The sequence below is a fragment of the Strix uralensis genome, chromosome 14, assembly GCF_047716275.1.
Source record: "Strix uralensis isolate ZFMK-TIS-50842 chromosome 14, bStrUra1, whole genome shotgun sequence".
Classification (NCBI taxonomy): domain Eukaryota; kingdom Metazoa; phylum Chordata; class Aves; order Strigiformes; family Strigidae; genus Strix; species Strix uralensis.
This window is the reverse complement of record NC_133985.1, coordinates 15,244,782-15,305,729: the sequence shown is the minus strand read 5'-3', so window position 1 is coordinate 15,305,729 and position 60,948 is coordinate 15,244,782. Positions and strand designations below refer to the sequence as shown.

Below are 60,948 nucleotides of genomic sequence, written 5' to 3'. Positions count from 1 at the left end.
GAGAGGTGAGGGTAGAGAGACACATGAAAGAACCGAATTTCCTGGCTTTTAGGAATTTAACCCTTAGTGTTACCTCATCCTGGATTTTGTTTGCAAATCAAAAATGGGGAAAGATTTTGGTAACCTCACAGTATCACCAACAGTTTGTTAAAAGACTAATTGCCAAGTAGCTTATGCATGTGGGACCATTAGTAATTCTGTAGCTATGCAAATTAAAACAGTGATGTATGATTTATAGCTTTAATAATGTTCTGAAGGCTCTTAAATTTTAATCACTTGCAACATCCTTTTTAATATTCAATTACTTTATTAACTAATTAGGTCACTTGCTGAAAAAGCACATAAGGCTGGTGCTATTTTAATATCAGCTGAACATCACAAAATACCTTTGAAATAGTGTAAATGGTTTATTTATTTTAAATAGATCATTAAGATGCTATAATTAATAAATCAATTACAGAAAAAAAGACAAGAAATTGATAGATGCCAAACTACAATAGTAGTGGCTTGTCTGCTTACTTTATAGATGTTCACAGGGATGCTGAACTTGGTGAACGTGGCCACTGAAGCACCTTCCGAGATAATTCATATTCAGCTGAAGGGATAAGGTTCAAGATATGCCTGGTTCATTATAGATGCTTTTTGTATGAATTTAGCTTTCTGATTGATAAAAGCTCCACAAATGACCTTGAAAAGTTAAAGTATTTAAAAGGACAGCCCTCCTTTACAGATTGCTCTTTTGTCTGTCTCAAAAAAGATAAAACTGTAACATCTTAGTCCTGCTAATGCTGGGATGAAAGGCAGAGCTCTTGAGGGAGGGAAGGTGGGTTGCTAATCAGTGGCCTACCTGCTCTACTCAAAATGGCACTCAAAGTGGCAGTGCAGCAGCACCCGCATCCAAAGCAAGAATAGAAAATTGTACCCCTGCAAAAACCACAGAGATGCTCGTCTGTAGTGCAGAGGTCTGTAACATCAGATGTTGTCCTCCAGTTTACACCAACCCTTGATGTAAAACCTGAAGTTTGTGGGGTTAAATTTGTCGCCAGTGTGGCTGCAACTCTGAAACAGACTTTGAATAATCTTCTGTTTTAAAATTTAGTAATTAAGTGTAAAATACTATTCTAGGAATTAAGTCAATCTTTTTAATGGATTTTGGCTTAAATTAGATCAGTGTGATGATACAAAGTACAATAGTTTTCTGTTTTGAGAAGCTGCTAGAAAAGATCTGCAGTAATTACAGAGCACTCATCTTCGCATTCTAACTTTTCTTGCTTCCATTTTCTTGTAACTAAAACCTGTAAATCAGCGGGCAAAAAGCTTAATACTACAGTGATCTTTCTGCTAAACATAAGACTGCCCTTTACAACTGAGTTTCAAAGAAATCTATTTCAAATCTCAATTTACAGTTTCTTGGGAACTAAAATGTACATGGTCTAAGTCTGTCTCTAAAGCAGGGTCTAGGGGAGGTACCCGACTGCTGCTCCAGTTCCTCAGAACCAAAACTAGAAGCTACCCCTCCCTCTGTCCCAGCAGACCCTGCTGACTGGTTATTCAACAGTTGACAGTAACTTGTACCATTACTGTGGCTTAAGATGAAATCATAGTTTTTTCTCTTAGGAAAATTCTACCGAGTTAATATTTCTCATCAAAAATGATTGTCACTGCTTCAAGAGGCTACTGTTCAGTGTGAAAGGAAGAACATACTAGGCTAGCCTGGGCTGGATTAGAGAGCTGTGGAGAAGGGATAAGGATGCCTAAAATAATGCTAAATCCACTTCGTATCTTCTGGGAGCTGCCACAGGAAATAAAGGTGCGGAACAGTACAAATATAAGATGCCAAATGTTGCTACAGGTTGGGACAACATATGATGTTACAGACCTTGGGGCAAACGCAGATACAATTCTTAAGGGGTCAGAGATATTTATACAGTCAAATGCGGTCATCGTCGCTCTTTTTAAGAGTGTTTATTTCACCCTACAACAGTCCTGTTGTACAACATGGCTCAGGGGGTGTTCTTAGTTGCCTTACAAAGCCCCAGGTCTCAGTCAAATAGGTGCATTTTTATCACATTCCTGTAACTTCTCCCCAGTCATTTATCCATGTGATTGATTCCCCCGTCGCTCAAATCATTTGTGTGGGAAAAACCACATCCTCCTCTGTCAAACCAAAACCGACAGCCTGGCTGGAGTTGCAAGAGAAAAGGTGACCAGTGCCCCAAACACGGCTGGTACCCGGAGAAATAAGGAGACAAAAATAGAGCAGAAACCACCTGCAAAGCTTTGCGAGTCCAGCCCTCTCCCTCCACCCCTCGCCGCGAGGCTGCAGCCGCCTTCTCTGCTACGGAGCCACTGGTACGGAGGAGCCACTGTTAACCTCCCCGCTCGATTCAATGTGACAGTGACACTTCACAGCACATTGCATCCAATCTCATTTGAAGCTGACAAAGATTGTTTCTGTTTTATATCTATTGGTTTATTAATGGCCTACAGCCTCTTAAGCAGATGCATATTCATTAGATAGCCAGCTGTTAGGAGGTTCCCAGATGTCGAAAGTAGCTCTGTCTTGGAATGCATTCTTTTTTTCCCTTATCATGAGACAAAGTAATTGTAGCTCTATTAAAGAACCAGTTAATTACTGAACCAGCACCTTATGGCATGTTTAAAAAAAAAAATAATCTGCAAATTTGTGAGGAGTAAAGACATTTTTGGAAACAGCCGAGCTGAGCTGTACGCACACAGAACATACATAGATCTGGAGGCCTGGATTACTCCATGTGAAGAACCCCCCACTGCAGACATCCAGGGGTACACAAAGTTCTGCAAAGGCACCTTTCTTCCACATTCTGCAGAATTTCTCTCTTACCTCTTATCCTTCCTTATCTGAATGGTGGATGCAGAAGCACATAAAAAATGAAAATGAGACATCTCAATTTTTAAAGGTCATTTTACACAAAGAAACAAACTTCCACAGCATCCCAGCCAGATAAAACTGTAACCAGATCATTGAACAAGCTGCACAGATTGACTTACAAATTCCACAGGCCATCCTTTCAGTCTCACAACATTAACCAGGCTCACCTAGTTGTCTTTGCAGCTTACTATTTTTTTCCTTTCTTATTTCCTTCCTCCCAGTGGCAGCTCTTAGCAGCACAGCTAGAACAATAACCATCCTCCTGCCACCACCTCCAGGAAGCCCTTCTCCCACTGAAGTGTTTAACACTCCAAAGTCAGCTCCAAATCCAAGCGGTTTGGGCAAAAAGGTTCACGCTGATTCTGTGTTTCTGGCTGATGGGAACAAACTCCACAGCTGTTCAGTCCATCTCACCCCGCCGTGATGGCCTGCGAGGAGCCAGCAGCACAGCACTGCTCTGTCCCAGGGAAGGGGCTGCGCTCCAGTCACCAATAGAGGAAGGAGAGGGCAACTGCTGCTCCTGAGCTGTGGGCAGAGCTCCTGGGGGGGATAATTGGAAGCACACAGGTATTCAATATTTAGTTTCCAATTCTCTCATTCATACTTTGAGTTTTTGCCAGTCAAATCCGTCAGCAAGTACCTGGAGCTGTACAATAAGTGGTTCTTCACTGTGCTGACAGTTCTGAGTACTAACAAAAAAAAAAAAAGTTTCCTTTGCAGTCAAATTAAATATTTTGCTTAAGCCAAAGAGTTTCAATGTGTGTGCAAACCCTGTGGGTTTGCCTGAAACAATTCTAAATTTTAGTTATTGATGGCTTGGAATAAGTCTCTGGGGAAGAAAAAAAAAATTTTTAAAAAAAATCACATCTCCATTAAAAGCTTTAATCAGAACCAGGTGATGGTACTATAAAATGTCATATGCTATAAAAGTGTTTACAGGCATGCACAGAGGAACGTGGAGGCAATTTTGTAGAGTGACTCCTGGAGCAAAGGCCTCTGAGAATGGAAGTGTCTTTAGGTATTTGTTATCTGTTATAGTTGATATCACCTTGAGTATACAATGCCTGCCTGCATTATGTAAACACTTCATTGATAAATCCCTCCCCCACCTCCCTTAAGCTGTGTCAGACTGCTCTTAGCTGACAGATAGAGCTGAAACAGATGCTGCTATAAATACCCTTGTTTAGCTGTTTTGAATATAATTTCTTTTGTAGAACATGGTGGATGCTCCAGTTATCACTGAACTTGCACCTGTGCTGGAATTTATTACTCCTTTGTACACATCAAGACGCATTTTTTGAATGATTCTACAAAAAACACACAGGGTTGGCATCTGATGTCTTCTCCTCTTAAGCAGAGACATCCTTTGCAAAGGATTTCACTAATTTTAACTGAACTCATATTAAGTTTAAAGGCTACAGAATCTAGAGGTGGTAAAAGTTTACTTCTTACAACCAGACAGTTAATTCTCTCTACTTACTTCCTGTAGGCTCCAAACTTTTCAGCTTGGTGTTATAAGATCACACAGCTACCCTGGCAATGGTCACAAGGCTTCCAGTCTGGGTTTTTAAACCTCCTGCACTTTGGACACTACTAAGATAATATAAGCACAGTTTTGTGGGCTTTTTTTTTTTTTTTTAAAGATGTAGAGTACAACTTGTGAATGGTCTGTGGGGAAGAGCAAGGAATTCAGATTTTTGCCAAGAGGCAGTAGGGGAAAGCCAGATACCTGCCAATATGACAGCACACCAGGTAGTCAAGTGCTATGTAGCACACAGCCAGCCAGGCCAAGGCTTCCGGGTAGTTCAGTTACAGCTGGACCTGGCTCTAAAAAGAAAAAAAAAATGGACTTGTACTAACCTAGTAGTATGATTTAGGTTATATTCAAGTTATCGGCTGCTGCCTAATATAAATGGTAGATGTGTCACCATTCACAGAGTAGCTTATTTGTATTTTCACCTGTAAAGGGATTTTTAATATATATATTTATATATTATATATATTTAATATATATACTGTTGCTCGTATCTGAAATATCAGAGATGGAAACATTTTATGATATCCATCTTAAACAAGTTCAATATTGTTTTCAGCAAACACAACTCATTTTATAATCAGTCTTTATCCAAAGATGCAAACCATATTCTGCTAAGCACTGCTACCTATGATCCCTGCCCTTTAACTGGGGGAGAGAATGGGGTAAAACTTCCACGCGCCAGGCTCTCTTCACTGCAGGCTGAAGATGCCTGGGGATGTACCTGGCCCACGTTCTAAAGGAATCTGTCTGGGTTTTCTTTTCTGATGTTTATTTTGTTTCAGAGGACTTAGTTCTCATCTACCTGCAGACAACCTGGCTGGCTGGAAAACCTTCTTTTCACACTCCATACAGCCACCTTCATAATTAGGACATTGATCCATAAGATGAACAATGGCAGTGAACCAGTTCAGTACCACAATGGCTCCATAAGCTTGTGTACCCTTGACTAAGATGTAATGGACACACCACAAAGATCCACTCTAAACTCACCACATGTTTTCCACAGGAGTTATTGTAACCTCTAACAAATATACTTCACTGTAATTAATCTCTTGACGAGAAGCTAACTCACTGGTTCCTCTGAAGAGATGTAACCTGAACAAGGACATGCTCCTTCAACTCAAAGCTGACTATTTAACCAGCTAACCTTACCCTAAGAGGACAGCATTATGAATAGACTCACCCTGCTCATCAGAAAACCTTCTGAAGACTACTGCGGAGCACTGCACCCCTTCGGCACCACTGAAATAGCAACACTGACTACAGGTTTAGTTTTCCTTGCCACCCATCTACCGCCCCAGGAACTAGCTTTCTTCCCACCACAATTCTGCATATATTGAACCAGTTTGAGTCTTCCCATCTGTTAGAACTAGAGGTTCTGAAGATGATTATTCCACATAAGTTTAAAGGTTTCAGAACAGGAACCAGAGCGCGCTCTCCTACTCAGCCGTTAAAGCCTGCCTTGATTACTTTGATGTAACAACACTTGAAAGCTCCTATTCTTTGAAACTAATTTAAACACATTGAATTGTTGAAAGATTAAAAACCGCAGTCAGCTAATTACACTCACTCTCATCTCTTATTCAGCAAATGAATCACTTTTCATTACCACTTAGCTGAAGTACATGAATTTCTGCCTAATTAGAAATGTTGTAGATGGAGCATTAGCAAGGCTGGAGCGGGTCAGGATATCTTGCCTGCTTCATTTTTAATTCCTAACAGTAGAGCCAGATAGGAAAGGCTTCAGATAAGAAGTCATTAAACAATTTTAAATTATTTATAAAAATTACTTTGCCCAAATTATAATTATTTTTTTTCCCAAATGCTCTCATAAACGTCAAATGGAATGAAAGGAAAAGCAGCCCAACATTGATTTTAATGAACATTTTAATGTTATGTATAACAGAACATTATGAATACAATGGAAACAAAGTTTTATCAATTTAATAATAAAAAAGAAATCCAACATAAGAAAAGGGAGGCAATAAATTTCATACCTATAGTATAGTGCTTATTCTTAACAATATTCTCAGCTTGTGAATATAACAATGTCTGTGTTCCAGATTCTAGAATTATGATTCATGTGAACTTAAATGCAGAATTACAGATGGAAAAACAAAAACCCCAAAAACCTTAATTCATTTTGTTTTCAGTAAATCAGTAAAATCTTTGACTGCTACAGGCTTCCTTTATTAATATATATATTTTTTTACTCATCTATTGGATTTCACAGCTGCTAATGCTGTATTTACACAAAAAAATCACCAAATGTTGTATAAAAGCTAAGATCCAATGCTGTTGGATTAGGGAGGGTTATAGGTTTACATAACTTAAGTGTAATTCACCTTGTTCTTTGTTTGTAATGATGCAAAAAATAAATATTTTTGCCTTTTGACTGCTGCCGATGCCCTAAACCAGTGACTTCATAGGGATACTGGTGGTACAAAGGATGCCAAGTGCCACTGTAAAAGAACTGCAAGAAAGTGCATTTTCTGGAGTTTTCTGAAAGGAAACCTTCCAGCAGTCTTGGATAAAGCTTCTCCCAGACTTGCACTGGATATCAGTTATAACAATAGAAGCAAGTTAAGACCCCAAAAATCTGTTGATCACCAAATTGCTGAGAGAGGATTTACACAATAAAAATTTGGGTAATATAGCAGTGTGGCTGGAACATTAGCAAAAGTATATATACATTCCAGGTCCCTTTGAATTAGCCATAATCACATATGTAAGCCATTTTTGGACAAAAATATATATTCTTATAAAAAACTGATCATAGTACTTGAGTGACTTCAATTGTGGACTCAGTGGTAGTAAAAGGAATGATCCAATTATGACAAAGCGATCAGGGAGAGGGGGAAAAGAAAGTCAAGCTCTTCAAGAAAAAAGAAAAGTATAAAATTAGATTCAAACATTTTTACCCAACCCCCAATTCCAGTCTTCCATCAAGTCTCAAAGATAAAATTGGTTCTTCTATGTAGGAAGGTTTTCTGATGGTCTCAATACAAATTATTTTGCAAAATCATCTAACACATTCCTTAGAAGAACCTTTCGCCTCTCCAGAATTTGAACACTAGTTATTTCAACACTTAGAAAATAGCTTTTGGTTCTTTATGTAGATACTTTAACTGATAAAGGAAGAAGAAAAGTATTGATCAGTGTTTTCCATCCCTTCCCCAGCTATATTTGTGCAGCTAAAAATCCTTCATTCAGTCTGCCCATTTATTTTCTTTTTCTCTCATTTTATTTATTTATTTTACAATCTTTATTTGCTAAAATTGGCAAAATTTGCAAAGGCATCTTGCTTGGGTTGCACAGTCCCAGGAGTCAGAGAGGTCATAGCGATATTGGGTACCCCCATTCCTATTGTGCCCGTCAAACCCATGCCTGTAGCTGGCACTCCCATGTTCATGTTTATTCCCATCATTCCCTGGTTCATCATAGGCGTGGGTCCCATGGAGGTCATTCCCATCGTACCTGACATCACACTGGGCATTCCCATCCCCACAGGAATGGGCCCTCCCATCAGTGGGCTCGTCTGGGGTCGAACAGGCATCATGTTAGGCTGAGGATTGAGGTTCACGGCTGCAAAGTTTTGAGTCATGACATTCATAGGTTGCTGCATATCTGCAAAAAAGACAACAGGATGCAAAAGTCATTAATCAGAATCTGATGCTGAAGGTGCTCATGTATTTTAAGAAACTTACATGCTAACCACTGTGAACAAAGACATGATGGCCAAAAAGGTACCCGTTTTGCTCGTTTCCCTACTTTCTGTGTGAAGACTCAGAAAACTTTTATAGAAGTTTTAAATAGCGTTTTATAACAATACATGCTACCATGCATATTCTAGAGAAATTCTAGAGATTAGGAAGCCTGAAATCAAGATACTGCAATGGTGCAAACTCTACAGTAAATGCACAGATACCAGCCTACTAGCATGTCAGTCTTCGTTTAGAAAATACCACTTGTGTCAGAACCATCATAGTAGTTTAAGAAACAATCATGACTAAATGTAAAAAACCAGTAATTGATAGAATACTCCATCTCAAGAACAGCCTACTAAACACATACAGGGCTCAGCGTGCATGCAAAGCAGTGCAATAATCACTTACTTTGTTGCTGCATCATGGTATTAAGTGATGGCTGCTGGGGTTTGGAAGGCTGCATCCCAGGTACTAAATTGTCCAAACTGATATTTACACTGGGATCTGACCAAGTTGAGGGTAGAGTTTTGCTTGCATTCTTCTGCACCATCTCTGTGCTTGCATTATAAAGAGGGTTAGGCTTCGGCATCATAGTGTTCACGCTTTGCAGAGGCTAAAAAAGAAAATTCTGTTGGGATCCACTTGAAACAATTTACCAATAAGAATCAGGACTAAAGAACAAGTGTTAATTTTGCCACAGAAGACAGTAAAAAGCCAATGAGATTTTTAGCCATGAACTTCAGCTCTTCCAAAGCAGTGCTGCCATGTGCTGTTACATCATTAGAATGGGTTAAAAGAGTATTCTGTAAGCTAGCATCAAGCTCCCATATCAATATGTGGAATGACAGCGATCATCTGCAGTCAAGTTGTGAACAAAAGCCAAGTTGACCTGTTATGGTTTCCAAAAACACTCTCCACTTCTGCGTTTTGGAGAATAGAATGGTCCTTGCCTCCATTTACTTGAGGCTGGAAACTTTCTGTGGAGGGTGGCTTTAAGATTTAAAATATCAACCACCTCGTCTTCCCCAACAAAATAGCAACACTTCATAGAACCATGAAGTCCATCTCAGAGAAGACTAGCTTATAAAAGGAGGCTTTTCAAGAATATTCGACACTTTCTTTTTAGGAGGCTACTCAAACATTTTTGGACAAAACTTTCTTACAAAAGGCTGACCACAACATCCAGGCAATGGTATGGATTCCAGGAGTAGAATGGATTTGTTTTCAATGTTGTCATTAAGGAAAAGGTGAAAGATTAATTGAGGAAGGTCATTAGCAAACTGTACAAATAGCCACATACCTGTGACCTTGACATGGGTAAACTGATGCCCACAGCATTGGAGCTCATCATAGAGAAATTCATACTTTGTGAAGAGGTCATGGTTGTCTGAGAGGGGCCCATCAAATCAAAAAGATCAGTAGAATTTGAAGCAGTTGGAGGCTGGCCAGATGCTGGCTGTGAGCTACTGAAGAGCTCTATAGCTGGCTGCTGTGCCGTGCTGCTGAAGAGCTCTCCAGATGAAGCACTGGGACAAGGAGAAGCTTGGTTGAAGGCACTCCAGTCACCAAAGTCTCCATTTCCACTTGCTGTACCTGAAGGAAAGGCACAGCACGGCAGGAAGGAAGAGAGAGAGAAGAAAGGCAGAACTTAGAGAAAGGCACTGAGCAAATGCCATATTCTATGAACTGAAACAAATGAGAGCTGATCTGTGTCCGTCCAGATTAACATCTGCAGGTAGAACCTCCATCTGGACTTCATTCCCTCTCATGAATATTCCAACAATTTTGAACAAGGTAGCAAAGGAAATATGAAACACCCATGCACATAAAGTAGAAGGATGTTTGATAACATGTCACCTGTGGATGCAAGATAAGTAGGGACAGGTTTTCTTTAGTTGAAATATGACTGAAAGATAACTTAGGGGTAGATTGGAGGCTCTAGTCAAAACACCACCTAGAATTTTGATAATATTTATCAACTTTTTATCTCAGTGCTCTGGTATTTGCTGAGAGAACAGTTGTCAGGAATGAGTCACTTGATAAAGCAAAGACAACTACTTCAAAATTTGTTTATATACAATTAGTAACTCTTTGTATAAAACAATGCCAAGGAGAATAAAATACAGAACTCTGGAAGTGGGTTGCCAGGGAAGTCTTATTTGAGGTGGTAAGGAATACTTTCTTCCCATCCCATGAAGTGCTCATGTAAAACAGATTAAGTTTTCTAAATTTGATTGCTGAACTAAATGTCTTGGCTTGAAGCAGAAATTGTCTTGGATCTAGCAATTCTCTTGGCAGAAGCTTTGCTCACTTCTCAGTTCATCACTTAAGTTTTGTTTCATTTCCGTATACCAGGGTTTTTGTAGACAAACATTTAAATCAACACACAGTAACTTACAGCTCTCTGTAGAGACGCCTAACAGTTATGTGTTGTGGACAACTGCAAGGGTACCTATTTCAGGATCACAGATGTCCAGAGACACAGATCGGTGAACTGAGAATATGCCATAACCTTTGAGTCAAATGGGAGATGTTATCTACCTTAAAAACACATGTTTTTGTATTACAAGAAAAGGGTTACTTCACAGGAGTGATAGGGGAAGAAAAGCTTACAAAAAACATCTACAGGAGATGCTAAAAATAAAGCAATGCCAATTAAACAGCCCTCATTCCAAGTTGGGCCATAGTGCAGGTCAGCTTTTTGATTATGTCACTGATACACTTTTGGTACTTCAGCTAAGCCACAACCAATGTCATTGCCATACAAAATGAAATGTGAGTTCTAATGAATAGTTAAATCATCTGTTGAATTTCTTTAGACGAGTGAATGAAGACTCAAACACATAAAGCTGGGGTAAATGAATCTAGTGCCAGTTTCCACTTCCTGACCTATACAATGGCTAGTTCTTAGCAGCCATCCATAGCAATTTCCTACAGCTGTATTCTACCCACTCAAAAGGTAACTGCAGTACTCTTACACTCCATATACATATTTATCAACACGCACCTTCAACCTTTAGTCATCTTTATCTTTACCAATACATCAGAATTTAAAGAACAGTAGGAAAGTAAATCTGTTCACAAAATCCAAGCATGGCCAACAACTTCAGTGCATGAAGTGGACTAATATTCATTAGCTTAGGGCCTTACTAGAACATTTGCTTTGATCTCCCTCACAAAGAAGGGCTATATTAGAATGTTTCAATTAGTATTACATATTAAAAATTAAAACCTACTTTAAATATTCCTGATAGATAAGTAAATGCTGAGTGTGCTCCTTCTGTGTTCAGACCTGTGCACCAATAATGGAAGTGGGGGTAAAAGGGATAAGGGTTTGCCCCTTCAGTAGAACTTCAAAGATGATTAATCAAGAAGGAAAAGATTTCTAGAGGGGCTTATGCTGTTCAGGAATGATTAATCATTTCACAGGACTCCTTGTCCCTTGCATAATGGTGATTGGAATAGATTAATCATGTTAATGCAGATAAAGGATTCTATCAATTTAGACTGTATTAACACAGAAATTATTTGCATAGTAGGCGGCTTTGTGTTTGCAAAACAACTTGGTTTTGACTAAGAAAGCCTGTAAAAAAATTAGAGCAGTTCTTTCCTGCCAAGCAAATTAAAGGTGCATTAACTAATCCATGCCCAGTACAGCTTTCCTAACACAGCAAAATAAAGGAAGAGGTATAAACATGCTGACTAAAATCTGGCTTGCAGGTAGATTTGCTGATCAACCTCTTTGCTATTCTTCTCTCATTTTGGACTTAATTCTACACTCTGTCTGAGAACCCCCAGTCAAAAATACCACTACTGCCCAAATTAACTTCACAAAAGATAGCCATTCAGCTCCCTCCACTCCATGTTTGTTTGCAGCACTGTCCTGTCTGGGTAGCACTGTAGGCTCCCAAAACCATTCCATGCAAAGGAGCTGACTGCTTTAGGCAGCTTCCCAGAATATTTTATTTTCTTTTCAGTCCAATTTTAAGGGAAACGTTTTTCAGATGGTGGCCATGTCTACGTAACAGCTTGTATGTGTGCATGCAAAATGACTGCACATGCACTGAGCCAACTGTATGGACACATGACAGCTCTAAACCACATGCCGTGAAACCAGGCAAGGGCAGAACTGAGTGCTGTCCCAACAAGTATTACTGAAATCTTGCTCTTGTGATCAGTCAGTTCATGCCTGACTTAAGATCTAGATATCTTTTATTTAATAGGCTTCTCCTAAAAGGGAAAGAGACTGGAACAAATTGTTATTTAGCCAAGCTAAAATAAAGTGTTGTCAGCTTCATCCCACAAATGCATATATGCAACTTCAAAAGCCATCGGTGAGGTTGTACTGTGTATGGAAGACAAACTTGACTATATTCCCCTCCAACATACCAGGCCTTCCAGTAGTAACCCAGACATCATTGGAAGTTTTGGAAACAGCCTGTCTCAGGCTCCCTCATTATGCCATATGACAAGGCCAGCATAATTGTGTTTCTCTAAACACTTACAGACTTTTTTTTTAAATCTTATGTGACAGGTGGGAGCTGAGGACATCTTTAGGGACTCATTTTTCTAGCACAGGTGGGCTGCTATTTTCCATTGAACATGATCCCATCTTTTGGTTTTGCTCAACTTACCCATTTACTTTAGTGTCCTGTCCATAACATTAAAGTTCTTAAGACTGATCTGGACCCTCTGCACATGTTCAGAAACTATAAACAGCAGCACAAAACCCTTCTAACAACTTTTCACTTCACAGCATTACCACAAGCAAGCAAACCAGACTACCAAGCACTTCATGCAAGTCTTTTTATCCCACCAGAGCAGCTAGCTTTTTTCCAGATACAGGTAGGTATTAATTATTAAAAAAACAACTTGCAAACTGTTAGCTGAAGTATTAGAAAAATGACTGCTTTTTATTGCAAATCAAAGTTGAATAACCTTACATAAAACACTGGAAAGACTATGATGATTAATAATGTGAATGGTCTATCACTACAGCCAATTTTCCAATCATTTTTGAAACACAAATACTGTCATCCTGAAGCATTCATCACTGTAGAACTCCAATTAATATAGCTCTTTGCCCACAAGTGCAAAAGCGGAATGCACTAGGTTCTTTTTTAAAATTGTTTAGTGAGCACTCTTCAGCCAGCATTTAGACCCACACTTGTTTATTTCAGGTTTTACTTTTCCACTCCAGAAGTCACATCTTATTTCAGTGCAGTTCAAAATTAGACTTGGAGCTATGTTTTAAGTCTTATTATATGCTTATATTATGTTATTAGGTGAACACGGTTATATTTGTAACTCCTACTAACATTTTTCTGAAATAAAGTTCATTAAAAGTTTCAGGTCCAATGAGACACATGCCAGACAGTAGATTCTTCCTTACTCAATATAGCACTCGCCGTCCAGTTGCATAAACACAATTTGCCCTGGAAAGGGAAGGGACTTTCAGTAATGCCATGTGGCATCTCCTCCTCTCTTTCTGCCCTTAAACAGCATTTTAATCTGTAAATTAATCCTACCTTGCGATGATGGGAAACTTGCTGAAGCAGCAGCTGAACTAAAATCAGCAAATCCTCCAAATGGGTCAGTTGATCCACCTAGAAACAGAAGGAAGCCAAATGCTGTTACAGGATTGTGCAAAGATCCATTGCAACAACTGCATGCAGGATTTATGAAGAAAAGCTGTTCTGTATTTGGCAAGATGGATTTTATTGATTCTGCTCCCTAAGCCAGCACTGTTTTCCTCTTCATCACCATACTATATTTATACAAGCCTGCAACAATAAACTGGATTCTCTCCACCTAGCTTGCCGATCTTGCAATTTTGTTTTCCTAGGGAAGAACTAAAAGATGAAAGTTTTTGCTATCTCTAAATATAAATTTAGAGAGATTAAAAAGGTTATCAAGTTTTTAACTAGTGAGGGATGCTACTAGCTTGGCAGTTTGTAAAATTAAAACTTTGGAAGTCTAACACATAAATGCCAAACATTCTTACTGTATAAAAGTTAATTTATTATGCTTACTATGAAAAATTGCATGTCGCCTTATATTTAGTTTTTGTGTTACTTAAAGCATGAATGATTCTGCAATGATCTTGAATTGGGATTTCAAGGACAGAGCTTGCATTTGTGTTCATTTTTTTATAAGTTTTCTTCCTTTTGACAGCAGGAACACTAAGTTTTCCATCCAGACATTTGTATACAGCATATAAATTATTAACTTCTGAATACAGCACAGTAACAATTTTTCACAAAAAAAATACAGCCAAGGTATAAAAACAGAAGAAAGATTTAAGAACCATATTGGAAAGCTGCTTTTTTTAATGAATAAAAACAGTTTATAAAAAAATCATCCAATTATCCTTGATACTGCTTTTAAGTAGGTATTCCACTGACCTGAGAAAACTAAGAAGTTGACCTTATTTGTTTGTCCTCAAAGATTTCACCTCCAAGAAGTCCCACCCTTAGAAGAAGCTGCAGCAGTTCAATTATTTTGCTTTTAGTGTTATGTGTACATTATATAGGTTACATCACAGCTGCTTAGCCTGCAGTGCTTAGAAACTAGCCAGGTGGGACTGGAACATCTGTGCTGCACTCAAACACCACCAGGGACAGCTTCCAACATCTGGTGCCATTTCTGAATTGTCTTATCGCTGCAAGACATTCTGCCCCATCTGCTACTCTCAACTGGGTTAATTAAACTAGAACCATCTCCTTTTTAATAAATGGCTAGCAGTAATAAAAGGAACCATTCACTTTCTAATACATGTGTACTTGTATTTCTTTTTAATGTTATTTTACTGTAGACATTGCCAGGAAGGCGACTGTTCTTCCAAGGGGAATGTCTTTTCTTGCTGAGTGTGTAGCATATGATATAAAACATGAGAAGGGAATGCAAGGATGGTCTCTTCGAATTTTCAGAAATATAGCACTACTGAAATCCTTTTACCACCTTTCCAAGAAGGAAAAGATTTCACACAAAGTTAAGAAATTTCTTAAACACAAATTCTGAAGTGATCCAGTAAGCACCTTACATATGTTTATATCCAGGTTTTATACTGAATGCAACCTGAAAATGAAGAAGGGTGAGATAAGCCAGTGAAATATCAAGCTAAAAACCTGCTCTGATTCTGTTTACTCTGCCTACTGTAATGAACATTTTCAAATATTTTTTTCCATCACATGTCCTTACAGAGTTCAGAACAGGTTAATGGTTTGAGAGTTTATATGCAGAATGAGCAACACAGATGACACATTCTTGACCACATCCTCAAAAAAAATCACTGCTTGTGTGCTATGCCTATTATCCTTGGGCTGTTTGACAAAGTATCTAGGGATTAATTTAATTTTAAAAGCAGAACTAGGTTCAAAACCAAAATAACCCCTTAATATTCTCAGTCGAGTCAACTCTTCCTCCACCTCTATTGCCTGTTTTCAAATGAAACTGAGTTGCAGAGAGAAGTGGCAGAGCTTAAGCTGAATACAGTAACTCTCTAAAGAAAGGTATCACCGGCTAAATTTAAAGCACCTCATCTCCAGTAACACCAAAAAATTACTTCCAGCAGGTCTAACCACAGATCCTACATCTTCTCAAACAGATTGCTCCTTTACGGCAACCAACCCTCCTCACATACAAACTGTGTTGCTTTAGTAATGTGTAACCCCCCCAAGCCTCACCAACCTTCTTCCCCATCTCTGCACCTGAAAATACAGAGATAAGCAAATTCTGAGTTCCCTGAATTCACATGACTTCCCTGACAGTTTCTTCACAGGACAGATCAAAGGCTGCATTTGACCCTTTCCCCGTGTCTTCCCTGACACTGGGAATGTTCCCACACCCTGTGCTGCAAGGAACAGTGGTCATAACAAGTGACCTGCACGTGAAGGACAGTGCTAATCTTCTCAACATGAGTTATCCTCAAAGATTCCCATGTGAGATCTGTCACTACAAATGAACCCTTTCCATCTGCCTTCCCAGGTCAGCAAAGAGGTTATTTAGCAGGACCAGCTGGTAATATGCCTCTTCTCAACACCATTTCTAAATGTTGCTTTGCAAAAAGAAGAAAAAAGGCAAAAAGAAAAAAGGCTTACTACAGCAAAGAACCAAACTGCTGAAAGATTCAAATACACTGTAATATGGAAGCTGCCATAGTTCTGTTTGAAATATGGGAAGGCTCACTTTGAAGTAGAAACATCTATTCTCAATGTGATTTTATTTTTATACAGAAAAAACCATACACATGTATATAAATAAAACAAAAAAGGCTCTAATCTCTTTTCCCATAAGAATTGGATAGGAGAAGCTCCAGTATTGATTTGGGGTAGGGGTTCTGATATAGGATCTTAAAACTCCACAGCGCTGTGGTAACTCCAATGTACAATGAACACCTTTGCATATGAAGTTAATAAAACCAGAAAATAATGCAAAATAGATTGTTCCTTAAATCTGTGCATAAAAGAACAGATGCATGAAATTAATTTTATTTCTTAACCATTAGGAATTAACATGTATTTCAGAACAGGCACATAAACTTTATCTACTCTCCCCAAAATAAAAGTGAAGAGTTTTAAAGATCTACCAGAAATAAGGAAGAAAAGACTGAGACGGATCTCTGACACTAAATTACCACGACAATTTCCCTCTACTCCAATAGAGTTTTCATGTATTTTATATTCTATTAAATACTTACAGGGGTAGCATTTTGGTAGCCCAGTAATGAAAGGAACTGTGTCTCACAGAGTGCTCATAATACTGGCTTTGCTCATACATTATAATAAAAATAACTAGTGTGACACATTATAGGGGTTCCCGCTACAATGTGCCCAGAAGTGGCGTAACTTCAGACAGAAGTGAGTAAGAGTAGTCTTTACATATGCATAAATGCGGCCACCTTGCCACACAAGTGGGCCTCTACTCACTCTGGACTGCCATTTTTTGGTACAGGCTCTGTGACTTTACACTGTCTTAGAGACTGAAGCTGAGTATCTGTTGTCCCCAAGATATTCACATTGTTTGTAGAAGTGCACATGTGCATGACCCCATACATTTACAATAAAGAGAAGTTACTTATCTGTAATGGAAAGCAGTTACATGAAAGGTTTCTATCTATGAAAAGGCATATGCTCATATATTATTGGCTATTCAAAGTGATCTTTAAACAAAAATTCTGCCCACAGTTAACTCTCCCAGCTGTGCCCTTAGACCACAAGTACATGGAAGTCCTCCTTCTATTTCATGCTAGACACAATCAAGACTGTTGATATTAAGAACCTGTAAGCACAATAACAAGTCTTTAAAGTTTTAGGTTTTGAAAAGCAAACCATCAAACCCCTGAGCCCATCTATCAATCCTGTATGCAATGCACTGAAATGTAACACAATCCTAAAAAGAAAGTGCATTTTGAGAGCGTAAGGGTAACTCCATATGAAGGTTAATGGACTTAAAATTCAACTTAACATTCAGAGTGAGGGGATATGTTTTGCAATGAATAATTTTACTTTTAGGTAGTAATTTATTTTTGGTATTAGGGTTGGGATCAACCAAGTACCAAGACAAAATAAGATAAACAAGTTTGCTATATAGTTTAGATGAAAGCTTATATGAAGATCATCCATCTCCAGCTGCCTTAGCCTTTGAATTGCACTATGAGAAATGCTTGAATGTGAATGGATTGCACTTGCTTTTAGAGTTAATTATAAATAACTGACAGACTGATCTGGCGTTAATCTCTGTGCTGCTAACATTTATTAGTCCTATGCATAGCACATACAGTACCTTGCTACAAAAGGTTCTAGGCAACTCTAAATTTTTTGAGTATTCATTTCTCAATTTATCTACTACTCTATCTATATAACAACAAACAAGGTTATACCCAGAAATGGTTCAAAATAAGCATTAAGTAAAACCAAAATGTGCCTACCTGTTGAAACTGGTTGGCTAGCTCCATCAAATAATAGATCAACCAGGTCATTAGATGACTTGCTGCAAGACGGTACAGAAGCCTGAAGAAGAAATCACATAGTGGTTTTCAACTTGCGGTATCAGTCATCTTAAATGACATTAAGAATTTTTCTGGGTTTTTTGGGTGCTTTCTTTTGTTTTGGAGAGATGGCAGATTTGGTTTTGAATCACCAGAACCTGGCTAAATTTCAAATCAAACAGCAAGTGGTTCTTTTTTTTTTTCTGATAATTGAAGAACTTAATAATTTGTCTATAAGTGTGCAGGCTCAGAGAATCCTTCACACTTCAGGCCAAGATTTTATCTTTGCTTTCCTGAAGAGAGTAAAACATGGTAATGACTACGTTTAAAATTTCTACATCTTAAAGCAATCACACAAAAAGGCATTCTGTAATTAAACTGTTCCATTGCCTTTGAAAACCCCAATTAAACATTTTTGATAAAATAGTTCCCTTGAAGGCTGCATAGCAAAAATTCTACCCTAAACTAGAAATTCTCAGAGGTTAGAGGAAAACTGTTTCCAAAGTCACGTTTTATGGTGCTCTGCTGTCTCACCTTTGCTGTTGGCTGTGCAGTATGAGCAGCAACATTCTGTTCTGGACTTGCTTTATCCCCCGTATAATGTGCTGCTGCTCCCAAGTCAATGGTTTTTGAAGGATTTGCTGTGCGTTTATGTCTGGTGGTGGTAGTTTCTGTAGCCTGTGTAATATGAATGTGTTTCGTCGTTACAGTCTCCTCTTCATCTTTAAATTCAGCTTTGGGAGATTTACCTCTTCTTGATTTTTCCTCATCACTGTCACTGGAAAAACAAAAGCAATGGAAAACCATTCATGATGGACTTAAGTGGACATGTGGCTTAAGCCACTAGAGTTTTGGTTACTGTAGTTCCTTGTAAAAGCACTGCTTCTTCCTACATTTGAGAAAGGAAATACCCTTACATAACGCATCTACGTAACACAGCATAGCACCTATTGTACAAAAGTGAGAAGAAAAGCAAGTTATTTTGTTAAACATTAACTGCAAGTCCACAGCAGAGGATAATAGGAAATCAGTGTTTAAATCCAGTACATTTAATTATCTTCTGACAGGAACGCCCCCACACATTATGTAACACTTCAGCAACAAAAAGTTAAGTTGGCAGGTCTGCTCAGTACTTACACCAAGAGACAGAAAGCAGTGAACGAGATACAGGTACTATCAGACTTTGAGAGTTCCATTCCTGTTTCAGCTCATTTCCCTTTCCAGAGAAACAGTCTTTTATATTCTTTAAAATATTTGTGGAAAAAGAATGCTTACAGAATTATGCAATGCAATGATATTATTAATTTTCTATCACAGAACACACATTTATTCTTAAAATGTAAAGAACAAAAGTGTCACCATTTTAGGCAAAAACTTTTTAGATGTCACTGTGTAATATTTAATCTGTTACATTTTAAGTCTTTCACAAACAAACCAATTGCCCCCCCACCAACAGTCATGTTGCCTGTTATCATCAAGATAAGATTTGTACATAACAGTGAAAATTGCTGTCGAGAAAGCTTAAATACATTGAAATGTATTTTGAAATAGTAATTCCCTTAGCAACATAGTTGAAAGTGGAAGGATTTTATATTTTAATAATGCACTAGAATACTAAAACTGCAAAATTTAAGAAAGGCTGTCCCTTTGTCGGTGGGAATATGACAGTAACTGCAATATACTCTGGAGGGTAGCCTTTGTTCTCCGTTAACAATAGTGGGCTTTTTGGAATACATTGCGTGTGTCATTTCCTCTATGCATATTACCCACTCACCACTGGGGATGGCTCAATTCATTAACATCAGTGAATATAAATGCTTACTCCTGTTTTTAATCTTTTATTTTTAAAAGTAAATTATCAGAGCTGCTGGCCAACCTAGTGACTATCAGCATTTGCTTGAGCCAGCCATAGGCAAGTGAGCTCGCATGGCAGCACCTAACCTGATCCTTCCAAAGCACTTCAACCCGGACTTGCAACAACAGGCCTACTGTTCCAGCTCCGGGTTGCAGATAGCCCACCTATGTGCACAAATACATCAGACAGTACTAACAACCACATTTTCATTTGTGACATCGGGATTTTAGCACAAGCCCCCAGAGGAGACTGATCTGTGCATTAGCATGGTATATACATGGTACATCCATTCTCAAAGCCTCAGAGGTACGTGGATGATGTTGCCATTTAGATGTGTATGTATTGGAAGTATCTAAGACCAGGACAACCACAACTAGGGCTCAGTCTCTTAAAACCTGCTGCAGTGTATTTCTTGTCATCACTACAGAGCTGCCTAGTCCATATACACATTCTGTGCGTCAAGGAAGTGATTGACAACCACTGAGGTCTGATCAATGGAGCTATTGCTACAGAACTGTTAGAGATCAATCTCATTAATGCAAGAATGGAAAAGTGAGTCCTTGGTGATCTACAGCAAAACAAATGTCTAAAAGCTTTTGAGAAAAGAAATTAAATGTACGTGCCAGAAAGCAGGACAAATATTACAATACTCTATTTTCCATGACAACCTGCACCGCTTCCAAACTGTCTCAGGAGATCTGGTTTTTATTTTTCTTTAATGGTCACATTAACAAAAAAAGAAATTATTACAGATTAATGTTCCCTTTAAGTGTGTTTACTGTGCTCAGAATAGTAAAATTGCAGTGCTTCATCTGAGAATTGCAGAATGAACTTAAAAATAAAACTTATAGCTAACTTTGTACCAAATAATTAAAAAAACTTCTGCAAAGGAAGTACATGGTTGCAACTTCCAGAAATCAAAGTATGGATACATGCTCTTTGCCTTAAGGTTTTTGTGGTGTGGGGATTTTTTTTAAACTTTAAGGCAATAGTCTTAACATATGGGTAAACTATTTCTATCGGAATTATACCCTACTACAGAAGTAATCCTTTACATGGAAGTTGCCTTTAAATATGGCTGTTGCATCCTTTTATGGGTGTACTAAAAATCTGGCTTCCTTTCTATTCTGTTACCTGCATCGACCTTTCTGAATACTGAAAAAACAAGGATTGACAAAGTTTTAAGAATTCTTATGAAAAAAGCACAATGTTTCAGAAAAACCCCTGTATATCTGCAGGTAATTTAGAAAATAGAACTTCAGCATACAAGGTTAGACTTGGCAGCAATTGGTTTATTTGCCTAAGACCTAAGAACTAACAAAGCACTATGAAAGAAAACCAGAAGTTTTCCCACTCCATGGGGTATTGTTTCTGGTCTTCTCCATTTCCAAGGGGATAATCCAATTCCCCCCCAGCAGTACTAACATTTTTCTTCTAGAGAAAAAAAAGCAGACTAGGCTTCTCCAGTTAGCTGTGTGAACTGCAGTTTTGCTGAAAACCACTGTAAACTCAAGCCAGCTATATCACAGGTTAAGTTCTTGGTTACTTCAAGCATTTTTTTTTCCTTCTATGCAAACTACTAGCTTTGCAAGTAGAGTCAGAAATCTGTAGATTTGGCCAAGCTCTTCTGGTGTGTATACTGGAAGTAAAGATCGTGTCATCCAAATTCCATTAACCGCTGTGAAGATGTGTAAGTCACATTCATTCTTTGTGCTTCAAGACCTTTACTGGCTTTACAGTATTGAAGTAATAATGATTTATAAAGCTATTAAGATAGAAACAATAGAACATACAACAGCAGATTTGCCAGCTGAGCGAGTATCACCATTTAGTCACTTTTCCAAGGGAAACGGCAACTTAATTCGATGTTATTATATAGCAGCAGGCTACAAGTAAACTAGTAAATTTTTGGAGGCTTCTTTGGTGTTTTTAGAAAAAAAATTGCCGAAGTGTGAAAACACAGAAATGCATGGATTTCAAGAAGCATTTACAAGAGAATGTTATGCCGTTGTGAGCTTAAGTCACATGATAATTAGATTTCATGTTTCAGTTTCAATATTTAACTTCATGCAAAATATAGTATTCTGTTAATACAACATGAATTATAAGGTTTGTATTTACAGTATCTTTAAGTAGACAGACATTCTATAACCTTAAGTTTAATTTTCTTGGATCCTCTTATGCCTTCTGTAGAAAGAGACCCCTTCATTTCAACACTCTGATAAAATACCTTCCATTGTTGTCTAATCACCATGCCAAGAGAAGCCAAAAGGAAATTTCAGCTGGGAGCTGAAGCAATGTTAGAGAAGCCATACTGCTGCAACCTGGATTCCTTCTTATGGCAGGATAACCTGCAATTACCAATTTGGTTTTGCTTATGTATGTCCCCAAAAAATCCTCCTTTCATTTCAAGTCCTGAGTTTATTACTTTGATAAATTTTGAGACAAATACCACACCAGACATTTACCAGAAAGTGGAATAAAAATTAAAAAGGGACAACGGTAACAAGAGCAAAACTAAAATGAAAAATGTAGTATTAGAGAAAAAAGATCAGCGTAACTTGGGATAGAGATGTACAGTGGAGGAGTCCTCAAAATAAGCTGCTTTTTATAAAAAACACTGGAAGGTGCAAGACTTTATACCAGCAGAAGTAAGAGACCAGAAGCTATTCAGAAATAAAGCAAAGGAAATAAGACTTAAAAAAATGTTTACTGTACATCCTCTACATGCAATGTGGATAGTGAGCTTTACAGAAGTCATGTGACAAGTTGATTTTGAAAGGTAAGTACAGAAAAGCACACAGCAATATACCATTGTTAAATTTGAAATTGTTTACTTTCCTTCTGATCCCTTCTCTTTGTAGTCTATTGATAGTAAGTTCTAAGAGGGAACCCTGATGTGTGCAGAGAATACTAGTTTTATGATTTATTAATGCCCTAGCAAGCAGATCATACTGCCTTTTTCTCAGAAATGCTACCATTGTAATTATTTTTTGTTTCCATGCCTAACTGCTTGACTTTTGTAATATATATACACGTGTGTGCATGTGTATTTTTACACATACATATATATATATAAAAATTTGTGTGTGACTGTATCTGAAGATATTCCTGTAAAAAATATGAATCAAATCTCAGTGCAAATTTGAATTGTTTCCCAAAAGGGAATTATTCCGATATACTTGAGTACTTTCTTACAGCAATTTCAGATTCTGTTAAGTACAAATTTCATCTCCAGATAATAAAATTCAATGCACCTGTTGAAGTGTGATGTATGTAAAGTTCTTCCTGCAGAGAAAGCAGGGTAGGTTTTCTTCCATACTGAAAAAATTTAACAGCCAGATGTAAAGTAAAAGTTTCCTGAGAAGGTTCAACTGAAATTGACGACTTATTTAAAAAAAAGTCACCTGCAATCTGTTCTTCCTGAGATCAGCTCAGGGAAGAAGCACTGTGTCAAGGTAGGTCTAAGCAACTTTACATCTCCCTCTTCTTTGACATTTCAGCATTCAGAGTAACTGTAGCATTAAATGGCAGCCTCCAGTACACTGGTGCAAGAAAGACCACTGAATTGCTGAGACAAGGAAAAGCTTAGGAAATTTCAGCCAAATTCCCTGCTTTGCCAGCAGCTATCTAAGCTAGGGGCAGTAATGGAAGGCAGCCAAGAGCAGTTAATTGTTCACAGAGCTACATTATTCCCCAAGGCCTGTAAGAGCTGCATAAGAAGTCCAGGAAGCAGGTACTGAACCCAAACATGCTTCCATACAGACAAAAAGAATGGCAGAGTATTGTAATTAAGAATCAGAAATGTCAAAGAGCTTTATAATAGCAATTTCACAGAATAAATGCATGTTAAAATAACTCTAGTACCTGCACCTTTCTGGAGAGTCTTCTCTATCTTTCCTTCGGAACTTGCTGATGGTATCATCGATCGTGCTTCCAATTTTGTCGCTTAGCTCGCCTAACTTATCGCTGAATGGAAAAGCTGTTTTTTTATCCCATTCTTCATCCCATTTTGACTTGGGCTCAGGATCATATCTTTCACCTGTGTAAGGCATTAAGATAAGAAATACTAAGGACAACAGAAGAAATGCCTGTGGTCTTTCTGGAATCTGTCTCAGTCCCCCCTGCCCTACATACATAAACCTTACAAGTTTTCAAAGCAAACTGAAAGCTCCCACAGTGCTGAATCAACACTATTACAGCAGGGCACAGCATGTAATGCCAATCATTAAGTGGCAGGAATGCAGATTCAAAGACTTTTGTTTATGACAACAACACAATCTTAATGCACTGCACAGCACAGCACATCAGGATACTGTTGGACTCTGCTGGAGAAGCACAAGAGGCACAATCAACCCTGGCTACATAACCATCTTATCAGAAATGGGACATGCCAGTTTTGTAACAGTCCCTTAATGTGTGATACTCCATTCTTGGCCAAGCTGTGGGCTCAGAGGTAAATAATTTTTTTTATATATGTTGGCATTCATGAACACACAAACGCATAGTACCAAAATACTGAAAGACATAAGTGTATAATGCATGATAACTTTGTTATTTCTCTTCCACACTCATTTTTTAAAAAAATATCTTTTAAAGAGATGAAAAAAGAAGAGTCAGTAAAGCAACTCACCTCTTCAGCAGCCACTGAGTACCACGAACATCTTTACAAAACACTATTATCAAGAAATCAAAAACTTTTTTTTCTAATCAAGTATTCAAGACCTCTATACTGGTATCTTAGCTTACAATCAGCTGACAGTTACTTGAAATAAATATATTTGCTGTACCATCTCATTAAGAAAGTTTAAAAAACTAGAGCATGGGTTTATTTATACACACACAGCGAAACTGAGTTTAAAAGAAAAAACAACACTTATTTTAACAGAGACTTAACTGTCAGAGGTACAGCACACTTTACTAACTTGTATTGGGATCTTAGACCAGACCTTCTGCTGAAAATATAGGTACATAAAACAACTCAGTATAATTTAGTTTCTAGACAACACTTTTAGGCAAACATTTTATATTTTGGGCCATCACACATGAAACAAGGCATTTTTTTTGTACTATTGAAAACTGTGAAACTCTCGTTAAATTCTTCTACTTAATCTGACAAACTGAGTTGCAGAAAGGAAGAATGGTGAAAAATTCATTACTTCAAGTTACACACAAATTATATTGTAGCTCAAGTAATGTTCAAGATGTATTCAATTAAGCCTTTTTAATAAAAAGAAAACTATGGATTCCAACATACACAGTGCAAAATTTGAGTTATATGCATCCAATAACATCATATGCCAGAGGATGTGCTTTCTTCCTTCAGAGATAAGCGCAAGTCTCCAATGACATTTGTTTAGATCCATAAAGGATAGACACATTTTTTCAAAGTAGAGAACCTGTTACAAATCAGCAAGATTTTCAATGATAAAGATCTCACTGAGTAAGGAGAAATTGCTAAGAAATGTTCTAGTGTTAAATTTTGCAGGAGAATAAAATGGCCTTGTTTCAGTTTATGTCAGGCTTTCAAGCATTTTAATGTAGATTCTGTTAGAAGGTTTCCTTGTGTGATAGGAATTTTAAGATAAATAAAAAAACCCTGAGAGCTCAGTATTTTCGGGACAAAAAGAATTAAGGAAAGCTCTGAAAATACAAGCATTTTGTATTTAAATAACTAGAATCTTTTAGATTAGAAGTCTGACCTGAGAAAAGTTTGTTTTGTGCTGCTAGAAGGATTTTTTGGGTTTTTTCACTTTACTCAACAAATGAAGGGATAATTAAAAATCCTTTACCATAAAAATGAAATACAAGACAAAGGAGACAGTCCTTTAACTTAAACTTGAATGATAACTAAAGAGCATATGGAGAATGAGTTATACCCAGCATACAGGGATAGATCACGACTCTGTACAGAGCAAGTCAAAAGATAAGCTCAGTGAAAGAACAGAGGGACATGTACTTGAAGTACAAATGCAGTGACTCATACGTATTTCCTAAAAAGAGAATTACCAGAATTCCAAGCAGGTAGCAAAAGCCTAAAAGAATATAATGAAACAAGACATATTCTGCCACGGAGATGGAGATTTTTCAACTACTCTGCATATGAGGAAAAGGGAGAACAGAGGAACACAGAGAACTAACTTGTCAAAACCAGAAGAGAGCAAATCTAAGTTTAATGCTCGCAGTGAAGAAGAGTAAAAGACATACATAGCACCAAGTAGGAACAGGTGAAGTTTAAGTCCTGCACAGTTACCACTCAGATCTTACACCAAACCCTTCTCTCAAAGAAGTCACTGACTCTAGCAAACCAGAGCCTTGTGCCATTGTGACTCATCCTTTAATAAAATCAGCCAAGGATTTACTCAGGCCAAAGAAAACACAGATAAACGTCTCAAGACTGACAGCTGGATCACGGACAACATGCTGGGCTACATCAGACATAAAAGTCAGTTCAAGCTCAGATCCCTGCTACACATTATGGCAGGGACTGGGGAGCAAGGAGGAAGCTGCACACTTGGACTTGATAAGCAAAACAGAACCGGTTGTGTGCCTTTATCTAACCAAGGCTGTCAGAGAAAACTGTGTCCTCTCTAAACAAGGACAAGCTGATGGCATTACTGATGGCCAAGATCCTACAAACACACTGTGCTGTAGATGCAAATAGTCTGACAGAACTCACTGCACACATGAAGAACATCAGTTGCCTCAGCAAAACGCATGAATTTATTTTGAGAACCCAAGGTACATCAGACTACCTGTCAACCGCATGCAGATGTTTAGGGTTTTTTTGTGGTTTTTGTTTTGTGTGTGTATGCTTTTAAATAAAGGACCTTAGTAATGAAGGTCCTATTGCAAGTACCAGACCCAAGTTAGGACTGACACCTTGTGCAATGATGGCTGAGTTGTCTGATTTTTTTTTTTTTTTTAAGAGGGAGCAGATGACCAAGTGATCCTTCACACACATCTTTTTTTAATATATACTTTTTTTTTTTAAAAACAAAAAGTTTAAAACTTTCTTTCTGGTTACCTCTTCACTGACAGCTGCAATTCCCTAGGATTTAGGGATGAGCACTGGTGCACCAAATTTCCAGCCTGAATACGGGTCTGCTGTGCAACCAACATCCAGTTGCAAGCTTAGTACATCTACACAAAGTAAATTTGGTATTATATCTGAGCTCCCTCCTTTGAAAAGCATGAGAGACCCATAGTACTAATAAAAAGATTTTAAAAACACACAAACCGAGACAGTAACAACTGTATTGGTAAACTCCTGAAATAAAAGCTCCATCACTTACAATGTACTTAGTGCATATATTTAAAGTCAGATCTGACAGACGTTAGAATCCATTCAGATAATCCACAGATAATCTTTCAAGTGTCCAAATAGTATTACTTGGGAAACCAAAAAGTCTAACAGCATATAATATCTACACTGTTTCACCCAAACAGTTCTACTGCCCTAAAAGCCCTAACCCAAATTAACCAATGGTTCTAAAGAAGGTTGGCAGGAGTAGGTGAAGCAATTCTTGTGCTGTGGTGGGTGGAAAGTATCACCACCTTTTTTTTTTTTTTTTAATTAAAGACTGACTAAGAAACCCTGACTTACAAGGGCATTTATTCATCTACTTTTGCTACAGCAGCGTTCGTTTCACAGTGAGACTCTGCCTATGGATAAAAACAAGACAGATAAGTTTTGGTTAAGCCAATGCATTGATGTCATTTGTATAGGTTTCTGGTCAGCTATTATCTAAAAAAGACTAACAAAGATTTTTAAAGCAATTAATTTAAATTTGTATGTAGGGGGAAAATGTGCAAGATTTCTTTTATAATAGTAACACTGACAGTTAAACATAAAGAAAAAGCATCTAAAGGAGTATCTTAGAAATTCCTTAAGTTATCTGTGTTAACTAAGCCAAGTTAAAAGTCGATATTGTCAATGCTTGACCAAGAAAGCCTAGTACTCACTGTATCTGAACCCTCCAACACTGTCTGAAGAAACCCCAATGTATTTGTCTTTGTTCTTCTTTGCTTTCTTCCTCTCTTCCCGAAGTCGATCATCATCTTGAGCAAATTCAACCATTTCTTTTACCTTCTGGCGTATGTTTATACCTTGGTCTTTACCATTTTCATCTTTATAGGTAATGCAGGATAGAGACGATGGATGAAGAGGGAGAAAAAGGAAAAAATAAATCAGAGGCAGCTATACTGAACATCTAACTGTTAAGAAAATTTGAATTATGAACACAGCAGTCAAAAAGATCTTATGGCTACTAAGGTCCACTGCACTTGTTTAAAAGGGACCAAATATTTTGTTTCAACACAAGTTCTCATCCTTATATAAATTATAAGTTTTCACTGAATGGTGTATTTGGAAACATCTAACTCCTGCTAAAACATGGAGAAGATTAACAAAGACTGAGACAGAAATGATATTCCCCAATTGAGAGATTTTAACCCTTCAAAATATAACCCCTTTTCCTGTCTTTGCAAGTTTAATTGTAAGAACTCAGTCTTATTGCAAAACTGAATTTTTGAAAAAATTGCTTTCAGTTGGGATGTATTACAAGCTAAATGTGCTCCTTTCCCAGCCTTTTTCACATTCAAAACACACACTGGCTTTGCTGCCTTTGCACTGTAAATATTATTTGGTGGGAGGAAAAAACCCCAGCTTCAAACAGATGTGTGTGTTTTGGAGCTCTAACCTTTTCTTCCCATATGATTAAAGCTATTCCTTTACGGACACCACAGGGGACCAGTCTCTAGTGCATATTTTAATATAAACCCGAACACTCATGTTGTGTTGGTTCTGTTGTTATTAGCCAGTCTTTTCTGCAAGTTCTTGTCTTCACTAATTAATACTCTAGGGTCCCACGTCTTGGATTCAGCACTCTTCACACAACTGGCAACAGTCACATTCTAATTAGACTGGGGAAGCTTCTAAGCTGGTTCAGGTGACTGACAACTCCAACTACTGTTTTAATTTGCTTATAAGATTTTTCTATTGCTCACCTACAAAGTGGTAATTTTCCAGGGATCGCAAATCATAAATGTGTTCTCTGGCACTTGTAACAACACGCTCTGATCCATTCCTTATGAGGTAAGCTAGGAGCAGCAAAGACTATAAAAATACAAAGCACCTTATGATTGCATGAACAAAAGCTCTATCTTCTTTTTTTTTTTTTTAAAAAAAAGCAATAGAAAACCAAGCCTACCCCCTCCCCAAATTAGTAAGTAATAAGACTTTCCCCTTTTAAATAAGTGCTTATTATATAGGTTCACACAGAAAAAACACAACGTTTTCCCCACATGCACCTTTTGCTCTTTAGAATATCAAAACTGTATTTGTCAAAATCTAATTTGTCATTACTAAATCACAAGTGGTTACCTTCATCAGCTACTCTTATTTTAAAAGACAGCAGTAGCAATTTAAGAGGTAAAGTTAACCCAGCTAAATGAAGCATTTTCTTTTGCCTCTTTTGTTCACAATTTTCCAATGGTTTCCACTGAAAAGTAACTCCTACAGAAATTTAAGAAGCCTTCTGCAGGATGCAATGGATATACAAATTTTAAGCAAGCAGCAAAACAAGTTTAAATACTACTTAAATTGCAATTTTTTATGTTGAGGATTTCTATCTAGAAAAAGAAATTAATGCACTTTCTCCAAAGTAGTGCCTTTATCAGATAAAACTATCATTGTATTTCAACCTATCCAAACCTGATGATAAATTCTAAGCAGTCTTTATAACATTAAGTAGCTATGTGTGATAGCATTAAATATTAATTTATATTGTACTTCAGGGAAAACAATTACTATGAATACAAAACATCAAGCACCTGTGAAAAGCACAAACCATGCCTTAGAATTAATTCTGTCTTGTTACAATCCTGGCATCAAGAAAAACAAAATATAAGCTAGTCTAGTACATCAGTTCTAAAAAAATGAGGTTATATTTGCATAATTCAGTGAACATTGAACACCACTTTAAGTGCAGCATGATATAATCTTAAGCAAAAAGTTTCTGTACCATGCTAATTAGCCAAAGACACGAAAAAATGCAAATGATTCCGTTCTTTTTCCGAAATGCAAGTAGGACACAAGTCTCATATGATAAGATCTGCAAGAAAATTTGGTCCACTCAAAGCTAAACTACAATTTTTTGGGTATTATGAATTGGTAGAAAATGATTAGTTTCTACTTTATTTCCGATATTCTTGAATTCCTTCAAAAACAACTTTCTGATAGCACAGTAACTTAACATCTACTTCCATGCAGCACTGTAACTACTCCTTTGGGTAGATTCAAAATGTAAATGCTACTCCAATACTCGAGTATCAACAAAATGTAATTGCTCTATTATGTTCGCCAAGCAGCATCTAAACACTTCTAAACCCAGCATTTGAAAAACATCTTTGACTTGAGTAACAGAATTATAAAGCATATAGTTAGGAAAGAAATTATAGGCTGCTAGTGGAGTAAGTGATATAGCAGTATCTAAACAAGACACTACATCATAAAATTATACTGGGAGCAAGCATTATGCCCTTCGTAGAACACCGCAAAGTCTTGAATACTTCCAGCTCATATACATACACACCTTATAAACTCTCCTCCAGTTCTTTTTATTGTCTTTCAACATTCGAGTCCAAAGCATGTTCATAAGTTCTGGAAACTGTTCATACATAAATGTAGCCCTAAAGAATTAAACAAAAGGAGTAAAGAAATTTTATTATCCGTGGTTTGCCACAATAGCTTGTTAAGACTCCGGGCTGACAGTAGATGGCAGGCTTGATCTAAACCCATTCACATTTGGTGACATTACAAGGTAAAAAGCCATCCTTATTTCTTACTCTTATAGAAGTAATTTACATACCAGTACTACAAAAGAAAAAAGTAATTCTAAAAATCTGAGGCAGTAAGAGAACCTTCACTAATGTGAAATGAAATTTATAATGAAAATAATGTTTAACATGAATACCCTAATAACCACTGCAAGTAATCAAACATGCAACTTCCAAACTTATTTTAACATAAAAGTTCAAGGAAGAATTTGACACATTTTTGTTCTATGTGGAAAAGTCACAAGAAAGCAGGTTGAAAACAAAAACTCTGAAGAAATCAGATATACTGAAAGAATTATGAGGTTACATAAATAAAAATCAAGAATTTAAAAAATACCTTATTTTTTTGACAGTTCAATACATTATAAGATTATGCATTAAAAAATAAGACTTGATTCACAGCAACTTTTCAGCATTATCAGTCAGCATACTGCAGAGTTGATTTAGCAGCAAATTTCACACTGCTGTATAAAATGCACCTTTCTTTTCTTCATCACTGAGCCAAATTATCACTTACTTGGCAATCTCTCCCATGAGTTGCCCCGAAGGTCCCCATGGATCATCATTGGTTGCTTCTCGAACCTTAGACTCTATTTCTGAATAATTCATAACCACATTGGTGCTGCAAAGGAAAAAAATTAACACACATGAAGATTTAGCATCAAAACTGAGAAACACATGAAAACTTAATAATGACACTAGTGTGTATCTCACTTAATGAGATACCTCTACAGGGTGGGAAAGAAAACATCTTTAGTGCAGAAGTTACCCTGAGGACACTATCCAACACATTTAAGTTATCTTTAAGAAGGTTTTATTATTCTATTAGTCTTCAAGAATACAGATGAGAAACGAGGGATTACATTACAGCTGGATTCAGTCCAGTAAAAATCGTTTTTGGTCAAATTAAAATCCAAACTGAACCACTAGAGTCAAAGCTGATAGCTTGCCCAGCTAGATACAATTTGCTTACAGGTTTGTATGGTGCACAGTAGTTATCTGCAAAAGGCTTTATAACTCTATCAAGAAGCAGGTTTTTTGGGTTTTTTTTGAATGAGTGCTGCAAGAGAAACTCAAGAATATCAATACCAAACAGGTGTTAGTAAAAAAAAATCTTAAAAAAATTCACACATAAGACTGAAGGGAGATGAGATTCACTAGAAAGTCTGTTTCCTAACTTGAATTTATTTAATTAAGGGAAAACAGCAGAAGAAGAAAAGCTGCAGAGCACTCCGTATTATGATTAAAGCAATGCAAATACTATAAGGAGCTCAGTCTGTCTCTACAAGAGTTCACAGAAAAATGTAACTTGGAAAAAGGAAGCAATTTTTCCGTATCAGTCATATTTAAATAGTCAATACGTGATTTTATTATTTTTTTAAAAATGAATCTCTCAAACTGGTAACCTTCAATTATAAGCCCAACAATCTCCTTTGTGCCCCTAAAAGCATCCATATACATTTGACAACAAAATGATTTTCCATATATTTTAAGGTAAGTGATGAGGCCCAAAACATCGTTCATACGGAGAAGGTTTGAAAAACAGCTCTCTAGCTCAGGAGCAATATAGCACACAATAATGAAAACATCAGGAAAACTAGTGAATTCTGCTTTCCCTACATACTTTGCAGTGTATTTGAAATAACTTAAAAGTTACATGTTTACACCTACTGTATCAAAAGTTCCTTAACTGTTAGAAGTACATCATACAACTGGTTTCAGAAGCTAAAAAAACCCCTGTAAGATGACTGCTTTCAACACAAATCATCCCATAAAGTCAAACTGATTAAATTGTAGCAAAGATCTAATGATCTTGCAATGCAATGTGGAGAAGGCACTTGCTGCTTAAAAACCTCCTCTGAACCTGAAAGGATAAGAAAAAAACCCCCTAAAACCAAGATGCTTAATAGTCATCCCTCTGTCCATGTAGGAGTTGGCACAAAGCAGCATTCAAGCAATACCCGTTCAATTTTATTTGGCATAAGGATAGCAAAGATCTTGGAACTGGGAGTTATAAACAGCAGAAACAAGAACGAGATCCCCTTAAGTCTGAAAGGGGACACAGAAGGTAATTGTTAAAACAGAATAAAATTCCTGGACTTAATCTTGGATTCTCAGCATGAGAATTCCTGCTGTCAGATTCTGATGTATGATTTTATTCAACTTTGTGTCTAAAGAGAGCGTAAGCTACATGACTGAATAAATAATCAGCAAGCTAACAGAACCTATCTATATAAAAAAAAGCATGTAGGAACACAGCAGTAGTTATGAACAACAGCAATTAAGGTTTTACAAATTCATTTATGCTAAATGCACCTCAAGCTTTTGTTTCTGACATTTTCTTTACCATACATACAAACGTAAACTAATACCACCTTTATTTCCCATATGCATGGAACGTTAAAAAAAACCCCACAATCCCAAAGCTACAGGCTTCAGCGCTTTGCAGCTTTCAGTACACTAGTTCCCTTGTCCGAAGCAAGGAAAGGCAGGGAGTTGAATGGAAAGGTTCTGTTTGTTTTTATAACCCCTCCTTAAGCGCTTGTTTGAGAGACTTGATGGAGAGCTGGGGGGGAAGCATAAAATGAAGCATTTCCTTCATTTCTTAGAGCAAAGAACTTAAGAATGGAAAAATGCATGAAAAGATGCAAACTTATTGTAAAAAAAAAATAAATACCAGCATTAGCTATGGAAGAGCTCAAAGTGTATGGCTAAAGCAGCATCGGGTTGAGAGGGGGAATTGGAAGGAAAACAAGGGAAATTAAATAATGTCGAAAGAAAGAAGAAGGTGCAGTTAAACCCCTTTAAGTACAGAAACATGTTCTATTTCTAAAACCCTCCTGCAGTAAAGTTATTGTTCTCAGCAACTAGGAGAAAGCTCTTTCATAAATGCCAAGATGAGATCTAATGGCACAAAGCGTTCCAAAACAAAGTATCTTTAAGCCGCATTTAATTCAGCAACAAATGTAAACTTCAAGGAAAAAAAAAAAACCACTGTTGTATAGTTTGGCATCATTCCAGGTCACTTAAAAATAACCATTTCTAAAAAGGTGGAAATACAGTTTTATTCTTCCTTTCCCATGTTTTCTATGGCCCTCGTTCCATGCCCTACCCATGATTCCTGTGACCTTTGCAACAAAAAAATAATTTACGTCCAGATGTGAAGGGAAAAAGTGACTAGCTTGATTGCCAAGACTTCCTGTGATTGATATAAATTTAATATCCGAGGACACTTTCAGACACCAGGGGGGGCTCTCTGATTAGTTTATACTGGGCAGCTTCCAGGGAATCGTGCTGGATTGCATGGACACAGTCTGCTTTGCAAACACACGGACATACAACAGTCAAGACTGACAGAAAGTCAGTCAGTGCTTAAAACACCCTATTATCTGCGAAACGACATTTGGATTTACCCCAAATCGTTAACTGAAACCCTGCACAACTGGAATCCTGCGACAAGCACATTTACAGAAACTTTGACATGGACAAAGACATTAAACACGAGTGTATTTTAAAAGTTACATCCAAAATAAAAGGCACAGCAAATAAATGGGTTGACATTAACATTACAAACTGTTGTGTTCTTTTCTGTTTGTCTTACATTTCTTTTAAGTCTATTAAATCAGACTAGTGTCAACAGATGATTTTTACTCTTTATTGTACCCCTCAAAAATTATTTCAGTATTGTTTCTTTTGAAAAAACAAAACTGTTCAGAAGAGCCAAGAGAGGGCACTGTCACATCTCTATGAAACAGCAAGCACGATGACAGTGAGCAAAACGTTAGCTTCTAATTTCTTGCAAGAGAACACTCAACTTCAAGTGTTTGTATCCACAATTTATAACACTGAATAGGTAGCTGAAGTCTGAGACTAAATTCTTCCACATGAATAAATGGACACGGCTAGTGAAAAGCCAGTGCACCTCCAATTGCATCAAGCAGTAAGACACACTTCCTCTTAAAAATAAAAAAAAAAAGTTAGAAGTTTTACATGCATTTTATAAACTATACTTTAACATATTTTGAAACTGATGTACCATAGATGAAATACCCTCAAAATACTAGTTTGAAAAACGCAGACAAACTTGTAGACAAAGAAAAGTCTTTCAAAGAATTCAAACTTCAAAACAATTGAAGTAAATACCTTCAAATTTTGTTCTAAGTTACATTTTGAGATTTGTAAGTTTGAGATAAAGCTGTCATTTGATTCCAGGTGCCATATCCTATAGTGTGCTAAAGAACAGAAAATAAGCAAGAAGAGGAGAGGGGTGTGAGGGGTGAGAGGAAGTATTGAACATACCACACAAATGTATAGTTTAAGGTAAAAATAATGTTTAGCTGGTGTTAGGAAGAGCAAGCAGACAAGCAAGGGGGAACAAGAAGCTCTGTACCCACCCATATAAAACTAAGGGGATCAGAGAAGGTACCAAGGTCCAGCCAAAAAATTTACCAAGTATCTGCCACTTCAACCTTTACAGTTTCAACTGTCCAAAAAGCACTCTAGCTTTCAGACATAAATACTACAGGTCTGAGATTGTCCTCTGAGCACTATTCTTTAAAACACAGAAATGAAAGGTAGCTCGTGGAAGGCCTGCTTGAAAAAAGCCTTACAGACTGATGGAACATCTCACAGGATGACATACAGAAAAGGCATACTTTACAACAGGTCCTGTCTTCCTCCTCCCTTATCAGCAGATACTGAATGTAACCCACAATGCCGACATAAATACACACAAGTGATAAATATATCTGTAGAAAACTTCTATTTGTGTTCAACTTCAACATACTCCAGTATAAGACTGTAATAGATGTATTTTGGCTACTCTGGTCAGGCTTCTGACCTTACATAGTAATACACGACTCAAGCTACTGATGTTCAGAAGGACAATATTAGTGAGGATGAGGTGTATGCTGCTCTCAGTTACATATCAGCCCTTCTTCAGTGTGGTTTTTTTTTTCCATAAAATAGCTACAAAATAAACACCAAAACCTTTCCTCTTCCAGTTTGAAAACTTAAAAAAAGAAAAAAATCACTTTTATGCCAGAAAAGTGAAATCATTGTATTTCCGCCCAACATTCTATCAAAAGAATTAAATAATCACAAGATCATGAACTGAAACTTTTGTTTCAGAGTGAAAATTTTTCATTGTTCAAGACCACAAGGTATTTTCTACAAATTCATATGCTGCAACTGAAGTCAGCTCAATTATCTGTTAGGAGATTATCATCACTTATAAAATATTACACAACTGTAACTATACTGCTTCTAGTAATAACTTCCAATTGGTAACATTACAGCCAGCTTTGTTGTGCTTGAACTAATTATTCCACATCAATCACTGCTGGTTCCAAACTTAAAAAAAAAAATCAACCCCCTAAATCTCTCTGTATCATATCCCTTGAATCAGGAACACTTTGGAAACATGGATGTGGAAACACAAGACTGAACAGTCAGCAACAGAAATGGAAGGAGTCTCTTTTCTCAGTTGATCTCTAAATTTAACCACCAAACACTATGGTTAACCCTCAAACAACATTTCATAACAGTGATTTACATACACTACAAGCAAACCTGCTAAAGAAAAAGGCACACCAATTTTTTGTCTTTGTTCAGTCAATTCAACACTTCGGTTAGAACCTTGCATGCAGCACATAGCACTTGCAAGAGTAAATAAAATAGTTCAGTGTCCATGGACTTCCCCAAAGAACGCCACACTGTTAGATATTTCTACTTCATGCTCCCTGGCATCTCCTATATCTTCCAGGCTTTTTCTATGGTCAGTGGTGTTCTGTTCCCTCATCACCCTGACAATACATTCAGGCGCACGAAATCACAGCTCATAAAGGAAGCTTACAGCTCACTGCTAGATTTTGGGAGCAATGTTCCTTTGAAGGAAGTATTCCTAAAATAAGTGTTCATCAGGAAAGCGGTAGAGAACTCTATCTCACAAAGCTTCAGATCTTCAAACAACATGTAAACTTAGCATTTGGTATTAATGCTCAAGTAGCAGCAAAGTCTTAAACATGCAGAAACCTTTAAATAGCACATGCATAGGAAGCATGCAATAAATATGTGCCATGAGAAAAGAAGATATTTATACATTAAAGGTAATGAAATAATACTAAATATCTATTCATCCATCTATTCAGAATGGAACTTACTTTAAAACATATTAAGGCATCAGAAAGCCTAACAGATCTTAGTCTGCACAAACTTAAAAGCCTTGAATATGCCCTGGGGCAGGAGTCAGACCACTCCATTAAAAGCACCATTAGGATTAGAGTTGCTATTGATGTGGGTGGTGTCACTGAGGACACAAGTACAACTCTGGACATTAGATCCACAGAAGATTTGTGAAATGCCATGTCTAATCTTGTGAAAACTAAAATAAACAGAAGTCACAGAGAGGGTACATTACAACAGTTTCTTTATAGTGATGATAAAGGTACTGGATTGGACAGGGTAAACCTAATTAGAAACACTTCTCAAACCTCTGGGAAGCTGCCCACTGTGCTGAGGGACTGAGCAGCAGGAACAAGAAACCTGGTTACATAGTTAAAATTTTTTTTTCAATGTATATTTCAAACCAATTACAATATCATGTATACATGGGACTCCTATGTGCATAATATTATGCCTTTAACTATTACTCCAAGGACATCACTGGATTATGCACCTTCTGTTTTCCTTTTTTTAATTTTACAACTGGGAGCACTAAAATACTAAAGCTGAGATGAGAAACTTTCTACATTTTACCACCATTAACAGTTTCCAAAGAGACACCATTCTGCAAATATCTGTTTAAAGACTAAGTGCAGAAGAAAAAAAAATATAAGCATTACACACATGTATGTCTATCATACATATAGTTTGAACACTAATGCTATTCAAAACAAATAGCAACACTAAAGAAATTATATTTTTTGAAAAAAATAGTCTCTTAGAGGGGGAAGGGTCTGGATGAACAGAGGACAACAGAAGCTCTGTTACTGTACAGCACTATGTAGTGTGGTACCAAAGCCTTGCAAGAAACAAATATTTTAACCTTTTGTTATTTGAGGTGCCAAAACAGAATAACATCATTTTATCTTTTAAATAATTATGTGTTTAGCATTATCCTTTCAATAAGCAGTCTCATATACTAATACTTCAATCTCATTCTTTCTGTAATTTTGTTAGCAGCTTCTTTATTTTTAGAAAGTCTTCTCCTCAGTTCCTATGACTTTCACAGTGAATAAAAGCAAAGCAAACTTTAAATTTGGTCCATGACAGAACAGATGTTACTGACTCAGAATAAAATCCCATCACCTCACTTGGTGACAAAGCAAAGGAGATTGTTACAGTAACAGTCTCTGAAGTCCACATGGACAAAACCCAGTAAGAATATACTTGCACAGCTCCACACTGCTTCTTGGATTTAAAAATGAATAGATTGCATTGTCCAACCAGAAAGGACCATAAATGGCATCTGAAAGATAAACGGTTAAGAAACCGTTAAATTACAGCATAAGGAAAGTTTGCTTTAACTCTAACTGAATAAGGAAGAACATATGCAGCTTTTTATTCATTTATTTATTTATTCATCTTGCATATCTCCATGTAAACATCGCTACAATTTTTATGGAAAGGCACATAGGTAAGAACAGGAGTGCTTTCTCATATGGATGAGTTGTTACCAGCGTGGTGGTAGCTTCAACGTAAACCTCTGAACAAAGGCAGCAGTAACTTACATCTGGAGGCTGAGCTAATGCTCTGCTCCTACAGTTAAAGTGCTGGCTTTGTCTTCCAGCAGCTTATTTTCTCCTAACAGTTGGGCTGTCTGCTCCCTTCCAGCTGAGCAGCTAGCAGTCTTCCACTATAAGACAAGACAGGGACCCACTGGCTATTGTTCATCTCATCCATGGTGCATGTTCTAGGAACACTATCAAAAGACAACAGCACCAATTTATTTTCAGATCTCCCAAAGATCAGTACAGGGGCTGACAACTCAAGGCAAAAATGTATGTATAATGTAGCTTTGCTTTTAGACATTGGAGACTGCATCCATATTCTTTTTTTTTTTAAAGAATGAACAAATGCGCTATAAAATAATATGAGCAAAGTGAACATTCAACATTTGGAGAGGAGATAAGGCAGACCCCAGTAACATTTTCATGATATAATTATCTAAAAGACCCCCACACACAGACACATGTGCATTTAAGATGAAGCCTTTGGAGGGGAGAGAACACACCATCTTATCCCCACCATTCATTTTCTATGAGTCATGCATCTAAACTATTTTTAGTATCTAGATTAAAAGGTTCCTGTAAAGCAGGATGGAAAGAAGATGGAAATGTTTCTGAGAATGCTAAAAAGTTATTTTAATATTAAATGATCAATTTTTAAACTGTGTGCAGAAGTCAGTTTCAAATACTGAGAGTACACAGTAAACAAAAAAAGCTAAACAACTCGTCTGAGTACAGGATACATCTCCCCCACTCCCAGATGTGGGAATCTTGGCATCTATTAAATTGTTAATTAGTTTCCAGAAACATTTTTTCCAATTAAAAAAATCATTTAATACTTATCCATCTGGGCATGAAATACTTTCAACAGAGCATTCGAATTGGTGAGCTAAAAACGAAACGCTGCCGCCCCACAGCGCACCACCGCTCAAAACACTGGGGGCCTGCACACCATGCAAGCAGCACCTCCTAAAAAGGGACATCATATATTAACTCCATTTATTTCTGTTACCATCACTTCCTTCAGGCTCTGAGGGATTCAAAGCTGATCAGTGGTGCAAACTTGTGTTTCAAGAAGCTGAAAGGATTTAAGACAAAGTCAAACCAAAAGATGCATTTCAGCACCAGATTTCATTGCCCTGTGACAGTCTGTCACTACCTTCGAAAGCTCAACATGCTGACTGGTTCACAGACAGAGGACAGAAAGATAAGACATCATTTATCCACCTGTTTTCCCAAACAATATAATGGACATTCAAGAGTTTATGTAGCTAATGTTACTAACAATTATTCAGGGAAAAAGATATTAATCACCCTCAAAATAAAGATGGTGCTGCTCTTCTCAGTGAACGTGTATATTGAATCTTAGCCAGCATCTTTCTCTTTGCTTGGTGAAGACAAACTAACTAAAAAACATGTAACAAACTTAATGCATTTTCATTTTGCTCCTGTCAGTAATGTCACTTTTGTTATAAAACATGCAGCTTAGATTTAGAGCCTTACAGATGAAACATATGGATACCAACTATGAAGCCAGCAGTCCACATTCAAGGAAGAAACAGATGGGTACCCATCTGCCAAAATGCCTGGTGAAATACCTCAGGTTACACAGAGGTAACTGCGCAACATTAGCTGATACTTGACCATTTGAAGTTACTTATTTTTAAGCCACTCCTCAGAAGCATTACAAATATGACACCAGTCAATCTAGTACCTGAATACCAGGTATTATTACAGACCTTCTATGCAAGTTGCAGTTACGCTCTTTCTGAACAATGATACCAACTTCATAATGGTACAGTAGGATCTGAAATACATTTTCAGCTTTTCAAGTTAATAGTTTCATAATTTATGTGGCAGATGTGCAAGGCAAACTGCACAGAAAGAGATAAGCCAAGAAAAACATCCTGATGGCCACAAATGAATTACGACTTGTGGGAGGAAGGAACTATAAAGCTATTTCCTGTGCCTTACAACTTCTAATCACAAAAGACTACCAAGTAAACAAGATAACCCCAAATCCACCACACACACACACTTTCAAAAAGAACACTGACTTTAAGAATTAAATTCAAGTCTGTTAAGAAAACTGAGAAGATCTCTCACAGAAACCACTGCACATTGCTGAAGTTTTCCTTTTCAAAATCACTCCCCCTCAAGTTACCCAACTGCAGCTTGCTATATTCTTAATGTTTTTGTAATCACTATGCTACAGCTGAAGCAGTTTTTACAGATGTTGGGAACATCAGACAACTGATAGTTTTAAAGCATATTTGTGCAAGGAAAGAACACTTACCCTCCAAGTTGATTTAAGACTGATTTCACCTCCCCTACTGCAGATTCCCTACAGTATGTAAGTGTTCATACTTTCCTATTCTTATATAAAATCATCCCTTGTGATTTACACCAACAGATACATGGCTGCTTTAAATATCTTAATTTGTCAACAATTGTAGAGTGGCAATATGTGGTGGTAAATAACTTCTCAAACTCACTAAGGATTTTGCCATGTTAATACTATCTACTGTCATTCTGTACCACCTCTATATAAAGTATTTCTTCATCTAAAGCCCAGGCCCATTCCTTTATTTCCTCACTCTTTATGGGATGTTTTGGTTCCAAACACTCACCCTAACATTCTTCAGTTAGCATCCTCTTATCTTCGATGATTAGACTATCTTCACTTCAAATACACCTTTCCACAGTTCCATTTTTAACGGCTTAGTAAGTGTTGTCATTTTGCTTATTATACTTCATTCAAAAAAACCTTCTTTAAAAGGTAACTTACCAAAATAAATGTTATACTCCAGGAAGTAGAATGAAATACTTCATTTTAACTTACAACGTAAGAAGAGCACAACAGTATTTCCACTGTTTTTCAGTATTAAAGTCACATTTTTAATTTCAAATTTTAGTAGAACTTAAGAGTACAATTACACCTAAACCATTCTTGTGACAAATCCAATTAATCTTAAGCATGAAAACCAATTTCACAATCAAGTGGAAGAAAGCTGCCTTTCAAGCAACATTTGACACTTTGGTGGGATAGTTACATGCTAAAACAGCAACTCTGGTTTTGATTCAGACAGAAAGGCGACACTGTTACTGCCCTGTGCAAGTTTTCAGTCTCCTTGCACTCACGTGAGCGCGTATCTGGCATATCAGATTGAAGTCACTGCTTCGTAGCTCCTATTCCTGTGGATTTAATTGCTTTCAAAGTTCAGTACACTATGGTTAAACAATAGCAGCCATACAGTCAAAAAAGAAGTGGAATTACAAAACTTGGATAACCTTCTGTAAATGCAGAACTAAAGAGATTTCCATCTGTATGCTGTAATCACATGACTAGATTTATTTTTGCTCAGTCCTCAGACTTGCTTTGCTACTCTGTTCCTTACACTTCAGATTTTTTCTGTAAGAAACAAGCTGCAACAATTTTAAAAAAATATTTTTGTACAGTTACCTACATTTCTTTACAGAATTCAGTCAGATTTTGCATGTCCTCCTTCAAGACTCAGCAAGAGCCACTATGCATTTTCTGTCAAGTGCTGCATCTTTAATTTTTCCATATTTGTGATCCAATCAGGTAACATGACTTATACTGAAAACAAATGTTTAACCAAGTAGGACAAAGAGTAAGACAAATCTAATTAAAAACACACTTTCTGTAGAGGTTTTTTATATGAACAAAATAACCAGCACAAAAAAGTCAATCCTGATAAACACTGCTAGACCATTATAACATAAAACTAAAATTTAAATACATTATTTTGGGAGACAGACTGAAACACTCTTCACCATAGCTTACACTGCCTTTCTTTGTATTTTGTTGTATTCATATAACTTCAAGAGTAACTTTCCCTGAAAATAAAATGCTCTTTCAGGTGTTCGTAATGTGTTACATTAGTCATCTTCTGAATAAGGTATCTAATGCTACTTCCTTCTTTGTATGTTAAGACTCCAATCCCACAGCTCAAGTAGTTTAAGTGTGTACAGAACCCTTCAACAGATATTCACAAGTACTCCCAGTCAGTGAGCTTTCAGGATTGGGGCTCAAGGTTTTAATGTTGAGAGAGAAGTATTTACAAGAAGAATGAAGTCTTACCCTTAATTCAAAACAAGAAATAAAAGGGTAAATTTTCAGAGCACAAGCAAGTTGTAGTTACACTCAACATGAGGCAACAATAAGCTTTGAAACTCTGTGGCTGTGTACCTCAGACGTCCTACTTCTGACCATAAAAATTTGTGAGTGACCTTGGATGGAGGGGGAAGATAGAAAAAAAAAAAACACCAAACAAACAAAACCATAAAACCAACCTCACAGTAAAAAGAATACTCCAACAGTAGCTATGACACTCCAAATCCTCCAGAATGTTGTGTAATGACCTCTATACTTAAGAGACATGCCTCCTACTCCCAAAACAAAGGTTTTCAGAGTGTCAAAAGAGCTGTGTCATTAGTGCTTTAACATGATCCCCAAAAGATACCACTCCTTTGATAAGCCCCCCTCACCTCTAAAGCTTCTGCAATTCTGCACTTTGTAACTGTTCACTCACTCACTATTCATGAGACTTATTCACCAAAAAACTTCATACCAGGGTTTTCTGACACCATGAAGAGCACGTAACAGTAGCAAGTTTATGGTAATGTAACAACTGGTCAAGGAAACCTCCCAATGCTATGCATGCTTGAAGTATATTAGCTGAATAGTTACAGATAAGAGATATGGCGCAGACCTATTCAGTGTTACTAGTCACACTGAATTCTAAATAATCCAAATTTTCCTTACTCAAAGAATTGTTTCAAATATTTGCCAACTGACAGAGTATTTGATGTGGACAGAAGAATGCACAGGCAATAACATGGAGTTCAATATTGACGAAAACCACACACCCCCAACATTAATGGACCATGCTTAATGATCCTTACAGTTTCAGCTATCCCTTCATTGCAAACTGAGTATCATTAAGGCATTTCCCTAATTCCAAATTTATTACAAATTAAGCATTACTCTAAACACATGCTAGCAGTTCCACTAGGGAGAGCTGATTAAAGTTTAAACAATGCAGGTGCTGAAGCTTTTAACACACAAACTGATCATTCTCTGCTACTATATAATCATTTTGGCACTGTGACATCTCATGCACCCCTGTACTTCGCCACATCAATCATCTTCTGCAATACTTCCGAGAGGAATAAACCTGAGTACAGATAACTCCTCTAAACCAACAGTAAGCACTTTCACAAGCTCTTCTCTCATTAGATCCAGAGGCAAGGTACAGGTAAGGTTACCAGATCTGTCTGGAGTCCCATTCTGAAAGCACTGCCCTTGCTCTTCCAGCCTGTCCAAGTGCTCTAATTCCTGACAGCTCCTCTCCCTGCCCCTTCAGGCTCAAGGCAATGAGTCAGACAACAACATCCCAACTGCACGTAAACCATACATGTCAAACACACCCAACTTTTACAACACAGGTTGCACTCTATCCCTAACACCCAGACTAGCTTTGAAGGGCTTGCAGTTTCCTTCTACCTTTGACTCCAGAGCTATGACTCTGTACAGCTTCACATTTCATCCGTGATGTCACAAAGTATTGACATCATATTACCCAAGAAAGCCTGAGACTTCTATCTCATCAACAACAGAACCTAGAAGTATGGTCCAAGTAGCAGGTGAAGCAACTCACCTACTACCTGAAAACCTTCAGCTGCTGTTTTAATACAGCCTTGTGTTCTGGAAAATGTCTTAAGACTAAGGCAGAAGCTGCACTGCACTTTTCAGAGTAGGAGAAAGGAAGAGGAAGCAACAGTTTACACAAAGCTATCAAATTGCAGGCTCATAACCAGTTGTTCTCCTTCATTTGTTCAAGTGTCTTTCAGTGGAATTGCTATGCAGGAGGTATTCAGTAGGAGAAACAGACACTTGAGACTACTATCTTCATCTTTGTTTTTCTGAAGTGAACCACACTATCATTTACTGATCTTATTGCTAAACACACTGGAATTAATTCTATAGTTGCTGATGTTTGCAAAAACCCCACAACATCAGCATCGTATTTCAGGCCTTCTGTTTCCTGAAAATAATTAAAATCAAATCAGAAAATGAATAACTGATGTCACTACAGAGAAGCTGACTTCTCAAAAATCGGTTCCTTACAGTCTGCTTGCTTACTATTTAAAGCTTCTGAAAGCAAGAACTATTTCATGCAACACTACAATACCTGCTACACTCAATAGCTCTAATCCACCTGCCGTGTTGCCTTTCATATCTAATACCAAAATCCCACCGAGAAAAGACTGTTACATCTGTCAATTTAAGGAAGACACTGTCTTTAAGTAAGACTACATGGACTATGTCTGTATGCAAGAACCTTAACTCCACTACACAAAGCCGTTAAGAGGAACACAATTTAAACTCTGTTTCAGTGTCTCCAAGAGTATCTATCTTCCTTTCCCTGTGAAGGAAGCTATTCAAAAACTAAGCCTTTCCCTGCACCTCACCTTGCTAACAAGTAAGAACAAGAAATTCAACATCTTGTAAAATTAAAGTGCAATTAAGACTTTGCAGTCTCCCAGTGAATACTTTGTACTTCTTTAGCAAAAGCAGGGCTGTGCAGTGGAAAACCTGTTCAGTATCATAATCTCTGACAGTATCAAAAGATGCCTACCGTATCATATAAAAAAAGTAAAGGGAAGTATGCAGTGATAATTCTGCAGAGTAAGCTGTGAGCATCCAACAGTTTACACCTAGGGGCAAAGAATTCAGGGGGATTTCCAGCTATGCCTTCACCTTTTGCCCAGTGCTCCTTCAGCATCTTGTGGCCCTGAAGGTGCTCTCAGACTTTGTGCTTTCCATTTGTTTTGAATTAGGCTGTATGCTTTTCACAAGTTGTTCTTCAAACTTGCTCACCTGTTTCAGGTTTGTTTTTACATGACAGTGACTAGCAACTCTAAACTTTGAATTTTCTGCAAATGGACATTTCAGCTTTCTGAAAGACATGTTTTTGCTTTATTTCCTTAACCCTCCTCTTCACCAATGATGTTTCTTTTTCATCACTGTCTTTGAGAAGTGGTAACAGTTTTGTTATAAGCCACCAATATAGTATTTTCAGTATGTACACATCACCTGCAAGGATTCCATTCTTCAGCATGTCCCTGAAAGTTTGGGATTTTTTAATTAAATTCCTAATTTTATGTAAGCAATCTTTTTGAAAAAATGTACCCCCAAGTGTTTTTTCTTTATGCTTCTGTTGCTCACAAAAATACTTTTAATCCAAGTGCTTTATGTTCACTATTACAGAGTGGCTCTAAAAGTAATACCCTGAAGCAGAATCAATGCACAGCTCAGGATCAAGCCAAGGCTTACCACTTCTGCGTTTTTCACTAGCTCTTTGGTGAACCAGACACCGAGCATTTCAATGCGTACTGTCCTCAGTATAAGATGCTGATGCAATGTGTATCTAACCTACATAGGATACATGAAGTCACCCATTGCTATCACATTTCCTGCCCACATCGCCTCTCTACCATCCACATGGGGTGGGAGGGTATCAAACAGTACAGTTCTCTTCCTGTTCTCACGCCTTTAGTCCTGAATTTTCAGTTCATTGGGACTGACTGGTTGACACAGTTTGCTTGTTAATTTGGCCTGAAAAGGTTTTCTTCAGCGTGTTGCTCATCCGTTCAGCCGTGCCTGTGTTATTTTGTACTTAGCCTATAACAGAGTCCTGCTAACCATGCTGTTTTAAAATGGGACACTGACAGAACAGATTTATCCAAAACTTTTTGAAAGAAAAATATTTCAGGATTCACCTTATTCTCAGTCTTCTAAAATTTGTCTTATACCAAGACAGATACCCTTTGTAACAGATGTACATCTCATACAATAGACCTAGAAGAACTATTTTTCCCTTTACCAACTGGAAGCCTTACTCTCATTAGTTATCTCATGATCAAGTTAATTTAGTATGATCATAATAAAGTTACAGAATCATAGAATGGCTTTGGTTGGAAGGGACATTAAATATCATCTAGTTCCAAGCCCCCTGCTATGGGCAGGGACACCTTCCACTAGACCAGATTACTCACAGCCCCATCCAACCTGGCCTTGAACACTGCTAGGGAGGGGGCAGCCACAGCTTCTCTGGGCAACCTGTGCCAGTGTCTCACCACCCTCAGTGTCAAGAAATTCCGTTCATGTCTCCAACAAAGACGTTAAACAACACCAGCCCAGTACTGACCCCTGAGGAATGCCACCCGTCACTGCTCTCCACTTGGACATCAAGCCGTTGACCGCAACTCTGAGTGTGACCATCCAGCCATTTCCTTATCCACCAAGTGGTCCATCCATCAGACCCATGTCTCTCCAATTTAGAGACAAGGATGTCGTGCGGGACAGCATCAAAGGCTTTGCACAAGTCCAGGCAGATGACATCAGTATGCTGACAACCAGTTCTGACAATCAGCTATTTCCCCACTATTTTTTCTGTAACCTTATTATATGGGATAAATACACCATATATAATCAAAAGCACATCAAAATAGTTCAGCTGATACAAGAATTATAGATGAGGCTCATGGCACATGAAACAATAATGAAACACTGTAGAAGGGCTGCACAATGCACTTTGGGTCACTCATGATATTTCTGCTGGCAGAAATTGTGAAGTGTTGTTTTCCCAAAAAACCTGAGTGTTAGGAAATACAGGGCTGTTGTACCTTCTCAGTCCACTTTTGTTTGATATATTCTAGCTGATCTTCATTTTAGTGTTCTGAAAAAAGCTCTTATGGTTCCAGAGAGCTAAGTCAGAACCAGAGAACAGCTGAGGCTGGGAGGGAGCTCTTGTGATCCCCTAGCCCACCCACTCTGCTCAAGCGGGCTCAGTAGGAGCAGATTGCCCATGACCATGTCTAGACAGGTTCTGAATATCAAGGATGGAGCCCCCACAGCATTTCTGGGCAATCTGCTCCAGTGTTTGACCACCCCCACAATAAAAAAAAGTGTTTTCTTCTGTTCAGATGCAATTTAATGTGTTTTAATTTGTGCCCACTGCCTCTTCTCCTGTCAAGTTTTATTATTATTTACTGTGTCTTCTAGAACTATTACTGGGATATGATGTTTTAGTCTTGTTTGTCATAAACAAGTCTTTGATTTCAGGTGATTCTTCAGAAAGACAAAACTGAAGTTTATCACTAAACCATGTCAAAATAATTACTACAAGGAAAAGGAAAAAAGTGCATGAGGAAAGCAAACATCACTGTTCCAAGAACACACTGGGAAAAAAATACTGGTACAAAATTTCAATCAATTCAAATGCGGTTTCTAGGAATGGCACAATTATTTAGTTTTCAGATTATACAGCAGCCAGTAAATTAACAAAAAACTTGTTTAAAAAAGATCTAATCTTTTCCTACCTCAGATTGTTCATCCTTTAATAAACCTGAGTTACTATGTTTTTTCCCTGCTATAAGTGTATCTAAGAATAAAAAGCAGTCACCATAGTCCTAAATAGACTGAATTAGGTTAATATCTATTTTCTTTGTCATTCACTTTTCTATGAAGGCAGGTCACAACCTAGAAATCATTCCACTACTGTATTAAGCAGCTGGACAAAGTAACTTTGGCTAATAGTTAATGTCAGAGTGTCCTTCTACAGCTATTCACAGCAGAGCATCCAAAAATGGGCACAAGCAGTAAGAACACACCACTCAGATTAAGTGAAGTATTACGATATCAATGTTATATTAACATTATTTCATTAAATTTTTCAGATTGGTATCTCACATTAAATAAAAAGGCTAGCTTGGCAAACTGAAAACCAGCAAGTTCACAAACATGCATTTTTACTCAAAGCAAGCATTCTTTTGTGGAATGAGTCTGGCAAATTACATACAAATTAACTTTCAAAATGCCAAGCCATGTTTATTTGTGGAGTATAATGATGCTTCCTCTCCTTTCATAGGTATCATTTGTTAAACTGGTTCCTCCAGGAGATCAAGTAACTCTTATGTCCTAAAAAGGTAACAAGAGCTGTTTCATTTGCCTCCAAGCCCCAGTTTCTGGTTCCTGTCCACATACAGATGGTAATTTCAAATTACACTGTGTATTTACAACAAACCAATTTTGCTATGTTTCAGTACAGGAACTATTCATTTATTTACTCACTAATGATAAGATTACTGGATTTTTATGATCTAATGTCTGCAGCTACACAAGTTACAGTTACCATGTAATTAACAAAAACCTGACACTGGCAGTTTAAAGGCTAAGAGATTCCACTTTCCAATTAGAAGTCTATTAGCACTAAGTTTTCAAGCTGTCTCCAAGAAATGCAATCATCTGTTTGGTAGCAAGGACAGAGAGACCACTGTGATAGAAGTTAACTCATTTAGACACGTTTGAACAAAGGTGTTTTTTCCCCACCTCTCTCTGCATGATCATGTGGAAGAATAGACAAAATCATTAAATAATCGTCAAAACAAGGAATAATTAAAAAGTGACAGCAATCATTAAGGTATCAGCTCTATTTGCAGATGTAAGTTACCAAGAACGTGATTTTTCAGGAGATGCCTCCACCCACTGAAACTCCAATAAAATGATCTAAGCTTATCAAAAGCCTTTTTCTTCTCTTTACATTCAAAACAGACTTAGAGAAGCCTTCAACTAAGTAATCTCATAGAACACAAAACACACACCTCCCAAGAATCACATCAGAATGTATTTGTTTACTAAATAAGAAGTTATGTCTTGAGAGGAAATGCTGAACAGTCTCTAAAGTATATTGGGATGCTTCTAAACAGCTTGACAGGATGGGGAGAGCAACCAACAAGAAACTGGTATGACTCAGAATGGCGCAAAGAAAAACCCTACTCCCTAACTCCCAAGAGGCCTCATTATTATTACAACAGATTAACAAAATGCAGGTCAGTCTCATTAAACAAGTTGAATATATACTAATATTCCTAATTGTATCCCAACTGAACCAATTAATATCTATTAAGCATGCAGTTAAATATTAACTGGTTAGGACAGGACACACTGTTTGGATGAGGGGTGGGAAGAGGACAACAGCTTTAAGATAGCTTCCTTAAAATATAAATACACACAATACCTGTGTTGTCACATTAGTTTCATTTCCACTGGCAAACCAAACACATCCAAAAAGATTTAATCTATTTAAAATAACAGTCTACAGAGAATACTCTAACAACTGAAATATATACCATCAGTATTTCTAATATAATTAGGTGCACTTTTAAATTGAATTGAAAGCATCTCATATAAAGATCTGTTGGATCTTGAAATCACTGCCAGCCTGAATCATTCAAAGCAACACCATACAAGACACACAACTATATTCCAACTTAAATCCTTTCTCCCAAATTTGAGACCTGAGAGTGGAACCAGAAATATTGATGCATATCCCCCAACACAACAGTGATACAATCACAGACAGGTTAGCTCAGGAGCCTAAAGTAGTGATAACAAAACAGAAGAGCAACCTTAAGAAATTTAAGCTTAGAAATTAAATTTGTGATATTTAGAGCAGTTTTGCAGCTAACAAACCACTAACAGTGCAGTTTCAAATATTAAAGTTACATAAAAATGTATTATCATCAAAAAAGGGTCCCAGCCTATCTTCCTGTCCTTTCCCCTACCAACACAAGTACTTGTGGTGCCATAAGCAGCTGCTTATGCAGCATGCTGCCAAATCAGTGATAAACCCTAAAAGCTTGGCGTTTTTTTAGCTGTATCAGCAAGAGAGCACAAGAAAATTCTGAACTACGCAACAGCAGCGTAAGGAAGAAAAGACAGCGAATGGACAGGTATAAAAGTGGGACATCCTACTGTAGTAGAAGAATAATCTTAGAGATCCTCTACCTGCTTGTGAAACCACATGCTAAGGGTGTACTTCAAGCACTAAACCCGTACCTTGCCCTTCTTTGCCCCCAGCCACTTATTCTTACCCAAATACCATTCCTTCCTTTACGCCAGTATAAATATTTGTGTGACCATGGAGTTAACTACACCAGGGAACTGATCCAGTGGAGAATTTAATTGGCAAAAACAACTGGTTAGTCTGAGAGAGAGATTCTCTCATCAAGCAGAAAGTATGCTAGTGCCAGCAAAAGGGAGAGAGAAGTGTGCAGTTTGTGGCAGACGGAAGGCTGTGAAACCTCTTTTACCATCAGCCTACGCTTACACTGACTGTGAAACTACAACCTAAGATTTCATGGCCTAGTCTATGTTTTCGTATCTGGGATAGTACCAATGGCATCTGAGACTTCACAGCAACTACTACGAGAGAGTCAGCCATGTGTTCCTGTGTCCTCCACTTACACTGGCTTTAACAGTGCCTCTTCTCTCCCCTTCCCCCCATCTCAACATTGCTTCCCTCAGATGCACGACACAAACACTTGCAGTTGTACAGCAAAAAAGTCTAGGGAACCTTAAAAACAAATAACCTACAAAGTCCTTTTGGGAGAGAGACAAAGGAAGAGAGGAAGCTTCCAATTTGATCTGCTCCTCTATCCGGTTCATGGCACAGCAACCCAAACCACCATACTTACACAGCACACGATGCAAGAATAGTAAGTAATGAATACTTTTTCTAACACTGTTGTTGAAAAAAAATACTCAGAGAACCACAACCTTCGCAGCTTTCTGGAAAGAACTGAACTACCAACTTGTAAAAATTTCACACGATCTTAACAGACACTTGTACCTTAAAAAAAATAACGTGCACCCCAGTTAGAATCAGATCATATTTTTCAGAGGCAGAATAAAGGGACTGTTTTGTCATGAAGTTACACTCTCCTACACAATTGCTGTTTCTAAAGAGACTACTGTGCATCCTTAAAAGAAAGTTTTAGCTATACCACAGCTGTTTATTCCAAATGGAACAGGTAAATAAAGCTCATGCTCCAAACTAAAAAATAACACCAGCTGTCAATCTTTGTCTCTAACAGGGCACATATTTGACTTATGTCAATAAGAACCAGCACACTATAAAGGAGCTAGAAAAAAGATCAATCACAAAACTGAATACTTTATTCACTTGGTATATTTGCTACTATTTCAGTTTTTCATTTTCTTGCCCAATATTAGTTTTGCCTTATAAAAAATTTGAGATAAGCATTTAAACAAAGTCTGTAAAATGGTCAACTTTAAACAGAAATTTATGCTACTGTACATCTCTGTTTTAGTAAAAAAGCAATTAAAGGGAGTAGCTGTCCTCCTTTACCCAAAACCAAGGTGTCTCAATTTCCCACCTCCCCTTTTTTTTTAAATACTGTCTTAATATTAGTTCAGAACACACAGTGGTAATCTGGAAGATGAAGTTCCACATCAAGCACATGCCAGCAAAGTATTTAGAACATACTTGAAGCAACAGGTCACATTCTGCATGTTGGAGATGAGTTTTCCAGTTTTAAACGGGGCTACTTGTATTATGACTTGTGGACAAGCTGTATCCCAAACTTCAGAATAAACCAATGAGAGAAATTCCAAAAGTTCCAAAATGAAGCATACAACTCAACATTTTTGTGTTCTAAACCTACCATCCTATGAGGCAATGCTTCACTCATTCTCCAAAGTCTCATCTTTCTGTTTTTACAAAAGCTTATCATTTACACACAAATACAGAAATTCATTTAAAACTTGAAATGAATGGAGGCAGATACGGGATACAAGAATACTATTAGAATTTCAAGATTGCATTTTAGGACCGCTGCAATGCTTACGAGTTGCACCTTGAAACAGGCAAGGCTGAGGAGAGAAAGCAGTAGTCTCTTCCACGTTTGCACACTGCTTTGGACGTAATTACATCTTGTATATGAAATATTATGCAAATTAGCTAATATTTCATAATACACTAGCTGGCAACACAACGAAGAGGAATTAGCACAGAACTGAGTTAAGCACCTTGATCCTTTTGACCACAGTTGCACACAGTGATATAAGTAAGGCTCTTACCTTTGACCAGCTTCATTTACTCCCCAAGCGGAAGCCAAGTCTTACTTCTGGCAAGGCAATGCAAAGCTATGTTTTAAAAATACTTCAAGAAGTCACACATACACACATCATTTAGATTCCCTGAAAATATGTAAGGCCAACACCTTAGCTAGCCTTATGCAAGGTAATAGACTATTGTTAGCTTCCATAGGGTGTAAAATGGCAATAATGCATTTGAAAGAGCACTAACAAAAGCCCCACTTGGAGTGTGTTGATGAAACTTGTGCATTTGGTCACAACTACATTATGCTAACTCCTAATATATATTTCAGCTTGTAATATTTGCCTACTTTTGATTACTCCACCAGTTGAATATTCAAACAGGAGAATGACATATCTATGCACATGAGATAAGAGAGCATAATACTTTCAAAGATGGTTATCACCAATACTAAATTACATGGCCCAAAGCCTATAAGCATTTTTATTCCTTATTAAAAACAGCTAATTTTTTTGAAGTTTTTTAAAGGCAAGAGGAAAGCCCTAAGAAATAAGTACTGTGACAAGTGCTTGGCAGCCAGCACGCTGCAGAGCCAAATGCTATGTTCAAATACAATCTTCCTTTGCATTCCCAAGTCTTATTTCTTCTCTCTCTCCCTCTCTGGTAACCAGGCAGAGGACAAGTCCTTATCAGGCTGGAGATAATAATCATCACCTTGCTCGTAATAATGATACAAAATGCTGTTCTTAAAGCAGTTACCAGCAGGACATCTCTTAAACAGCAATAGGAGGATAACTCATGCAGTGAGGGTTAACTGTCCCTTACATAAAACGATGGAAGCGTTCACTGCTCTGAAGATCTTGCTTATGCAAACCAAAATAAATCTTAAATATAAAGAAAACTAAATGATCCTAGAACTGGAGCAAGGGACTTTACAGGAAGGTCAGATAGCAATGGACTAGTGTTAGACGGTTATTTACCCTTTCAGTGGATATATTGTATGATGGATCATTTACCATAATACCTGCTATTACTAAACCAGCAACCAGCACTTCATTACAGAAGAGCTCAATAGTCTGGGTGGACAAATCCACGAACCATAAGAAAATCGCCTGTAAACAAGAACAATTACAGGCACGTTAAAAAAAATAAATTAGTTAGACAAGAGGATTTAAAACCCCAGCTGAGTATACATCGGATCCTGCTTGTATGTTGGTCAAACGTGAGCGTACTACAGGCAATAAGCAACTGAAAGCTAACTGTAAGCCATATAATTGTAGGTTAAATTACTGCTATGCATTTACCATTTTAATAAGTATAATGGAGACATAGTATGAGCTAGCAGACAACAACATGAGACGAAGTCAGCAAATCCAGAGTTTTAACTGTTATCAACTCACTGTGACTTGGTTTACTTGACACAGTTATCTTTTTAGTTTTCATCATCTGTGAAGTGGGGGTAGTCCTGAAACCCCTACTCCTCAGCTGAAGTGCAAGGTCTAATTTACATGCCATGCTTTAGGCTACAACAGCTAGGAACTGCAATGACAATTGAAGCAGTAATTCACTCTATTTTACCAATAATTTACCATTCTCTTTACAGCTTGTACAATTAGAAGTACTAAAGAAAACATGCTGTTCATTAACTTAAAGAACTTCTCCCCTACCTAGTTGTACTGGAGCTGATGACAGCAGCTCCTTTTAATCCTTCTTTTTCCACCAACACTAAAAATCTTTGCTCCTTGCATAGATGTAACATCAGAACAAATAACAGAGAACCCTAGTGCCTAACTCTACAAACAAATTCTCAAGTGTTATAAACGCTTCCAGCATTCAGTATGCATACAAGCATTACAATCAGTTCTAAACAAGATGATTTGCTCTCCATTTAAAAACAGTTTAAAATATTACATACTTGGGCAATTCATCAAGCTTGCAAAATGTATGAAAACATAGCTCTGTAATGCTTCAACTCCCACTCTACATGAGGGAGTGCAAATAAATTCCTGCTGGGTCACTAGAAAGGTGTGGCTAAGAGCAGTTAGGACTCATTTAGGTGGACAAACAACTGAACTGGAAGAGGGGTGGAAGAAACAGGAGGATGGCAGCTGTCATATTCCTAATACTGGCAAGAAACTCACAGGCTCTCTACTCTTCTTTTGAAATATACATCCAAGAAGCTCAAAAAACTCAGTGACAACCATCTCTCCCACCTTAACTAATTCAAATGAACATCTGGATCATACCCTCCTTACTACATACAGATCTGTAACCTTCATCAAATTTTTAATTAGACCATTTCTTACCCTTTGATGTGTGGAAGGTGCTTAAAATGAGTTCTCTCACATTCTCATCATGCATGTAGAAGATCACAAAAGCTAAGAATGGTAATGAAATTTTAAAGAAAGTGGCTGTTAAAGTCTCATCACACTGTCATACACAGAGCAATCTAATCTCAATGTGTCCAAAGGTCTTCCATCCTGCTTACTGCACATCCTACATGTCTGTGACAGAAACTAGTTAGCAAAAACGTTAAGTTACAATGCCATCTTACATTAAGAGAGGAGTTTTTGTTTTGAGGAGTCCAACTAGTCTTGCTAACTATATATGCACAAATGCTGTCTTCTGCTTTAAGCAGAAGAACCTTGTACTAGGTTACAACATACAGTAACATTTCAGGAAAATAAGAATCAGCAGATTCTGCTTCAAGAAAAGAGAATTCAACAAAACCAGAGAGATATGATGGCCTGGCTTTTGAACTTGACCACAAGGCCAGGCTAATACCTTCCTGCTTCTGCCAAGCTAAAAATTGTTTTAAATGGAATTTAATATTCCTTGTTTTCTTTTGAAAAAGCCATGGGGTCTTCCTTGTAAAACTCCCCTAGAAATTTCACAGGGAACACAAAGCACAACATATACTTGTCTAATAAGATTAAAAAAGGAAGTTACCAAGTTGCATAATACTCTAGATTTCCGTAGCCAGGACACCAGAACTGTATCTTGGGGGCTCCCGATACCTTTTGCCAGTTCTGTTATCACACTGTAGGAAGATACTTGCTTGGGGCCTTTGATAGTTTGATTATCACAGTACAGATGCAGCTATACCAATAAAAATACAACATTTCTTGTATAAGCTACTTCTACACAGTACTGGCCAGCCTGCATATCCTTAGTCTCATACAATTCACAAGCAGTTCAAATCCAATGCTTACCCTCAAGTTTCATCATAACTACAGGGCTGCTTCAGAGCAGGCATGGGGTAACTGAACCCCCTGCTATGGGGCGAACAGAACATCCGGGACTACTGTCACCAGGTCATCCAGAGACAAAGCTGCAAAACCCATTGTGCAGCAGAGCAGTGGGATAGCTGGTGACCAGCACACTTCCCACCTGCGAAATGTTCTTAGGGCTCACATTCCCACCAGCTATCTGAAGTATGCGATGTGTGCCTCTGCACTCTGTCATGTTAAGATGTTGGTATGCAGCTCATTAGGTCAGAAAAATGGGCCACCTCTTGCATATAATGCTTAAGCTACATATTTCTACTGCAGAGTTAACCTAATTCTATGACAAAACAGAATCTAACAAAAAGTCTACTACATTACTTCAGGAGTGACTCAGAACTGCCACCTGACTCACTAACTTCGCATCAAGCATCACCCTGCACTTGAGCCATCAGAAACCTCTGCCACTTAAACTGAGTTTACTGTTATAGAGCAAACAAGTTGAGCACAGAGGGCTGCATTTATTTTTCAATTCTTTTGTTTACTTTCCAATTCAGTTTTGGCCTACTGAGGAAAAAGAACCCATACAAGTGAACATCTAAAAAAAGTGAAAAGCTGCCTTCTGAAGTTAGTTTATTCACATAATAATGTGAAATAGAATTTATTCCAGAAGAAATAAGAAAACGTTGACTTATACCTTCTAAACTACAAGCTAACCAGAAACTCAACAGAAACTCATTAGAAGAACTCTCGCACACACTCTCTTGCAGTACCTGGGACGAAACTGGAGGGTGAAAATTTGACATTTATTCAGAAACTGTAAGAATAAAGCTTAGGACAAGCAAATTTTACTAGGCACAGACAGGCTTTATTAGTTATTTGGTTTAAGCCCCAAACTTATTCACAATGCCCAGTCAGAAACAAGGTATTACTGTTCAACTGTAACTAATCAAGGCACTTAAAAATTTGGGGGGGGGGGGGGGGGGGAGTTATATCAGCAACTAAGAACAATGAGGTTAATAACAAGGAGAACAAGACACAAAGTATTTAGTCACATCTTAGAACAGTCTACATCTAATACTCTATCACATACTCTTCCTAAATTTCATATATAGTAGGACCACCATTCAGTATCAAAAATAACTGTCTATACACAAAACTATGCATATCAATACTTTTAAGTTACTAGAAAATGCTACAATACAAATAACAGAAGTGATTCTAGTATGAACTACAAAGCAGAATTGACCTAACGAACTTGATTGCTCAATTTCTATCACACTGAAGAAAGCATAAATACCAAATACTTCAGTAATACTAAATAAAAACTTGAATTTTTCCTGTGTATTTTGCAGTCAGTATATTATTTTTAGGTTCTAAATCTTTGAGGAATTTTAATAGGTTACCATTTTTACTTAGGTTTTTTGCTCTTAAAGTAGCCCACAGACATTGAAAAAAAATTCTTAGCAGCTTAACTACGCATCATCATTTACTGAACTTTCGCACACTGAAAAATTTGAAAATTGTTTATTAAAAGTCCTCCAACTTGAAATATCTGACCTAATCAAGCTCTCAGCCACCTGAAGCCCAAATAAGGATAAAAAAAACCCCAAACAAGTAAACAGAAATTCTAAGTATCAGCTGAATATGGAACCAAGATGCAGAGCTAACAACCACTACAAACCTATCAAAGTTTGAACTAGCAAAATTTCAAGCTATTTGCACATTTTCAAAATCCCCATATAATCATATTCCTTTTTTAAGGAAAGAGTTTCTTGTTAAAAGTTCAGTATGTTCCTGTCACAGCATCAGCAGTTATTTATGAGGCAGATAATATCACTTAGCCTCTTCTGCAGAATTTTGTAAGTCATGGCCTTAAGACAAAAGACATTATGACAAATCTGCACCACACACAATGGGACTATTGATTTTGATGTCTCTAAATACTATTTACTCTGCAGGCTCCACTTCCCCCTGCTTCACCCCCCCCTTTTTTTTTTAAATACACAATCTGCTTTATTTGGATAATGTTATTCCCAGAAACTGAAGTTTATTCAAAAAACATTTTTTATTATTTGAAATGTCCACTCCTTGCACCTGTTTTGGAAATCAAATGTCTTTTCCAAACCAGATTTTGATGTACTGTTTGGCTTAATAACTTATGAATATCCTTAAAAGTGAACATTTTTAAAACAGTGACAGTGTTATAATGCTATGGTGATCAGTGATCCTACACAAATAGAAGTACACAAGCAAAACTCAGAAAAACTTGATTTCCCTGAAAGTGTTCTTTTAGGTGCTGGAATTCGAGACAGGCCTATTTGGGTTGTCCTACTATACACCTTATTTGTTACATTATTAAAACTACTTTAGCAAGGGCTGACTTTGCATGCAAGAAGCTGTAAAAAGTAAACCACCTCCTGAGGAGAAGTCTTATTCACAGTGTTTTTTAAACGTCACCTGATTCTTGGCCTAGAAAAGTCTCAGTCTAGTACAGAGGACCATAAGCAAAATACTTGATTATCATGAATAAGCTGCCATTTCTCTTCAGTTTGATGTCTTTAAGCCTATATATATAAAGGAGGCCACATTAAGAACTGTTTGGAGAAACAAAAATAAAAAATATTCAAAATGGAATCTCGATTTTGAGAGACTCGCCCTTTGACTTCTAGGGCTAGATACAATAGTTCACGTAATCTCATTTGGTATATACTAATCTACAGAACTTCAGCCAGTTATTCCTCTAAGTAGTCCACAATTCATGGAAAAGTGCTCCAAGTTTGCCCCTAAAAACTTATTACCTAAGGAGGCAAAACATAACCTTTATTAAGTTCTCTACCATACCAAATTTTTCTCATACTAAAAATAAAGGAGGGGCTGAGAAATGCAACAATGATGTCACGTTCTCAAGCTGCAACACAGTGATCACAATAATCAAGACCTTAGTCAGGTTCACTGTGCGAGGAAGTTCTAGTCAAGGAAATAAACTTGCAAATATCTGAGCTATTTAAATGTTTAAGGGGTGGGATAGAGCATTTCACTTCTCTACCATGCTCCACCTCTGAAAGGCCCAGGGGTGGTGAGTCAATGGCAGTTACAGTAGAGACCCATCCTTAGGGAGGCGGAAAACACTCAGAGAGCATGTGGTGACTTTGGAAGCACTCTAAAAATTTACTGCTGTACAGGTGGTTCTTTACTCCCCTCCTTCTTTGAGTGACTTGTCTGTTTCTTCCTGAGGGGCCTAGGAGCCATGGCAGGAGCCAATCCTGCAGAGACAGATTTTAAGGGCTCATGTACCAAAACGGGCACACGCCCCCTGGGACCCCGGCAAAGAAGGGGGCACCCAAAGAAGCAGCACAGCTCGCCAAGAGCTGCAAGGGCCCAGATGAGCCCAAGAGGGGCGGGAAAGCAGCCAGCCATAATGGAAAGGCCACAGACTACCTGGAAAGCAGCCCCTGCCTGCCGGAGGGGCCAAAGCCGCGCCGGGAGGGCGAGCAGAGGGCCACACCGGGCAGCCACTCTGGGAGCAGGGACAGAGGCGGGGAGGGGGCGCGGGTAAGGGGGTCAGCTGGGCACGGAGTGGGTGTGAAGCGGCCACCTCAGCAGGGGGAGGGGCAGCGGCCATGTTGTGAGGGGGGCGGGGGGAGCACGGGCCCGGCTGAGGGGCCACGACCGAGCCGCCCCCGGCCCCCCGCCCCTCCCGCCCGCGCCCCGCCGTACTCACGCCTTGTCCACCAGCTCCCGCACTTTCCACATATTCAGCATGGCGCCGACCGCCTGGAGACCTCCCCGGCCTCGCCGCCCTCCGCCGCCGGCCCCAGGAGGCCCCGCTCGCCGCGCTCCGGGCAGCCGCCGCCGCGCCGCCGAGCCAGGCCCGCTCCGGCTCGTCGCCGCCTCTGCCAGGCAAAGGAGGCGGCGCGCCTCCCGGAAATGGCGGGTCTCGTGCTCGCGCGGCCTGCTGGGAGGTGTAGTCTTCCCGCCGGCGGGGCGGGGAGGGCGGGCCGCTCCGCAAAGGCTGCTGGGAACATTAGTCTCCGGCGAAGGGCGCTGCCACTGCGCGCAATGGCTGCTGGGAGCTGTAGTGCTGCGGCAGCCCTTCAGGGGTGGGCGGCGGAGCAGCCTGGCCTGGCCTGGCCTGGCCGCGCCCTGAGGGCTCCGTAGCCACTGTCACACAGCGGTGGAACCGAGGCTTTGTGCCTTTCTCGGCTTGGGGTGCAGGTACAGCCCAGCTCTGTCCCACCATCGCACCACTGCAGCATCTAGCCTGTGGTGAACCTCTTGACCCACAGCCAGGCAAGGGACAAGATCTATGCAAATAGCTGGTTAAAGCACAAAATACCGGTGAAAACTCGTATCTGACTAGAATATGGTTTTATACGCTGCTTTTACTGCAAGCAACTAATTTAAGAGCACCATTCTATGACTGCCTGTTTGCTGCTGATGGTGTAAGGACTACAGTGAATTTTCAGTGGACTTTCCAGATGCCTCCCTCAGGTCGAGACTGGGATTTTTGCAAGAAATGACACATGAAAACATGAAAGGGTGCAGCACGTGCTTTAAGGTAGCCCAGTCCATCGGAGCACAGCACATGCAGGAACCTTGTCTCTGCTTCAGAAAGACCAAGTCAGTTGGCAAAAAGCCAACAGACAATCACATACATTAAAGCTGCCTCGTGAGTGTATTAACTGTTTTAACATACTTGACAACAAGCATTGCAAGACCATCTTCAAATATTGCCTGTGCAGGGTATTGAACGGGAATCACTGCTCCCTGGGTATAGTGAGGTCAATGATTTTACAATCAGGATTGTCAGACAGTTTCATTACATACATCTACGTTTGTTCTCTATCAACTTGTTTTCAATGTGGGTTTTGAATGACCAGTCATGGCAGGATTTTCTTCTCAAGAGAAGTGAAAGTCTGTTGGCTATTTCTATGCAAGTCGCAGGATATGAACAGAGTGCCTAGGTATTATAGTTAGTCCATAATATATCTTGATGTACATTTCTTGTTTGTGTGCTTGTGTCATAAATTAACATATTTTGCCTAAAGACAATATACATTCGCAAACTTTTACCTGAAGGCAACATATATCTGTAAACTTTTTGCCTTTTAATCGTTTAGTCAGAGCAAGCAAAAAAAGGCATGAGAAAGACCAGCTGCAACTGCACTTGCTGCTCAAATAACAGTCACCTCTTTTAAAAGTTGT

General features: G+C 38.0%; 1 protein-coding gene across 4 annotated transcripts; it reads right to left on the bottom strand.

Moving 5' to 3' along the window:
- Positions 1-391: 391 nt before the first annotated feature.
- Positions 392-59,626, bottom strand: CLINT1 (clathrin interactor 1). Of its 4 annotated transcripts, none has more exons than XM_074883333.1 (14): positions 59,465-59,626; positions 31,355-31,459; positions 30,594-30,690; positions 29,008-29,116; positions 27,964-28,128; positions 23,866-24,040; positions 18,678-18,921; positions 18,084-18,165; positions 13,684-13,761; positions 9,456-9,748; positions 8,564-8,768; positions 7,926-8,075; positions 4,641-4,738; positions 392-3,451 (listed from the first exon to the last, which is right to left on the bottom strand). In XM_074883333.1, the coding sequence occupies exons 1-13, from the start codon at positions 59,503-59,505 to the stop codon at positions 4,668-4,670; spliced, it is 1,815 nt and encodes a 604-aa protein (XP_074739434.1). In that variant the 5' UTR covers positions 59,506-59,626; the 3' UTR covers positions 392-3,451; positions 4,641-4,667. The 4 variants fall into 4 exon arrangements, with proteins under 4 accessions (XP_074739434.1, XP_074739436.1, XP_074739432.1 ...); XM_074883335.1 differs by having other exon boundaries at positions 2,863-2,880; XM_074883331.1 differs by lacking the exons at positions 392-3,451; positions 4,641-4,738 and having other exon boundaries at positions 6,318-8,075.
- Between the last annotated feature and the right edge of the window lie 1,322 nt (positions 59,627-60,948).

Excerpts from the sequence above, each read along its gene's own strand:
- CLINT1 (XM_074883331.1), bottom strand. The coding sequence starts at position 59,505 with ATGCTGAATATGTGGAAAGTGCGGGAGCTGGTGGACAAGGC. Across the intron at positions 31,460-59,464 it reads CGGGAGCTGGTGGACAAGGC|CACCAATGTGGTTATGAATT; the intron begins GTGAGTACGGCG and ends TTTCCTTTGCAG. Across the intron at positions 28,129-29,007 it reads GGAAAATTACCACTTTGTAG|ATGAAAATGGTAAAGACCAA; the intron begins GTGAGCAATAGA and ends TTACCTATAAAG.